The sequence below is a fragment of the Tenrec ecaudatus genome, chromosome 18 (genome assembly GCF_050624435.1).
Source record: "Tenrec ecaudatus isolate mTenEca1 chromosome 18, mTenEca1.hap1, whole genome shotgun sequence".
NCBI lineage: Eukaryota > Metazoa > Chordata > Mammalia > Afrosoricida > Tenrecidae > Tenrec > Tenrec ecaudatus.
This window is the reverse complement of record NC_134547.1, coordinates 48,346,608-48,407,555: the sequence shown is the minus strand read 5'-3', so window position 1 is coordinate 48,407,555 and position 60,948 is coordinate 48,346,608. Positions and strand designations below refer to the sequence as shown.

The 60,948-nt window shown below is 56.5% G+C and overlaps 1 protein-coding gene across 1 annotated transcript; it reads right to left on the bottom strand.

Moving 5' to 3' along the window:
* Window positions 1–13,755: 13,755 nt before the first annotated feature.
* Window positions 13,756–50,419, bottom strand: ADGRG1 (adhesion G protein-coupled receptor G1). Its single transcript, XM_075537347.1, has 14 exons — window positions 50,273–50,419; window positions 27,846–27,920; window positions 25,559–25,984; window positions 23,946–24,078; window positions 23,175–23,322; window positions 22,470–22,601; window positions 22,042–22,158; window positions 21,806–21,851; window positions 21,499–21,602; window positions 20,409–20,527; window positions 18,609–18,877; window positions 17,584–17,692; window positions 16,200–16,468; window positions 13,756–15,420 (listed from the first exon to the last, which is right to left on the bottom strand). The coding sequence occupies exons 2-14, from the start codon at window positions 27,883–27,885 to the stop codon at window positions 15,302–15,304; spliced, it is 2,031 nt and encodes a 676-aa protein (XP_075393462.1). The 5' UTR covers window positions 27,886–27,920; window positions 50,273–50,419; the 3' UTR covers window positions 13,756–15,301.
* Between the last annotated feature and the right edge of the window lie 10,529 nt (window positions 50,420–60,948).

The following is a 60,948-nucleotide window of genomic DNA, read 5'->3' as shown; positions in this document are numbered from 1 at the left end:
AAACACTTTTCAACAGGTGGCCTATTGATGGCCAATGACATGGGTTTGGTTGTTGTTTCTTTGTTTGCTTTTTGCTACTTGAATGCTGCGTGGTAGTTACATAATTTCCTGTCAACTTGATATATAAAAGTGTGGGAGTGGAGTCTAGCCTGTCAATCAGCTCGCAGCCTGATGGTGCCTCCTTGTGGGCGTGGCCTTCTCATAAGAAGGGTCCTGGGAGCCTCCCCCTCTCTCTGACTACACCTTCCTGCAGGTGGACCCTGGTTGCTTCTAGCCCTGCCATGCGTCAACCACCATTGGATCCACACGACTTGCACCCACCTGCCTGCAGTCTTCCTGCATCCTGCATCATTGCATGTGGCTGTGTCCACCCGCCTGCGGTCTTCCTGCATCCTGCATCATTGCATGTGGCTGTGTGAGTGTGAAGAGGGACTTGTGGACTAGTAGCAGATTTATGGACTTGCTCTGAACTGGGCTGGGATGTTTTCCTGATATACAATTACTTCTTGATATAAAGTTCTTTCTTCCACATACCTGAGTGTCACAAGACCCTCTCCTGAGGGTCGCTACAAGTTATACCAACCCCATGGCAACCAGGAGCCGTTTATTGTTAGCTCTGCAAGGGTGTTCCCATGTTTAGATACAGTGTTTCCAGTCCCGAAAGGCAAATAGAGATCAGATTTATAAAGATGCAAAACAAAACGAAAAAAGTGGACGAGAATAACAATTCCCGGAAGTGCTCATCATCCTAGATTTTACCAAACTCTAAAAAAGGTCGTGCTGCTCTGAAAGGTAAAATTAATCTCACCTTTTTCTTAAGTAATCTTAAACTCCCGTTCGCTGGTAAAGATAGTCCTGCCACACAGTTTAGTGGGAAAGCTGGCGGCAAATGATTTTTCAGGTAACAGAATGCAGATTTCCTTTATGGGGGCCCTGGGTGGTGCCATAGACTAAGTGCTCCATGACTCGCCCACAGATGGGTTGTTGAAACCCACCTGTCGAGCAAAAAACCTGGTTGCTTTGGAAACTCTACGGAGCAGTTCGACCCTGAAGGGCATGGGCTTGCCAAGAGCCAGAATGTTCTTGAGAGCAAGAGGTGGGTTTGGGGAGCTTTCTCTCGCACGCATGCTCTGTCCTTCTAATAAAGGAGAAACAGGAGAAACATGAGCAGGAAAGGAGAAAAGGGAAGACAGAGAAGGGAGGAAATTGCCAACTCAAGAGGCGGTGCTACTCTCTCTGTCGTCCCAGCCCCTCATGCACTCATGGGGGGGCTAACAGAGCCACCCTGTGACTAGCTGCAAGATGACCATGTCGCCTTGTGTGTGAGCCTCTTGGCTAGCACCAGTGCAGAGCAGATCGCTAGGTACCTTTTTCATTGTTCTTTCTCCAAGACTTTGGCAGCATAAAAAACAGCCGTGAGACTGAGCTAACAGTCCCCTCTCCTGCGAATGAGCTGTCGGCCTCCCATCCCCATCTGCATCCGCTCGGCACTTGTCCACTGCCTGGCCGAGGTCGGCCTCTGCACACAGCACCGGCAGGATTCTGTTCCCTTGGCTTCTATTGGGGTCACAAATGTGGAGCAGACAGGAAGCCAGACAGGAGGGAGTCTTGGCTCCTGGCTCTGTCTGCTCTGCCCCACCTACAGAGTTCCCCACTTGACTGGTTTTCTTTCCCACAGCCACACTCTGTTCTTCTGACTGGCGCTGCTCCCTCCTTGCATTTTGAGCCCAGAAATGCTGATGGCTCCCCTCAGGGACAGCCGTCATGTGTCACACACACACCCCATGGTGCCTCTGCTCCTGGCCACTCCCTTGCAAACTGTCCCTTTATTAAAGCTCCTCTGTTGTCTCCTGGTAGGACCTGAATGCCCAGTCCCCACGTGCTGTGCTGGGCAATGACCTCTCCCACCCTGTCACTCTGCTAGACCACCATAATGGCCAGCACAGGACCTGGCATGGCTTGTTGGGCTTATCAGTGCTTTTGCAATGGATGGATGGATGGATGGATCGATGCTTGGATGGATAGATGAATGAATAGATAGATAGATAGATAGATAGATAGATAGATAGATAGATAGATAGATAAATGTTTGCATGGATGGATGGATGGATGGATGGATGGATGGATGGATGGATGATGGATGGATGATGGATGGACGATGGATGGATGGATGGATGGATGGATGGATGGATGGATGGATGGATGGATGGATGCTTGTATGGATAGATGGATGAATGGATAGATAGATAGATAGATAGATAGATAGATAGATAGATAGATAGATAGATAGATAGATAGATGTTTGCATGAATGGATGGATGGTGAAATCTCCACAAACGAAGGATTCTTACCTCAGGATATAAACATCTAAATGCTGCTCTCACTGCTCAACTAGCTGGTCCTTTGCCCAAACCAGAGGGGAGATGTGTTCACTCAGAGAAGCAGGTTCCCTGAGGGGCCAAAGGTCCCTGTGGTGACAATGAGACCTGGTGGCAACCTCCCATTGATTAATAGTAAATTCATCAAGTGTGGACAAATGGCTTGTCTGAACCAAGCCTCTGGGAGGACAGAGCTACCACCTCACCCTTTTTCTGAGCTGGGGATTACATTCCTCTATGTTTGAAAGAACGTGGATTTCTCTAGGCCCAAAGAAGCCCACCAATGATCCCAAAGCCAACAGATAGCAAGTGGGAACTTAGGTTAATTCCCTAATGCCCTGGTTCCGAGGATGGCACCATTAGTCCATTGCTAGACAGGCACCGGGGAGACAGATGCCCAGTCCCAGGTGGACTCAGGAGCAAGACAGAAGGAGCATTTGAAGCAAGATGGGAGCACTCCAGAGGGTGCACCCATCCTTGTCCAAGAGCATGGCCATAGAGGTCTCAGAATGGTTGAGGAGGATGCAGAAGAGCAGACCAATGGATGTTGGGTGGGGTGGCTTTTCCAGGAACAAGGCCCCTGGCCTCCCCTCAGTGCTGAGGGTACTGGGCTCAGGCACACAGGGGTCTGTGGGGGTGGGAGGAGTCTTTCCTGGCTGGTTGCTGGGCCACTTGCTGAGACAGGGAGGTGGAGCCCCAGTGGGTGATATGTGGGTGAAGGGGTCTGATGGAGCAAAAGGAGAAGGCAGGGTGAGCCTGATTCACCTTAGCTTCCAGAAGGTTCTGTCTCCACTTCCAAGAAGCTTAGAGGCCAGAGGAGAATGACTAACTTGCCCAGGACCTGCCATGTCCCAAAGCTGGACTAGTTCGGCAGTCCCAGTGTGGATGTGAGGGCAGTCTAGGCGCACACCACTGCCCAACCTGAACACTGGGGGAAGCAAGGCACCTTGAGGTCCAGAACTGACCCTGTAGGAATGACAGTACTAGCCAGAGGAACTAGGTTAGTAAGGGTGCCAATGTGATCAAGGTGGGCTTCTCAGGGGGCCCCAGACACCCCCATTCTCCACCCCGCTGTGTTGTGGACACTCCCCAGCCTGGCCCCTCAGCAGAGTAGGGAAGAGTGGACCTGCTCACCTGAGGCTGGCAGTGGGACGAGAAGGAGAAGCAGGACTCGGAGGTTCCTGGGGGTCACCATCCCTGACGAGCCTCGTCTGAGCTGGCCGGAGACCTGTGGCTGAATGGCGCCCTGCCCGCTGTTTCCAGACTCTGCTGAGCCACACCCCCACCTCCCCAGCTTCCTGTGGCCTCTTGCTTCCTGTTCAATGGCGCCATCGGTGGGTTATGCAAGGTGAGAAACTGGTCGTGCTCCCAGCTTCAGCCTCTCTCCCTCCCTTTAGAGGGAACCAGACTGGACCACTCAGAGACGCTGCTCCTCGGGCCCTGCCTGGTGGACGCTGGGCAGGGACCCCAGCGGCAGGCCCCTAGGCAGCGGCGATGACACAGCTAGGTTAGATGCTCCTCTACCAGCTGGAACTCCCCGGGGGCGGACGGACCTTTCTGAGCCTCAGTGTCCGCCCCCCACCCCTCCCCCAAATGAAAGCAGAGACGGTATGGGGCCGCGTGGCAGGGCAGGTCCAGACGTGGGCCTGGTCACAGATGAGGATGGAGAGGCGGATGGTGGGCAGTGGTGGCACAACCTATTAAGAGCTCAGCTGCTCCCTGAGAGGCTGGCACTTCAAACCTGCCTCTTGCAACAAGGGGACACACAGAGAGGATCCGCTCCCATAAAGATGAGTACCCCAACCTGACGCCATCCAGTGGCTTCCCAGGCCATGGTCTTTGGGGACACCAACTGCCGCATCTTTCTTCCGTGGAGCAGCTGGTGTGGGGGTTTCAGTGCCTAACCACTGAACCACCAGAGTTCCCTCCCATAAAGAACCCAGCCAGGAGACCCCGACCACCCAGGTGACCCTGTCACCTGGGGTCACTAGGAGCCAGAGCTCATTGATGGCACACAGGGACACAGCGGGCCCCGAAAGGAACTGGCTAGTCAGGCTCCAACCCTTGTGACCCAAAGGAGGCCTGTGGGTGAGGCAGGACCCCAGGTGCCGTCCCAGGGCCCCTCAAGAACAGGATGATAGCTGTCTTCACCAGCACCCTGCTCAAGCTTCAGGCCAGAGGTGCCTCTGCTCACCCAGCAGTCTCACGAGGGCCCATCCAATCCCAGCTGACCTCTGGTTTCCTTTCTTCCACATGGTGTCCAGACAGGTCTCAGTCCCCTCCTGGGCCCTCTGGGTAGGAAAGGAAGGATGGGTCACTCATGGGGTGTGGGAGCCGGATGGGAGTCTAGGTAGGGAGCAGCAGTTCAGAAGCCAGAGTTCCTGAGGCCCAGGCACTTCCTCTGCGGGAAGGCTAGGCGGGTGGATGGGAGTCACTGGGCCTTCCCACCACAGCTAGCCATCCCCCGGAGCTGGCTACTGGCCTGTCTGCTTCCTTTGCTCCTGGCAGTGGGCGAGGATGAGCAGAGATGGTGGTCATGGGTGGAGCGAGCTTGTTACCCTGCGGTGGGCTGGCTGACCCACTGTTGAGAACGGAATAGCAGTCCCCCCAGCTGTGAGTGAATCGGAGCTCCCATACCTGTGGATTACATCCCATTTGGGGAATGGGTCATGCTTGTGATGTTCAGAGGACTGGATCCATGCAGCATCTGTCTCCAGTCTGTTTCTTATGAAATATAAAAGAGATAAAAAGAAGTAAGCAGAAGACATGGAGAGGGGGGAAGATTGATGCCAAGACATGGACTGGGCTTTCTCAGGAGAAGAGTCTAAAACAAAACAAACCCAAGGACCTTCCTCCAGAACCATCTGGGTTAGAGAGCATTCCCCTGCAGCCAGGGCCCTGAATTCAGGCTTCTACCTGCCTGAACGGTGACCAGAGAAGTCGCTGTTTGTTGAAGGCACCCATGCACGCTATTTCTAGGATAGCCCAAGGGAACGGAGTCAAAATGTGATATCGGAAGAGTGAGGTGTTGCTCTAACAAATAGCTAAAATATGGAAGTGGTTTGAAATTGGGTAATAGGTCGAGAGGCTGGATCCGTTTTAAGGTGCCAAAGAGCAAAAGCCTAGATTGTCTGGAAGAGATTGTTGGTAGCATTGCGGAGGTCAAAGGCCTTTCTGGCGAAGGCTCAGAAAGGGAGTGAGGGGAGTGATAAAGAAAGTCCCCGTTGCCTTAGAGACTGCATATCGAACCAGCAGCAGAACGGGGCTAGAAATGCCCCTGCTCAATGTGTTTCTGCTGAGCCTTGGAAAGAAAATGATGTACATGTGATTGGACGCTGGTGGAAAGGCAGTGCTTTTTTTTCCTTCTCCTTTTATTTTTAATATTATTTTTATCGTTTTATTTGGGAGCTCTTAAGCTATAACCTTCTATAGTTCAATCACATCAAGCGGTGTTGTACAATTGCCGCCACAATGTTTCAAAAACATTTTCTTCCTTTTGAACTCCTTGATATCAGCTCCCCTTTGTCCCCTCTCTCTCCCACCAGACCCCCAAGAACCCTTATTCCTTTTTTTCCTATAAGGTTTTTTTTTGTGCCATATCTTACACAATCCAGTATATCCATTCACATACAATTCTTTTGTCCAACCCCATCGAGTGGGGTTATATAGTCATCAATGCTGTCAGCTCTCTACTCCCCCCTTCCCACCTTCCTCTCTTCCCGTGCCCTCAGGGACTCATTACTCCTGTTACTGTTTCTGAAGGGTTATCTATCTTGACGTTCATATACTGAATGCTCTTAAGTATACAAATGAACATACACAAATCTAACATGATTAATGAGGTGAAACAAATAAAAACCACAATAGTAAGGGGAGGAAATATTAAAGAAGTAGAGGATAGTTATGTGGTTCATCAGTGCCATACTGCACCCTGGATTTATCATCCCTTCCCTGTGGCCCTTCTGAGAGGGACTGTCCAATTATCTTATAATTGAGTGTGTTAGGCAGCGTTCTCTAGAGAAACAAAACTAAGACACTTATGATTATATATATGTGTGTATGTATGTACAGATAGATAGATAGATTTATACAGCATGAAGGAATATAACAGCTAATTAGTCCACACAACAGTATGGAAGGCTCAGTTCACCTCACGTCTGTGGAACAGTTAATCTACTGGAAGTCCTTCAACTCATGACAGCTGCTAGTTCCAAAGTCAAGGAAGCAGACAGCCGAGTCTTTCCCTCAGACAATGCAGGCAAAGCCCACCCACAGGCAGCAAACAGCAGGGTGGTCACCAACTGTCAGCAGTCCAGGAGCTTAGCAAAGCAGGCCCGGATGGGATATCCAACTCAAGCAATGCAAGATGACAGGATCCACCAGCCTCAAGCTCAAGCAATATACACACCAGCAACATGGTGAGGCAGGTCTCTAAGGAACCTCAAGCTTTAGTGACATGATCCACAGTTTGGCTTGTCTCACAGGTAGTGTAGCTCACACGTTGAGGCAGAGAACTATCTAAAGCAGCCATGCACTGGTCTGATCACCAGAGAGCAAGAGAGAGAGGGCAGGTCTTGCCAAGCCATATATCTCTTTGCCCTCCAATCAAACTGTGACCTGATTAATCTCACATGTTCCTATTGGCCAGGTTGGCACAATAAACCTACGTATCATAGTGGGTTTTGAGTCTCCACTTCATCCACACCCCTTCACATCAATTTGCTTGCTTGTTTTTGAACTTCTGACGCCTCTTCTCGTCAACACCTTGTGATCACACAGGCTGGTGTGCTTCTTCCACGTGGGCTTCGTTGCTTCCCTGCTAGATGCCTGCTTGTTAAAGTATAAAAGGCGAGACTTTTTGTGCAGCAGTGAAAAAAAAAACTTGTCTGAATGGGGCTATCTCAAGTCAAGGGAGCAGAGTTCCTGTCCCAGTGGGCCCGGAAGGCAGAACTGAAGCCCTGTACTGAGAAGGGTCCACCTAGCATCCGAAGAGCAGGGCCAACACCCAGAGCTGAGAAGGGAGGAGCCACGACTTAACCCTCGTTGGTCTCAGAGAACACATTAGCTTCAGGGCTTGAGAGCTGATGCAAATTGTTCTGCTGGGCTTTGGACATGCCTAATGCCTGGTACCCTTTCTTTCCCTCCATTTCTCCCATTTGTAATGCAAGTGTCTCTCTTGGCCTTCCTCCATTATACTGTGGAAGCAATTGACCTCTATTTAAGGGGGCACAGGCTCACGGATGAAGAGAAATGTTGTTCCAGGGTTGAAAATGCCTAATGTCTCAGATGATTTAGAAGATGAGTTTTGGAACTTGAAGCTGATTTAAGACTTTCAGGATGATGGTGAGGTGAATGTGTTTTATATGTGAGAAGTACATTCACCCTAGGGGTAGGAGACAGAAGATAGATCGGTATGGGTTGAATTGTACACACCAAAAAATACAAGGGGGTACTCCCCAAAAATGGAATCCCCCCCAAAGCTATGTTTTTTTTACAAATCATTATCACCTTCAAAGTACTCTCCATTGCACTTAATCCATTCGTCAAATCGGTGATCCCATTCTTGGAAACATTTTTCAAACATCTGTTTGAACGGCTGACAGCACCTCCCTCATTTTGTTTTCTTCACCTTTTCTATATTGTCAAATTGCTGTCCTTTCAGGTCCCTCTTCATTCGCACAAACAAAAAGAAGTTGCACGAAGCAAGGTCAGGTGAGCAAGGTGTGTGGGGCAAGAGAGGCATGCTGTTTGGGGCAAAAACTGGTGCACTGAGATGGCTGCAGGAGCAGGTGCATTGTCCTGGTGGCAAAACCAGGCCCCCGTCTGCCACAAATCAGGCCTTTTTGGGCACACACTGATAGGCAGTCTTTCCAGGACCTCTAAATAGAAAGCTTGACTAATAATCTGACCTGGTGGAATGAACTCCAAATGAACCATCCCCCTCACATAAAAATAAAAACCCACAAATGAGCATTGGTTGGGGGAGGGGCACACCCCCTTACATGTGTGACAAATTCTTAACTCTATACCTGTGGTTATAATCCTGTTCAGTAGCCAGACAGCGACGGGGTGTCCCTCCCATGCCTGCACAGGCCCCCACAGGAGGTTAGAAGGCAAATCAGACGACCATTAGCCACCATAAAGACCTTAACTGGGCATGCGCCAATTCAGGTGGGCGTCATACCTGAGTGGCCCAAACTAGGCCCAGGTGGGCTTGATTCAGCCAATGGGGTCAACTAATGCCTTCGACCACACCTACCCAGCCAGAGGTTTGAAATGCCTTGGAGACCCCCCTCAAGGTCAGTGGCAGGTCGAGGAGGATTCCCTCCTCTCTGTGATCCAGCTCCTGCACCTGCTCGGCCGTGCCACGCTCTCTCTGGCCTCAGTTCCCCACACGTGGGCACGCAGTCCCACAAGGTTGCCCGTGTTCAGTCGCGATTCCCAGCGCGGCTTCTGAGTGGCTCAGCTCGGCACGCTTCCCTGAAATAGCGTGTGCTCTTTTGAGATGGTAAAACCTGAAACTTCTCCCGTCCTTCACAAAAACTCACTCAAATTACAAGCCAGGCTTCGGCGTCAATTCTTTCTCGTGCAAAGCCAAGAACAGAGCTATTTCCCACCCGAGAAACCTAACCATCCCATCTGGCAGAGGTTGGCAAACTTTTGAGATGGAATCTCAAATTCTGTACAGCCAATCCTGTCCCAACAGTTTAAACATTATTCCAGAGCCCTAAATACATTTTTACAAATGAATGAAATATCATGATCTGAATAATATATTTTAATAAATGAAATGGCGATGTTTTTATTTACGTTTTCAGTTTTACTTCAAAGGCACATATACCTACCAAAGGAGCTGCCGGATGGGAACGGGTTGTCTCTATTATGTTAATGAGCTGGGATCGGTGGAGGGTGTACCTTAAGTCAATCAAGCAAGCAGAAAGGGGCGGGGGGGCGGAGATGCTCAGCAAAGTAGAGTTCATCCGGGAGCAGAGGCTGGAAGAGGCAAGAACCTTCCTCCAGAGCCAACAGAGAAAGCCTTTCTTTCTCTCCAGCCAGTGTTACTGCAGCCAGGTTGAAGCCACGTTATTTTACTTAAACTTTACGTAATGCAGTGAGAAAAATAAACGATTGTCAATGCTCACTCACTGCCCCTCGAGTCGCTTACGACTCAGCCACCCTGTAGAACGGAGTAGAACTGCCCCGTGGGTTTCCTTCTTCTTCGGAGCAGCTAGCGGTTTCGAACTGCTGACCTTGGGGCTAGCACTCCCACATGTAACCACCACACCACTAGGGTTTCTTTGTAATAACTGCAAGTAGTCTGGTTTGCACCATTTCATCTCTGACTCCCACCTAAGTCCCTTTGGAATTTTCTACAGCTTGGTACATGGCTCACAGGCAAACAGGCTGGGTGTGGAGTCTCCTGGAAGGGCCAGAGAACACTTTCTCCTCTTATTTACCTAGTAGGGACCCCAAAATAACAATAATTTCACTTATCTAGTGAGTCAACAGAGGCATCTTGAGACTAAGCCTTGGAAAAACCTTATTCCGCTGTGTGCTTGCCCAAGGTCAATGGTCGCTTCCCACCATGATCCTGAAAGCCGAGCTCGTGTAAAATGTCTGCAGGTGTAAACTCCAAAGTCAAAGGCATACATTCCCCATGTATTCCAATGTCAGACAGCCTGGGTATGGTGGGAGTCCTAGGGGTTAACTTCCTAATAAAAGGTCTCTTTCTCCCTCCTTAAGGAGGAGGAGTCAGTGAACTGACTCCGCTGATCCCAGGCAAGAGCCCTTATCAGCAGTGACAAGGAGTTTTGTCTTTTACATAAAGAGTTACTTTGTTTCAGACCCAGCAGTGCTGGAGAGTTTTACTAGCTGCTCCTGAGAATAAAGGCATGCCTGTATAAAGGTGGGATCATAAGGAGGACAGCAGCAGCCAGCACAAGCTCCTGCAGGGTGTGAGGGAGTCTCAGGGTGTGAGGGCTCCTGCAGGGTGTGAGGGAGTCTGGGCATTTCAGTCCTGGCATGCTCTGTTTCCACAGATGACGTAACATGCCAGCTGTTCCGGGGCATGACCCGGAGGATGTAACGTTACCTTATCTCTGAGGCAATAGCCGTGCAGAACAGCTGACTGGTTGCTTGAAGACAGACTCATCTCTAGAGCCTTCCCTGAGCAATAGTCTCGCTCAGTGATCAGAGGAACTCTACTGTCTCTGGTCGAGCTGCCTCCACTTTTGCTCCCACCCTGGATTCAGACGTCTACCCTCCGAAACTGGGTGAAAATGCGGTTCTCCTTAATCCACTCGCTCCTGGAATTTCTGTTATAGCAGAACTAGGTAACTAAGACTCTATGCCAGGCCCTCTAGGGGCTCAAGGGCACTTTCTGGGAAGATAGGACACAGAGCACCCAGCACTCTATCCCAGAAGATGGGGCTGGGGGCTGGGAAAGGGGCCAAAAGGTGCGGGAGGGCCCAGGAGGGTCACTTCTCCCTACAGTCCTTTCTCCAACAGATCCTGCTCTGAGACTGTCCCTCCCACCTCCCCGACACACACACACACACACACACACACACCACCACCACCACCACCGGACAAACAGAACTGTTTCCTTCTCTCTGTGCACAGAGAGGCCTGCCCCAGAGGCCCCAGGTAGACTCTGTTTCCAGGGCCAAAGCATCAAGGCCTCTGGCCAACCTCCACTGCAGCCACGACTCTGATCCCTCTTCCACCCCAGACAGATGTTTTCTGATGCCAGCCTGTCAGGTCCTGGTGGGAACAGGCAGCTGGTGGTCTGAAGTCCCAACCCTCAGGAGTGTGCCTGAAAAGAAGGATCCAGCTTTCCAGGTACCCACTCCCTACAAGGCACCACACAAGACCAGACCCCTTACTCTGCCCCCACTACCCCGCCAGCCATGAAGACAGAAACTGGGTGTTCATGAGAGTCCTTGGAAGCAGGTAAGTTTGTCTGAGGGAGTGTTGTCTGCCTTCAGAGTGTGATAGTTAAGTTTACTGTGCCAACCTGGCCAATAGGAACATGTGGGATTAATCCGATCGCAGTTTAATTGGAGGACAAATAGATAAATGGCTCGGCAAGGCCTGCCCCTCTCCCTCTTGCTCTCTGGTGATCAGACCAGAGTGGAGCTACTTTAGCTAGTTCTCTGCCTCAACTTGTGAGCTACACTACCTGTGGGACAGCCAACCCGTGGATCGTTTCACTAGAGCTTGAGGTTCCTTCGAGACCTGCCTCGGCACACTGCCCGTGTGCACATCACTTGAGCTTGAGGCTGGTGGATCCTGTTGTCTTGCATTGCTTGAGTTCTATATCCCACCCAAGTTTGCTTCACTAAGCTTCCAAACTACTGACAATTGGTGACCTTCCCTCCTGTTTGCTGCCTGTGGGTGGACTCTGGATTATCCAAGAGAAGACTCAGCTCTCTGCTTCCTTGACCTTGGACCCGGCAGCCCTCATGAATTGAAACACTTCCAGTATATTAACTGTTCCATGGAAGTGAGTTGAACTGAGCCCTCTGTACTGTTGTGTGGACAAATTAGCTGTTATATTCCTTCGTGCTGTATAAACCTATCCTCTTATATTTAATCATAAGTGTCCTGGTTTTGTTTCTCTAAAGAACCCTGCCTAACACAGGAAGAGAGTGGGCTTCCCCCCACCCCCGCTGCACATCAGGGAGCTCAGACAAACCCACACTCCCTGCTCCCAACCCCAACTAAGTGGTAGATTTCAGAAAGACTCTCTCTTGCAGAGACTGAGAGGTCTGTAAAGGCAGTTTTGCTGACCCCACTGAGCCATCCAATTGGGGAACCATGTGGGGGGAGGGCTTGGGGAGGTTTGCCTCTGACCTCAGGGGTTGGGGGGCTTAAGGTCTGGAGAAAGGGACAGGGAGGTCAATGAAAGAGGCAGGAGCAATGAGAGCTTGGGGGGTGGGAGGGGCATGGGGTACCCACATGTCACATTCCCTGTAGGTCCCTAAAGATCCCGCACCCATGCCCAATTCCTCAAAAAGGGGCACTGCCAGTCTACCCCTGGCCAGAAGGTGGCACCGTGTGGGAAACCAAGATTTGTCCCAAGTGGTCTCCCTCATATATGTTAGACTTAGGGCACTGCTGGCAGCTAATGGTAAATGATTGTCGTCACCTCCCTGAAGGCCATCAGCTGCCAGTCTACTGTCTGGTCCCACTCCCTGCTCTTAAGGACAATGGGCTACTTCTCCCTAAGGCTGGCAGCCATCAGTCTGGTCCCTGCAGATGAGGTTTACACCCGACTGGTAATAGTTTTTCTATAGTGAGCCAGAGAACAGGTCAAACCAGCTCAGTGACATCCAATGTTAGGCTGCCATCCTGAATCTAGGATCTGCCCTTCTTGTCACGTGTGCCCCCAATCCTTCCTCTTCCTGTTGCGTGTACTTCCTTAGATTGTCCCCCTCCCATTGCTGTATAACCTATAGTGCAACCCCTTCCTGTGACATGTCTTAACCTGTAATTAGTGGGCTTGCACTCCCCGCAAAGGTATATAAGCCTTGTTTAGTAATAAAGATCCTCCTTGGCCTTTATTGGGCTCCCCTGGTCCTCCTTCCCCTCTCCCTCCCTCCACATGGACACCAAGTGAGGCTGAGGTGAGCATTGCTACCATGAAATGTGTCTGACTCCATTATTTCAATCTCTCTTCTCTCATGCTCTCTATGACATTAATATAATCTTTATTATCACTGTACAATTGCGCCTACCGGACCAGTGAGAATGTGTTAGGGGCTGGTTTCCCTCACAGCATTGCACTCCCCTTGTGCCCCTTGTGCCCTGTCTGTGCCCACCGGCTGGAGCAGCCCAGACAAGAGGGAAGAGTGCAGGAGGGGAGCAGGTTGGGCCTAGATTTGGACTGAAGACAAGAGCAGTGGCCAAGGCTGGCTGTTCTTATCGCTGAACCAGCAGAAATCTATGCGCTCTGCCTTCTGTGTGGGACTGGCCGCGTGGAGACTAGGCCAGGCTGATGCAGAGGTGAGAAAAGGCCAGTGCAATAGCTCTGGGCAGCCCACCTGCTTCAGAGTGGCCAGGACCCTGGAGGGCTTCAGAGGCTGTGACAAAATGGAAAGAAAAGATCATGGCCTTTCCCCACCCCTCTCCGCTGTGACCAGACAAGGCCGCATCCAGCCCTCCAATGACATCCTAGGCTAGTGGAGCTTTTTTATTTAAATCAGAATTCACATACCACTCCAGCAAGACAGTAGGCTGCAGGGAGGCCAGGGGCAAATGCTCCCAGGCCGGGGAGCTTCACTCACCAGACCCCAGCCCTCCCTGCTGCCCCCACCACACGGAGGCTGCTCACCCTCCCTGCAGAACCCCCCCAACCCCCCACATAGAGTGCTTCAGTTTTGATTCTGTGGCCTGTGACCCTGGCTGGCTGCCGCCTCTGCACTTCCTAGCAGCAGCCACTGGGGAAACAGGGCTGGCAGGCAGCGCCCAACAGTCACATTGGTTTGCTGGGTGACAGACAGCTGGTTTTATTTTTCTCTTCATCCTTGTCTACAGTTCCCAAATATTCTACAGTGGACATGGTTTTAGGATTTCCTAAAATAATAAAAAAACAAACGAACTGGTCCTTAAAAAGAAAACCCTCCCTCCCCCTGGCATAAAGACTGATGAAATTCCACTTCGGCTGGAAGCCAGCCTGGATCCCCCGTTACCGGTGATGGCTCCTGACCCCGTGTGTGCCTCACAGAGGGGGCCGAGGCCTTGTCTGTGTCCCCACCACCTAGCCCATGGGCTAGGCACACAGCCACCGGCCCACGGCTGTGCGTGTTTCACGGAATCAGCTGTGATGGCAGCCGCATGTGCACAGGGCGTTTGGACCCATTCAGAGAGCGCTGGGCTCGAGGCTGGTGTCACCAAAGGAGCTCTGTCTTCGTCCTGCGAGTGCAGTGGTGGACAATGACTGGTGACTGTCCTCCATAGTTCTTGCCCCCAAGAGACTTGCTGAAGCCCCAAGGTACAGGCTGGCAGGTGTGAGCAAGGTGGTACAGTGTACAGAGAGCCAGGCCAGGCAGCCCGGTCCTGCCTGGACTGCCTACCCAAGCACAGGCCTGGCCTGTAGGCACAGATTCACAGTAGGAGCAGGCAGCTTCTGGAATCCACTGCCCAGAACACAGCATGTCAACTGGGCTCCTAGCCTATGACTGTGGGACCAGGAGATTTCAAGAGGGAGAGTAAGGGCTGTGGGGTGGGGGTGGGGGGCCCTGGGAGAGAAGGGTAAGGGTAGGGAGACCTTAGTCATGAGAGTAAGGCTAGGGAGGCCTTGGGGAGCTGGGGAGGCCCCTGGGGAGAAGAGTGGGGGAAGTCGTCAGGACAGGAAGGTGTTGGGGAGACACTTTGGGAGGGAACAAGAAGGTTGGGGTCTTAGGGGAGGGAGGCCCTAGACTTGGAGGTGGGGAGCTGCCACTACTGCTCAGGGGGTCTCTCTTCCTCAAGGGTCTGGCTCTGAGGCGCTGCCTTGCCCCAGGTCACAATGGCAGGGACTGAGAGTCCCATGTGGCAATCCACAGAGACTGCCGACACGGCCACAGTCAGCCCTGGAGCTGGGAGCCGGGACCTGGGCTGAAAATACATGCTGCCTGCTGCCTGCTGCCTGCTGCCTCCTCGGAGCCTGCAGTTTCCAAGCCTGGCAGAGTCTGACCTCAGCCAGAGCAGAAATGCATGGCCTGGGTCCCCTTAGGACACCTCAGGGTGGTCCCACAACCCTTCCCGAGCCCGTCCTGAGCTGGATTCAAAGCCAAGTCATCCCAAGGCCCATTGGGGAGCCCAGTCTGGAGATGTGGTCACCATGGCAATGGCTGCATCCCTCAGAGGTCGGGTCAGGACAGGCTGTGGTGAGGAGCGGCTGCGTGGCCACACCTCATGCCAGGTGGGTGGGCTGTGGCCTACATGCGGCCCGAGGTGATGGGGAGCCGGGTGCTGTCCGAGCTGCTCTTTAGGGAGGAAGGCTCGTGGCTCCTGGCCTGCAGCCGCATGGACCAGTACCACAGGAAGATGAGGAAGCCTGGGGGGGAGCAGAGGAAGCTGGTCAGGAGCTGCCTGCTACTCCCTGCCCTCTCCCTCCCAGATTCCCCTTGACTGGCCACCCACGTGTCATGCCCCCCAGGGCCACCCACATGGTACCAGGCCCCCACTGCTCCCTTGGAGTGCCCCCCTCCCTTGGTTCTCTCAAGCGTCCCAATGCTTCCACTTTAAAATGGAGAGGCAGGGGCTCAGGGAAGCCAGGGGGCTTGGCTTCTGGGGGCTGGCTTCTGGGGCCGCTTGCAGAATCACTCCCTCCTGCTGCTTCTTCCCCCAATACCAATCGATCCTAATTGATTTGTTCAAGGCCCAAGAAATGCCAGCTGGGCCGGTGATCACCTTCACAGTCCTTTCCTTTCATGGGAGAGAAAGCAGAGACTCAAAGGGTCAGTCGCCTGCCTCACGGCACAGAAGCACCCCTGCCTAAGACGCCTCGGCCCGGCCCTGTCCGCCGGGTTATCACTGGTTGGCCTGCTCTAAGAACCTGCCTCTGCTGGTGGCTGGCCGGCCAGTGCTCTGTCCTCCCGAGAGAGCATGACTCCCGGGAGCAGAGGCCTCCCTGGGCCACCTCTGCGCATCAAGCCAGGGTGTGTCTGTAGTAGGTGCTCAGGAAGCGCCTGCTCACTGTGGCCTGGATGCCCCCCCCTTTCATGGATGGAAAGACGGATGAGAAGCCCCCCAGTTTCAAGACCCTCTCCTCGTTCCTGCACCCCACGCATGGGCCCTGGGGGGTGGGGCAGGGAGGGCCTTCTCCATGCTGACCTTGGAAGGAGGTGATGATGCTGAAGAGGTAGAGGATGGCAAGCTGGAAAGTGCCGGAAGCAAAGGAGAAGAAGATCAGGGCCCACGGCAGGCCAAGGACCAGGCTGAGGCCCAGCAGCGTCAGCACATGGGGCCACTTCTGGGCATTCGGGCGCAGCCGCAGGATCTGCACCACCATGGTGCCCAGCATGACTGTGTTGAACAGGAACACCAGACCGAAGAGGCCCAAGTTGGTGATGTGGCTGACCATGGAGTCCCGGATCCAGCACCTGCAGGTAAGACGCCAAGGTTCGGCTTCCGGGACCAGGCTGCGCTCCCTGGAGTCTCGGGATAGGCATTGCAGACGCAGTGTCTGCAATGCCCCTCGCCCTTTTCAACCACGAGCAGGCCCAGCCGTCATGTGCCAGCTCCGTCCCGTTGGCATGGTTCGCGTGCCTTCTCGCCATGCGTGACAAGCCATGCCTATCCTCCACCGACACTCACTATCACCAAGTTAGGGACCCTGGTGGGCTGCCATCTGCAAGGTTGCCAGTTTGAAGCCACCAGCCAGCTCCTCGAGAGAAAGACAGGGCTTCCTCCTCCCTACCATGTCGGAAACCCACAGGGGCAGTTCTACCCTGTCCTATTGGGTCCATATGAGTCAGCATCTCTCCATGGAAGGGAGTTGCCCTCAAGTTCACTCTGATTCACAGGGGCCTGCAGGTCAGGGGAGCGCTGCTCTTGAGGCTCCCAGATGGTAGATCTTCAAGGGAGTACCCAGCCTCCTGTTTCTCCCGGGGAGCAGCTAGGGGGTTAGCAGCCCAGCACCTACACCACAGCTTCCACCTTGGCTCCATTTCAATCTCATGTACAGGGCGGAGAAATGATTTCCAAAGGTTCAGCCCTTCGCCTCTGCCCCCCACGTGCCAGCAAAACTGTTATGTGCCTCATCGTTTTCTTTGAACTGTCCGATTCCTTTAGGTCAAATGTCTCCTTTTTCCATTCCTAGTGTGGATAGGTCGTTTGGATCTATATAGTTAACCTAAACACAGCAAATACAGATGGTGCCGGAGAAGGCAAAACCATGGCGGGGTGGTGAGGGGCTGAAACAGTCAAAAGGCTGAGCTGGTAGAAGGGGTTCCTTCCCAACCTGGACTCTGAGGGGCAGGTGGGGCTCCAGGTTACGTGTTCCCCTTGGTGTGGGGAGCCAGGAAGGTGCAATAAAGGATCATGGTGGGCTTTGTCTGCTCCAGACCTCCCCCGACTCATAGGTGGGGAGACGGAGGCCAGGGAGTCATCTCTCAGCTCTCAGCCCAGTGCTCTGGCCACCCCCAAGCTGACCCTCCCAGCAGTTTGGGCCCCAGAAATCTCCTAGTGTGTCTCCCCAGCCTCGGCAGCTACTCACATGGAAGGGTAGATGACTCTCTGGGGAGTCCTGCGCACAGTCAGGATGATGGAACCGTAGTTGTTCACATCTACCAGTGCCACCAGCGTCACCAGGAAGAGGGGGAACCCTGAGGGGGACAAGGCCTGGAAATCCATTTTCCCTCAAGGGACCTCAGGGCAACTTCCTCTTGAAATGTGCTCCCAGAGCTACCGCCTCCCCCACCTGGGGAAGTGCCCCCCAAACCCGGTTCTTCTCCTTTCCCCTTAGGAGGAGGCCTGAAGGCCCAGCTGAGGGGCTGGGGTCACCAGGAAAGGAGCAAGACAAGGGGGCCCTGGCGGGTGGGCATGAGATGACGGGACCAGTCTGAGTTCTGCTCCCATAGGCTGTCTGGCTGGACTGGACCTCTTCCCGGATATGCACAGTGAGCTTCCTGGAGGGGTTGCCCACAGCCAACACCCACTTCTGACCCAAGGGTGTTCATGCCCGAGGCACAGGACGGGGAGCAGGTTGGGGTCAGGGGCATGTGAGATTAAAGTGCCCGGGAGATGTTCAAAGGGACGTGTGGCACAAGCTCTTGGGTCCCTGGCACGAGAGAGGCCTGAGCCATATGCGAACTGGTGGGCAAGGCCATGGTCAAAGCCACAGGCAGGGACACTGCCAGCTGGTGAATGAGGTGAGCAGGTAGAGGAGCCAGCCCCGTTCACCCACAGTGCCCAACCTGCACATCCAGACATGGCAGTTCTCCCTGGAGCCCACCCTTTGAACAGAGTAAGTGACAGAGGGACTATACAACTGCTTCTTCGGGAGAAAGCCCACAGCCTCTCCTTCCTAAAAGGGGCCTTGACTCTACTGGGGTGCAGGACCCCCAAGAATGAGTGGGTGAAGGACAAGGGGATCCATCAGAGAGGTAGGGGGGGAAAGGGTAACAAGTGATGACGTTTTACCAGAAGCCAAGCAGGAGAGGCAGACCTAGGGTGGGGGCTGGGGACCACCGACTTCTCTCCTGTGATAGGGAGCCGTCAACGGCCCGCTCACTCACTTACCCCAGCCCACAAGGCTCAGCTTGAGCATGTAGCCAGGGACATAGGTGCCAAAGACCTCGACCACAAGTCGGTAGAGATTGTAGCCCTCCAGGCCCATCCAGGTGAGGCAGGCGAGCAGCGAGAAATGGAGGAAGATGGCACTGGCCTGGCAGCCGGGCTCAGAGTCTGTCAGGGCCACGGGCTCGCTGAGCAGGAAGCTCATGTTCAGCAGGAAGATGGCCAGCAGCAAGTTCATGTGCACCTTGATGGTGTAGTCACGGGGCTTCCTCCTACACCGGGGATGGAGAAGGGCAGGTGACCTGATGTGCCAGGGAGGGGCATGGGGCGCAGGGCCATATTCTGGGAAGGCAGGGGGGGATGAGGGATGAACTCTCTTCTTCCTTCTAGAAGCCTTCCCAGGCTTCTCTCTCTCTCTCTCTCTCTCTCTCTCTCTCTCTCTCTCTCTCTCTCTCTCTCACACACACACACACACACACACACACACGCCCACGCACGCACCTGCTCTTGTGCTAACAGCCAGCCTGGCCCCACCTGACCCTGTGCACCTACTATGTACCTAGCACCCACAGGCTCAGCTCCCTGCTGCCTCAGGCCAAGTGAGGGAGGCAGGAGGGAGACACACACAGCCCGGGGCTGGGGCTCCATGGAGCTACTGACCTGCAGATGTTTCCTCTCTCCCTTTACTGAAGTAAACTTGGTTGTCACGAAAGGCCCCAAGTCCATTTCCATTTTACTTCTCTCTCTCTCTCTCTCTCTCTCTCTCTCTCTCTCTCTCTCTTTAAACCCTCAAACCACTACTTAAGTTTGAGGGATCAGGAATCGAGAGGGATTTTTTTTTTAAGGAAACATGCTATACATGTATTACACAGCCCATCTCCAAAAATGAAATCAACAATACCCTCCTAAATGCATATCTTTCTTAATAAACACACTGGTAATCCTACCTGGGCTGAAGGGGGCCCTGAAACCAAAGCAGGTGGGGGGTGGGTGGCGCTGAAAGGAACCACATGCAAGCCTATTTCAACAGTTGAAAGGCAAAGAGTCCAACAGAAATGACGGTGTATTTCCGTGAAGTCATGGGCCTGCTTCTGCTGCTGCTTCCCTGGCTCCCCCTCTGCTCCAGCCAGGCCCACCATCCTCCTTCCCAGCCTGCTCAGGGCGAGGGCAAGCCGCCACGGAAGCAGTCTCCATACTCACGCAGTATTGGTAAATGCACTCCAGTGAGCCCCATTTGTTTTCTCTTCTGATTGTTCTCAGTAACCTTTCTTTTCTCTAGTTTTCTTTATCCCAAGTACAATATATATCATGTCACGTATAATAAACAAAATTACTTGTTAATCAACTATCTGTCATCTCAGCATGGTGGAATTTCATCCAGGCAGGAGATAGAGCCCCAAGCCCTGATATGTTGTAAGTTAAGGGTCAGCTGGACTTGTGAGCTTGGAGGAGAGATGGGATGGTGGGCTGTTGTGTAGCATCCATGCTGTGTTTCGCATCTGCTTGCAAATCCAGACCCCCAAACCCAGTTCTAAGTGGTTCAGGGTGCTGCCGGCTTGCCTCTCCCCTATCCTGGGCCTCCATCTGCAGATGGATGCTTCTGGGAGGCATTGAAAACTGGCAGACCCCAGCATCCTGGAGGCTGCCCCACCCTGCTTCCGGTGAGATGCACCGCCTTGGCTGGTCTCCCTGCTGCCCCAGACCCTTGGTTTCCTCCTCTGGGAAGTGGGCACATGATACCTCCTCAGAAGTTGGACGGAATGTGACAGGGAAGTAAAAGCGCCCCGCCCATCCAGGTCCTACCTGGAGCAGAGATAGGCGGTGATGGTGAACACACAGGCCAGGGCGGAGATGATGCAGCCCACGTAGGACAGTAGGGTCAGGTAGTGCTTGTGCACGGCGTCCACCTCGACAGAGGAGACCTGGGCCAGGAGACCAAGCGGAGGTGGCCTCAGTGTCCCCAACCAACACAGAGGGCTTGCCCTAGATGGGGCACTAACCAGGGGCCCAGAATGGGGATCTGTGCATACCCAGCCTCTACTCAGGTGGAGCCAGCCCCTGGGGAGTGAGTCTTTCTTCCTGAATGGGGCCCTGTGGCACTCACCACATCCTCCCCCACAGGTGGCATGGGCTTTCATCCAGCCCAGCTGCCAAGGGCCCCTGCACACAGATCCGGACGTCTTCCCCAACTGGTTTCCCATGCCCACCCACCAGGACTGTTACACGTACCCCTGCCCCGACACCCCCTCCTCCCCATAGCAAACCTCATCCAGCCCTGACCCACTGAGGGACAGCGTCCACCCCAGGGACCTCCAGAGGCACACCAGATGGAGGGTGATGGCCTCTGGAGTCATGAGGTCCTAGGAGCGTGAACCTGGGGCACAAAGCTTCTCTGATCCCAGGGCACTTTGCGCATTGGCAGTACAATCCCGGCTCCACCCAGCCCTGGTGGAATCCCCCATCCTGGGTCAGGTGGGCGGTCTGCGTTTTCATCACGCTCACAGGTGGACCTCCATGGAGCAAAAGATCAGGGTCGAGGCCAGTGGTTCTCTACCTTCCTGATGCGTGACCCTTTCATACAGTTCCTCATGTGGTGGTGACCCCCACCCCCAGCTGTAAAATTATTTTCATTGCTCCTTCATCACTGTCATTTTGCTACTGTGATGAATAGAGAGACCCCTGTGAAAGAGACCCCACCCAAGGGGTCGCGACCCACTGATTGAGAACCGCTGGTCTATGCAGACCACTGTGTGACCCTCTCTGTGCCCGCGTTCCTTATCTCTCAATGGGACCAGAGGAGCCGCCTGGGGAAGGGGTGGCTACACGGAATGAATTTACATGAAGATTGCCTGGCCTCAGAAGAAGAACTGGGGGCAGGAGGGGGCCCCCTCACCATCAACACTGCGAAGTAGGTCAGGTGGTTGCAGAGGCAGGATGTCTGGGTCTCGTTCCTGAGAGTCTCACACCCAGCATTGCTCCAGCTCCCTGGGCTCCTCCCTGTGGGGCAGCAGGTGGCTCGGATCAAGGCCAGTTCCCAAGGACACCCCTGAAGACACATCCCTAGTGGGCCATCTCATCCCTCCCTTCCAAGGCCTCCTTCTTGAAGGCCCTCTCCCTTGGGGCATGTCCCACCCCCACCCTGCAGGACTCACTTTCTCCTCCAGATATCTGCCCAGCCCAGAGCAGTCCTCAGTACTCACCAGTCGGGTCTTCCACCCAGAACACACACTGTAGGGTCACATTGCTCTGTAGGGACACAAAAGGAGGAGATTGGGTCCCACGACAGTCCACCCCTTTGTAAAGGCCCAGGCAGAAGCAGCTGGACTCAACAAGGCAATCTATTGCTAAGGATCTGAGGGGTCAGAGGGAGGGATGGACAGGAGGATGTGGCCCAGCCAGGGCCCCTTGCCCCTTTGATGGGTTTCCTCGTACTCACGGGCTGTGGCTGGTGCTGGAAGGTGAGAACCACAGGCTCCGAGAGGTTGACTGCTCTGGTGTTCGGCACAACGATACCCAAGACCTTCTCGCCCAGCACTTGGCTGGAATTCTTGTCCTGGATATATGGGGTTGGGAGAGGAAAGCAGAGAGGGGCTCAGGGTCAAGGAAAGAAAGGAACAAGGGTCCCCTAGGCTCCCCAGCACATTTCTCTGAGACCCTGAGTCTCCCTGGGGAAACAACCTTGCCCTAGCAGTCATCCACACTCTAGTGAGAGCTGCATTGAAACTCTTCTCCCAGGGAGATGTTCACTTATGGTTCTAATCCTGACTGCACTCAGAAAGGCTCTGACCCCGGAAGGCTAGGGCTTGGCTTCTGTCTCTCCATCAGCCGCCCTTCTCTGCAGGAGAGGACACAGGGAGGCCGTACCTGGAACAGGGCCTGGCTACTGAAGTCCACCAGCAGGAGCCTCTTCTCGGTCTCCTCCCTCTGGCCTTTGGCCCCCTGGAGAAGCGCGCGGGGCAGCAGCACCGAGTACTCCAGGACCTCGCTCTGCTCCTTCTGCAGAATCACACACAGACTTTCAGGGCTTGGCCAGAGGCACCGCCCAGCCCCCAGACACTGCCTCGAGGGGCTGCCCTCGCAATGCTCCCCCGTCCAGGAAGGCCGGCTGACTCGCCCCTGCCCCCAGCCCCTCTCCCTCCTGGGCACTAGCTCTGGATGGAGTACCCTGTGGGTAGAGCCCAGGGCGGAGGGTCAGAAACAGCAGAAGAATCACAAGCTTGCTTGCTGTCAGGAGCTTCAGACCCCAGCCCTGCCCATAGCACCTGTTAGGGTGGGCAGCAAGGACAGCTCATGGGACCTACTCAGGGGAGCACAGACGGGCATTTGGGGATTCATCTTCCATTTTCAGGGTGGAAATGTCCTGGGAGCCAGAGGGGCTAGAAGCTGTCTTCCCGCCCAGTGCAGTCCCTGTCTCTGGGTTCTCAGCACAAGGGGGCAGCCGCTTAAAACCAAAAGGTAGTCTGGGGGCCTCTCCACCCGTCCACCTCACAGAGCACCCTGGACAAGACCCAAGACAGTACTGTACTCCTGTGGGCCCGAATCTGTGGCCTGGCTGGGCTGGGCCCTGACCTCCTGCCGGGAGTGGAGGTGCAGGTTCTGGTGCTCAGCCCCGGGCTGGAGCTTCCACACTGTGGCGTTGACCCTGTCCTCCTGGAAGGACACCCTGTCCCCGGTGAACCTCAAGGAGGTCAGCTTGGACTCCAGGCTCTGCAGATGCCTGCAGGGACAAGAGAGAAGCGGTGACTGTTTGCAGGGGGGGGGGGCTAGCGGGAGCGTGGACAGGTAGCTGGGCTTGGAGAGGGAGCCAGAGGAGATGAGGCTGGGGCACACTTACAGGGAAGAGACAGAGGAAGGGGAGGTGGGGCAAGGGAGAGATAAATGGTAGGAGGAGGGCATGAGAGACAAACAGCCGGGAGGGCAAGACTGGCTGGGGGGTAGGGGCAGGAGGCAAGGCAGGAGACATGGAGAGAACAGGGGCAGCCTGATCTTAGAACGGCACCATTTCGCCTGGACTGACCAACTTGGGCCCAGGCACCCCTCCCCACCTTGAGGCTCAGTTTGCTGAGCCCTAAAATGGGCCAGTCAGTCTCTCCTTGACTTGGGAAGGACTTTGGGTGGAGCCTTCTGGGGTGGGTTGGGGGTGGTGGTGAACGATGGTTTCCTTGGGCACTCCAATGGGGGAAGGGCTTGGTCTGGGGGGCTGTGTGGGTGTCTTCCAGGAGCCAGAGAAGCTCAGAGCAAGGACCAGCCCAGCAAAGGCTTCCCACCCACCCACCACTGGGGCTGAGCCAGGTCTGCCGCAAGTGGCTCCCAGCAGGGCAGCCCAGCCCCCAGACTCACTGCAGGGCAGAGCTGGCCGCGGGCTTCTTGGGGCTTTTGCTGGGATGCAGCAGAAGCTGGCTCAGCAGCTGGAGGTCCCTCTTCAGCTCACACATGTCCACCGAGGCATTATGGGAGGCCTTGTGGGGAGGCTCTGGGGGAGAGAAACAGGCCGGCTGCCGAGAGCTGTGGAAGGAGGCACTGGCCCGCCCTGTGATCTTCCCAGTGAAGCTTCACCAGGACCCCAAGGAGTTTACCCCAATTTGCAGAAGAGGAAACTGAGGCCCAAAGGGATGGCAGGGACTTGCCTATGGCTACTGAGAGAGGGCCCTGACAGCACCTCCAGCCTGGCAGGGAGTGGAGGGAGGGGAGAGAGGGGACGGGTATGGCTTGCTAGGTACCCAACCCAGGCACCCTCCCTCTGTCTGCACCCCAGGGTCTGGCCAGGCCTCCTGGAGGCATGCTGGGGGGTTTGTATGGTGGCTCAGAGGCTCTACCCCTTCCCAGGGCTGCAGACTGGGTTCTCCAGAGGCCCAGCTGGGCCACCAGTGAGGTGGGCAGACTGAGAGGGGATGGTGTCTGTGAGATCGAGGCCCGGGGCAGGCGCATCTTCTGAACCCATCAGCCAGGAGGCCTGGCTTTGGGGAGGTTTGCAAGCAGCTGCTCACAATTTAAAGAGCACTCCAGGGCCAGACTTGGGGAGAGAAAGCCAATGTGTGACGTGGCTCAACTTTGCCCCAATGTGCCTAGAGAGAGCCCTGGAATGTGGCCCTGCCCTTGCTCCCGGCGCTGGACAACCCCCAGGGCCAGGGATGGACCTGGCCCACCCCAACCCCAACTATTTCAGGGGCCCGGGCCTGGGAATCCTTTTGGAGTACAGCACCCTCCACTCCAGTATGCCCCCAGGACAGCCGGAAGTCAAACCCACTGCCCTCGAGCCGGTCCCGACCCACAGCGGGCAGCCCGACAGGACAGAGGAACAGCCCCTATGGTTTCCCAGCTTTCTGAAGTCGATAACCTCATCTTTTCTGCCCCACCACCCCATCCATGGGAGGCGTGGTGGGTTTGAACTGCTGACCTTTCGATTAGCAGTGGAGTCTCCTGTGCCCCAATCAGTACTGAACCAAGGCAGCAGCCAAACCACCTGTCACCCTCCCCCCAAGGCAGCACGTTTTTGCAGGCAAGCTCCCCATACCAGTCTGCCTCACAGCTGACCTTTGACCTCTCTCACTGCACCTGTCCTCCTCAACCCCCGAGTGCAAGTCAATCAGCCGCTGTTCCAATCCTGGGTCCCTCCCTTCACAGCCTCTGCGCAGAGGTGGGCGGACTCTCTGTGCCTCTGCTTTCTCTCAGAAGCGGAGGTTGGGGGCTGGGGGGAAGGAATCAAGCACAATCCCCTTCCTCCCTGCCATGCCCAGAACGCATCCTCCTGCACCTGGGCCCTCCCCGGGCCTTTGGGTGGCCCTTCACCCTCCACCTTCCACAATCACGCCTGAGTCTGCGCACCGGCCCCTCCCTGGCCCAATGAACTGAAGCCCCGGCTCCCGATCAATTCAGAGCCCAGGCCTCTTCTGTCTGCCTTCACTGCCTCTGTCCCCCGACCCCCATGCCCTCTGACCCAGAAGTGCCCTCACTGTGGAAGAAGAAGGTGAAGTTGGTGGCATTGGGCAGGCTGGTGTTGCCGGCAGTCCACCAGGATCTGTAGGAGTTGGCGAACATCAGAGGGCCCGGCTCCCCTCTCCCCTCCTTGTGCTGGAAGCACAGGAGGCCCTGGGCCTGGTGGCTCAGCAGGAAGTTGCTTTTGCCGTAGAAGAGGCGCAGCTCCCCAGTGTGGTGGCTCCAGCAGAGGCAGAAGTGGTAGAGGCCCCTGCGGTCAGGGAGGAGCTGGGAAGCCCTGGGGGCTTCTGGGAAAGGGGCGCGCACTGTCAGGGCCTCCTGGGCATTCTGGATGGAGATGTGGAGCTCAGACGTCTGCTCGTATCGGAGGTGGCTGAGCTGCTGAGTCTGGTTCCTCTGGCCGCAGAACCGGAAGTCTTCCCGGGGGCATCCTCCACAGGCACCTGGGGGAGACGGAGGCAGAAGCTGCAGGTGGGGCTCACGGGCAGCGGTCCAGAACACAGACCCCAGCCCTGGGATTCACACACACCTTGGAGGACCCACAAAACTATCTCAATCTGTCTCTTCAAAAGCTCAACAGTTTTAAAATTAACAAATGAATGAATAAAATATTAATTTTAAAATCCAGGGATAAAAATGACAGCAAGAAAGTGTTTAATGCGATGAAGGCTACCATGCATGGTTGTGGAGGCTGTGAGCACAAGGATGCTCTGGCTGCAGAGGCCAGTGGCGCTGAAATCCTAGCCTGGTCCCCCCCTGCCCAAGCTGTGTACCCTGCTGTCTGCCTGGAGAACCAAACCCTAAACCCACAGCCAGCCAGTTGGTTCTGACTTGTAGTGATCCTGTAGCACAGAGTTGAATTGCTCCTTGGGTTTCGGAGACTATAAAACTGTATAACAGCGGTTCTCAACCCGTGGCTTGTGACCCCTTTGGGGGTCGAACAACCCTTTCACAGGGTCCGCCCAATTTATACCAGTAGCAAAATTAGAGCTGTGAAGTAGCAACCAAAATAACTTTATGGTTGTGGGGGATCCCCACAACATGAGGGACTGTATTAAAGGGCCACGATATTAGGAAAGTTGAGAACCACTGCTTTATAAGAATTGAAAATGATGATGGCAACAAATGTACAGATGTGCTGACATAATTTATATATGTATGTATGGTAATAAGAGCTGCATGAGCCCCCAATAAAATTATTTTTTAAATAATAAGAAAATAAAAGGAATATAAAGAGAGAATTGCCTTATTTACATGTCAATGGGATCGTATAACTCATCAGAAGACCCCAAACAAACAATCATATCGATTCGAACGAAGAGGGGGGCATGGAGACCTAAAGCCCATCTGTAGACAATTAGACATCCTCATACAGAAGGGACACAAGGAAGAGGCAAGCCAGTCAGGGTGCAGGGTAGCACCGATGAAACATACGATTTTCCTCCAGTTCTTTAATGCTTCCTCCCCTCCCCCACTATCATGACCCCAATTCTACCTTACACATCTGGCTAGACCAGTGCATATACACTGGTACAGATAAGAGCTTGCAACACAGGGAATTCCAGGACATATAACCACCCCAGGACCAATAATGAGAATGGAGATACCAGGAGGGAGGGAGGGGAAGAGGAGGAGAAAGGGGAAACCAATCACAATGATTGGCATATAACCCCTTCCCAGGAGGATGGACAACAAAAACGTGGGTGAAGGGAGACAGCAATATAAGATATGAAGATAAAAATCATTTATAAATTATCAAGGGCTCACGAGGGAGGGAGGGGGGAAAATGAAGAGCTGATACCAAAGGCTCAAGTAGAAAGAAAATATCTTGAAATGGATGATGGCAACACATGCACAAATGCGCTTAACATAATGTATGTATGGGTCGTGATGAGAGCTGTAAGAGGCCCCAATATAATCCACGATGCCACCAGGGCTCCTTTGTTGGGAGAAATAAACACTCACTGCTGTCCAGTAGCTCCTGACTCACACCAAAGCTACAGGGCAGGGTAAAATCGCCCCTGTGGGGTTGAGACAGTAATTTTTTACAGGAGTAGAAAGCTTCATCTTTCCGCTGAGGAGCAGAAAGACTGGTGGTTCCAAACTGCTGACCTTGCAGTCCGGGGAGTAACCGCCCTGCCACCAGGGCTCCGGTCAGGAGAAAGGAGTGTCTTTCTTCCCTGTAAGGTGCTAAAAAATGACGCCTGCAGGCTCACCCCTGTTCAGAGCGGCTCCCAGGTGCACTGGCAGCTGTCCTAGATGTGGGGCATCAGACAGGTCACAGCAGCCCAAGGAAAGTCTTACCTGGGACCAGGAACAGCACACCCAGCAGGAAGAGGGTCATCGTGGCCCCTAGAAGTCACGCCGAGAAGTCACCACCTGAAAGGGACCAAGTGTTAGCAGAGGCATTGTGGGAGAGCCAGCCCGGCCAAGGGGCAGCCGGCCCAGGACGGAGGCACCAGCAGGGAGAAGGTGAGGAGGTAAATGTGGAAACTTCTCCAAGCTCTGAGCTGCAGGGGAGGGGACCAAGTACCAAAAGGCAGCAGTAGCTGAGGCCACAGCCCATCACCACCTCTCAACTGCGGCAGGACCCTGTACACATGGTGCCTTTCTCCACTGAGCCCAGGAGTGATGGGACCATTTCGTCTTCGGTCCACAGACCCACTTAGAGCAGTGGTTCTCAACCTTCCTGATGCCACGACCCTTTCATACAGTTCCTCGTGTTGTGGTGACCCCCAACCATAAAATTATTTTCGTTGCTACTTCAGCACTGTAATATTGCTATTGTTATGAATCAGGCAACCCCTATGAAAGGGTCGTCCAACTCCCAAAGGGGTCACAGCCCACAGGTTGAGAACTGCTGACCTAGAAACACCACCACCCTGCCTCCGTTAAGTAGCTTGGGTAGGGACAGGGGCTTGTCCCTCTCCTGCCTGGGAAGGCCCCCATAAAGGGGATTGGGAAGCCCATGAAGACACACACACACACACACACCCCACGCACACCTGAACCGGGCATACTTCAATTCAGGCCGCTGAGCCAGGTGAGTGATACACCTGGGCGGTCCAAACTAGACTCAGGGGGGCTTAATTCAGCCAATGGGGTCAACTCCTATCACCAACCAGCCAGAGGTTTGACATGCTCCCGCCTCCGGAAGCGGGTCTCTCTTTACTCCACTCCTGGTCAGGGGCAGGTCCACTTTCACCTCCGTACCCGCTCCCGGCCTGCTTGGGGACACCCCTGTGCCAGGCCTATTCGGAACCTCTCTTCTCTCTTATTCTCTGCACCACCCCCACCCCAGCACCCGCTGGTGCTATGCCGCGCTCTCTGGCCTCAGTTCTCTCGTGTGGGCGCGCAGTCCCACGAGGGTGCCTGTGTCCAGGTGTGAAACCTGAGACTTCTCCTGTCCATCCTAAAAATCCACTTGGATTCCCCGCGGGCTTCGGTTGAATTCTTTCCCTGCGAAGCCAAGGACCGAGGTGTTTCCCACCCGAGATACCTCTCCCCTCCACCAGCTCTGCAGGAGTAGCCGAAGACATCGGGTTCCCTGTTCTCCACCATCCTCATCTCTGAGACCTAGCTCGGAGGACACCTCCTCCAGGAAGCCTTCCTCAGCTCCCTCCAGAGTCCGGCCCTCTCGGTCCCCCGACTGACCAAGGCCCCTCTGTTCGGCCTCGCTCTTCAGCTAAGGGGGCGTGCGCCCTCCTCGGCCAGCGAGGGACCACGTGAAGGCCCAACGTGCCCACAGCGCGCTCTTTGGCGGCGCCAGAAGGGCGCTTCCTATCATGACCACCAGAGGGTGCCAGTTCCCACGATCCTGCGCAGCCTTCAGTCTGCTGAGGCTGATTGCGGGGTGGGCGGAGTGGCAGACGCCCCAACCAGCGTAGAGTGGGCATCTCGGTCCCGCAGGACCTCCATCAGCTAAGGGCCGGTCATGCCAGCCTCTATGCTGTCCTCCCCACCCCCACCCATGCATTAATCTTCACTCCAGCCCTGGAAGAGGCTTCCACTTACTGGCCCATTTAATAGATTGTTCCAGAGACTGGGCGTTCTGCACTGTGGCACCTGCCCAGGAGCCTACTGCCTGGTCCTCCCCCTTCCACCCCGCCCTGTGCCCGAGCTGGGTGCACACACAGGTGACTAGATGCCCTCATCCTGAAGTAGCTGTGCACACATTGGCCACCAGCGAGTCACCTGGGGCCACCAAGGAGCCTGAGAGAAACCAAGGTGGGCTTCTAGGGAGAGGAGACTTTTGCGTCGCATATATGTGGACAGCATCACAGGGAGGGGTTTCCAGGCAGGAGCTCATTGTCACCTTCCTAGAGCAGGCCCAGCCAGGGCCGTGAAACCCCAGTTTCTCAGGCCTCAGTTCCCCACTTGCCCTGATAGTGTCACTGCCCCACCCCCCATCCCCCAAGAGGAAGATTCTCCCTGGGGAGGAGTCCTTTCACTCAGCCTCCTCTCTAAGCCTCCTGGTTCCTGGTGAAACTGCCTCCTCTACCTCAGGTAACCCTCTCACACCCCTCTATCCCTTCTCCTCCTGGCCAGATGCCGTCTCTGTCCACCACCTCCTCCAGGCAGCCCTTCCTCTGCAGGGCCACTGTGCTGCCCTGCAGACTCCTTGTTTGCACTGTTATGGAGTCTGGGTCCAGGCCAGACAGGACCAGTGGCATCCTGAGGTCACAGTACACAGAGATAGAAGTGGTCAGGGCCCACCCACCTCTCTGCCTCACTAACCTTCAGAGTTGGCCACCAAGGTAGCAGGACAGAGGCCCAGGGAGGGGCGGGGCCATCTGCTTGCCTCAGCCCTCAGGGATTGGTGTATGAGGACAACGGAGGTGGAGATGGGGAGCGAGCTCCCCATCCAGGGAAGGCCACAAGTGAGGCTGAATGGGCATCATGGGAGCGGTCCAGATAGAGAAGAGGGGGGACCCCAGCACCTGCCAATTCCTGTCTCAGCCTCGCTCCAAAGTGGACCACCCTCTCCATCGGCATCCTAACAGCCTGGGTTCAAACCCTGGCTCCCCCACTAGTTAGCTGTGTGTCCTTGGGCTGGTTGCTGACTACCTCTGGGCCTCAGTCCCGAGGAAGGACCGCCGAGCTCCCTCGGGGGTGGATGTGAGAACGGGAAGAGCTAATGCTCATGGTGGTGGCTTAGGACAGGGCCGTGCTCAGAGTAAGCCCCTTGGCTGCCAGCCAAACACTGCTGCCTCATGCCCCCACTGCGCCCGCCACTGTCTCCCCACCCCCACCCCGGTACCAGCTCACCCTCCCCAGCACCTTGAGGGGAAATTCTTCAAGCATGAAACTTCCTTTCCCAGAAAGCAAAGGGAAGGTTGAAACCCCACCCAGAAAACTTCCCTGCTTGTAACCCCAGGTCTGACCTGCTGGGGGAGGGGAGGACAGTGGGGGGAGACTGGGAAGCATTAGAGGATTCCAACCAGACAGGCGGGGGAGGGTCCACTTGGCACTGTTCCCTCTCCCCCACCCCAGAGCCCCCATGCCGTGGCCATCCCACCATGCCGTGATGGTCAGTCAGTGCCCCTGGCAAGACACTGACTGGGGACAGAGGGGGCTGGAGGCTAAAACCTGGAGCCATTACCTCCCATGAAGGCCTAGCCCCAGGGCCTCTGCAATGCTGGACAGATCAGGTCAAGCCATCAGGTCCTGCCGCCCACGCCGACCATAGAGATTCCCAGAGTCCGGTGTCACTTCGAAGGAGGTGTTCTTGCAACATCACAGTGATCACATTCCACCCCAGAGCCACCCGGTCAGGCTGGTCTGACTGCTTCCCCATTTTACAGGTCAGGAAAACTGAGGCTGGAGAAGGCTGAGTCGGGGATCACACAGGGTCCTTCGGGCCTGTACCCACTCCGAAGCTGGCAGGGGGTCCCGGAGATACACACTCCCCTGGAGGGGGGCTCTGGGGATTCAGGAGATAAATGTGGGGGTGGGGGAGGTGAGCAGGGCCACCGGAAGTGTGGGACTCCAGTCTGAGAGCAAGGGGCTGGGGCCGAGCTCCCGGGAGCGCCCTGAGCAGCCGCCCTTGGCCTCTGGCCTTCCCTCAGGGTTTCCGTAAACAGCCCAGAACACACAGTCCTGACCCCACACGGTGGGTGGGGTCAGCACCATGGCCCCCAGTGTCCAGTAGAACAGAGGCAGCTGGAGCTGGTCAGAGCTGAGACCCCATCCTCACCCAGAGCTGCCAGGGCCCGGGCCTTAGTCCTCATCCTGCCCCCCTCCAGGGGTGAGAGGAGAACCTGGGAGCCCTCCACTCACTTTCTCCCCCAGGGGCCTGAGTCACTTCCCCTGCCATGCTGTATGGACCCCGAGTCACCGCTGGCCCAGAACAGGCTCCTGGAAATCCCATTTCCTCCGGGGATGGAGCGGAAGTTCCGTGGACAGGACTGGCCAGCTCTGGTTAATCATTCCCAGTCTGGGGACACCTCCAGCGGGGAAACTGCCTGGTGGCCCGCCCTTTCCTCACAAAGGACCTGCCAGCTACTCCCGAACTGATGCCCGTCTCCCCCCCTCCCCCAGCCTTGGGCTCACACTGCGCTGTGTGCCCAGAATGCCTTCCCCACCCACCCCTGAGATGGGCTCGCAGGGCGGAGTGGGAACACAAGCAGGTAGTTAGCACCCTCAAGGGCTGACCCACAGTCTGGACGTTCAAGACCACCCAGGGGTGCCTTAGAAAAAAGGCCTAGTGATCCACCCAGGAAAATTCAGCCCTTGAGTCCAACTCTGGCACCCAACTCTGGTCGGGCACATACAGAGGGGCAAGAGGGGGACACATGTCGGCGCTGGCTTAATGGCAGCAGCCATCCAGCCAGTTCGTCTTTTGAGACCCCAGTCAGATGCACCCAGGAAGCTTGACCTTCTCCCTTCTCCCCCAACATCTGAGCTGATGACCACGGCTGCGAGGGAGTTTCTAAAATGCAGATTCACAGGCTGGTCCACTGCAGTCTAGGGCAGGCCCAGGAGCCAGACTTTAACTAATGGCTGTATCCCCCGAGGGGCACCTGCAGGCCTGGATGCGGCTGGTCCACTCCCAGCCCTGGAACAGCAGCACGGCCCGAGTGACTGACAAGTGCCAAGGCTAAGGAGGGGGCTTAGCCAAGGCTGTTCAGCTGGTCAAGGGCAGGCCAAGGCCTCCATCCCTTCCTCCTCGTCCCTCTCGGGCTGGGTGGGGGAGAGAACTGGAAGGGGGGTGGAGTCTTCAGCAGGACCCAGGCCTTGTTCACCTGGGGGTTCCACCCCACTGAGCCTCAATGGGAGAGACAGCTCAGCTCCCCCCTGACCAGCTGCACCCCTACCCAGCCGCTCTCCAGTGGGGGCTCCAAGCAGAGGGAGCTGCTGACTCACCCACTCTTGGGGCCACGGATCAGGCCAGGATTCAGGAAGGAAGAATTTGACTTAAGAGTGGTGGTGGGAGGGGCCGGCCCCAATCCCAACTACTTGGACAGCCACCCTCCCCCCAGAAGAATTTTCTTCAGAGGACAGCACTGAAGCTACAGCTCAGGCAGGAGGACATGTCTGATCAGAGTGCATGGGAGCAAATGAAGGGGGAGGAAGAGAGGGTGGAGCACATCCTGGCCCACCAAGCCTTGAGGACGATATGCCCGCTCAGAGCAGCCACTGCACAGAGAGGACATATGGCCAGGCCCACTATGAGACTCGATATCCCTCACTGACCCATAGCCTTACAGGGCCAACACTGGAGACACCGTGTGGGAATTGCACCCGATCTGACCCCACCACACTGAGGCAAAACACTCAGGGCGTGCAACAGAACAGCAAGGGGAACAGAGAAAGGAAGTCCCAAAATAGACTTTGGGGCCAGGGCGTGGCAACCCATCATACTCCACGGGAAAACTCTCCTAAAGGTCAACAAGCAGACCTTGAACTATTTACAGGCTTTTCTTTCTTTCTTTCTTTTTTGTCATTGGTATTTTTGTTGTCGTTGTTTGTTTGTTTTCTTTTATTGTTTGGTTTTATTCTGTCTTGCTTTTGTGCATATTATTATCTCTGTGGGTCTATCTAGATAAGATAGGTTGGGTAAACAATCAGGAGAAAACAAAGGGACCAACGGTTCTGGAGGGGACATGGGAGAGGGGGAGGTGGGGGAAAGGAAGTGGTGTTGACCAACCCAGGGCCAAGGGAACAACAAGTGATCCAAAATCAGTGGCAAGGAGGGTGTAAGAGGCCTGGAAGGGATTGATCAAGGGCAATGTAACTGAGAGGAATTACTGAAACCCAAATGAAGGCTGAGCATGATAGTGGGACAAGAGGAAAGTAATAGGAAATAGAGGAAAGAACTCGGAGGCAAAGGGCATTTATAGAGGTCTAAATACTGGCATGTGCATATGTAAATATATTTATAATGATGATGGGGAAATAGATCTATGTGCATATGTTTATAGGTTTAGTATTAGGGACATTGGGCCTCCACCCAAGTACTCCCTCAATGCAGGGACACTTTGTTCTATTAAACTGGCGTTCCATGATGCTCACCTTCCCATAAGAAACTGTGGTGAAGAAAGCTGATGGTGCCCGGCTGTCAAAAGATACAGTGTCTGGGATCTTAAAGGCTTGAAGGTTAACAAGTCTAGCTGAGAAGCAACAAAGAACACATGGAAGAAACACACCAGCCTGTGTGATCAAGAGGTGTTGAAGGGATCGGGTATCAGGCATCAAAGAACAAAAAATTATATCATTGTGAATGAGGGGGAGTGCAGATTGGAGATCCAAAGCCCATCTGTAGGTAACTGAACATCTGCTTACAGAAGGGTCACTGGGAGGAGATGAGCTAGTCAGGGTGCAGTGTAGCAATGATGAAACCCACTATCATGATCCCAATTCTACCCTGCAAATCTGGCTAGACCAGAGGATGTACACTGGTACAGATGGGAACTGGAAACCCAGGAAATCCAGGACAGATGATCCCTTCAGGACCAGTGGTGGTGAGAGTGGCAATATGGGAGGGTGGAGGGAAGATGGGATAGAAAGGGGGAACTGATTACAAGGATCTACATATAACCTCCCTGGGGGGCAGACAACAGAAAAGTGGGGGAAGGGAGACATCGGACAGTATATGATATGACAAAATAATAATAATTTATAAATTATCAAGGGTTCATGAGGGAGAGAGGGGGAAAATGAGGAGCTGATACCAAGGGCTCAAGCAGAAAGCAAATGTTTTGAGAATGATGATGGCAACAAATGTACAAATGTGCTTGACCCAATGGATGGATGTATGGATTGTGATAAGAGTTGTATGAGCCCCCAATAAAATTATTTAAAGCAATAAATAAATAAATAAACTTTTTAAAGAGTGGTGGTGGTAAGGTGGGGTGGGGAGGGATGGATAAATTTTCCAGTGCAATAAGATTGCATGTGTGTAGGGGAAATGGGTGTGTGCATGGGGGAGGGGTGTGCATGTGTGGCGTGTGGTATGAGGGAAGTGTGCATGTGCATGTGTGGTTTGTGTGTGTGTGGTATGGGGGGAGTCCATGTGTAGGATGTCCGTGTGCATGCGGGTGTATAGTATGGAGGATATGTGTGTGCATGTGCATGTATGGTATGTGTAGGGTGAGTGGGAGTGCATGGGGGTGGGGGATGCATGTGCAAATGCATGATGTGGGGGGTGTACATGTGTGATATTGGGGGGCGCATGCCTAGATGCAGTATGAAGAGGTTGGAGAAGGGTGGGGGCAGGGCAGGTCTCTGGAGGATGCTCTAAGCGGGGCGGGGGGGCTGCAGGGGGCTGTGTCGTGTGCCAGAGAGCAGAGCTCCTGCAGGTGCTTCCTCCATGGGGGGGGGGTGCGACAGGATCAGAGAACCCTCCTTCCAACGACTTCTCAACTGTTGCCTACAAGTTATCTCACCTCGAGACTCTAGGTGCCCAGCCAACCAACGTGCAGGTGCCCCATTCGATCGCGGGGTGGTGGGGGGCGGGGGGAGCTGTGGGGGAGTCCAGGTCATGCCCGGCCCACTCCAGCATACCCGCAGCTGGCCTGTGCTTGGCCTCCCCCCAGCACCACTGGCGGGGGCCATACAGAGCATTCGGAGATCACTGTGGGAGCAGAGTGAGGTCAGATTCCAGGAACTTTCAGAAATGAGATGCCTGCCCCAGAAGCCTGCGACTGCCTAGACCTTGTCCACTGCCATGCTGGGTGTGGGCATGCTCCTGCCGTGGCCCCTGGAGGGCCACCCTGGCCAGCGAAGACACCACCCTGGCTGCAGGTCCAGCTGAGCCCTGGACCTGCGGGGAGATGGAGGAAGTGGGGGGGAGGGGTGGGCCTGCCCACCTGGAGGGTCTCGGAGTCCCCACTGCTGCAGCTTACCTGGCCCCAGAGAGGCCAGTTTGCTCACCCAGCCAGCAGTGGGCCTGGGCTCTCAAGACCCCACCTCCTCTGCTGTGCATACCTGACTGTCCACCCAGGACAGCACAGGTGGGCAGGCCGGCACATGTGGTAGAAACCAGGGGCCTGGAATCCAAGCAGAGGAGAGTAGGCCCCCAGATCAGAAGTGCTCCAGGGGTGCCCAGCATTGCCTAGAGCCCTCCCCCAGATCCAGTTCCTCCAGTCAATTCCTCACGGTCACCCTGTCACATCCACACCCCTGCAAATGCAAGAACACTGAGTGCAGTGGGCACACAGGACTCAAGGCTCAGACCTGCCTCTCCCAGACCTGCCTAGCATGCAGCAGGGGTGCTTCTGGTCACTACGACCCACTGGGTCCCACCTGGATGAGAGCACTGGTGTCCCCAGCTCTGAGGAAGGCAGGCTGCATGACTGAGACTCTCGACAGTATATCAACTGTGCTGAGAAGTCCTGCAGGAAGAAGCCTGCTGACCCCAGCACTGCACAACAATGGAGTCTGTCGCCCCAAGAACATCATCAAGAAACCACACAAAGCCTGGGATCTGAAGCCTGCCAGTCCCCTTCTCTACTCCATCGCTCCGTCCCACCTCTGGGTGGTCCCAGAGGCCATTAGCCGGCCTGCGGTGAGCCACCCAACCCTGCCGTGTCCCCCAGGCACACACCGTCTCCACTTTCACCATCACTGGCACCTGCTGTGGGGAGCCTGGAGCAGATTCAGCCCGGCCACCTCCCTCTGCCTACAGCCCTTGGGGGAAGGGACAGTCAGAACCATCCCCAAGTCAGCCACACCATTAATGTCAAGTAGGGCCAGCTGGGCCCTCAGCCTTGTCCCAAGCAGCTGGGACATTCAGGATGTTGGGGGGCCGGGGAGAGATGAAGATCCAAGAACTGGCGGGAGCCGAGGCTGTTGGAACTAACAGGAGAGGAGACACAGAGCTGAAAGAGAAGGGTGAGCAGGGTACCAGCCAGCAGCCTCTAGCTGCCCTGAAGGGGCAGGGGGCAGGCATCGGGGCTTTTTATGAGTAGCCCAGGGGCTCTGAGGCCAGCCTGTGCTGCAGGTGCCTGGCCAGCAACCAGACAGAGGCCAAGGTGGAGCCGCAGCCACAGCCAGCCCTCCCAGAGGATGAAGTCAGATACAGACAGAACAGTCAGGATGTACCTGGATGTGCAGACTCCCACAACGCGTTGGGCAGGTGACCCAGTCAGGGCCACAGGTCCAAGGCCAGCTCTATGGCCAACTAGTCCTGGGACCTTTGGGCCTCTCCTCCCATGAGTGGGTGCCCCCTGCCTGCCTTTTCCAGGATCCTGTCCCAGCAGAGCAAGCTCAGGGCGCCCCAGGGGAGGACAGAACTTACCTGTGGTCAGGCGGCAAGAACGGAAAGGACAGCGACAGCCTCCTCCGTCAGCCTCCTTCCTCTGAAGCCACAGGCTGGACCTCAGCTGTCTGGCAGCAGTTCCCCTTTCTCCGTCTGTCCCCACTGTGCCAAGGCCAGACCCCAGGTCAGCCGTTACCTCCCTGTGTCTGATAGCGCACCCATCTTTGGAATGTGGGAGCCGGGGCATGGCCAAGGTCGGCCTGAGCCCTCCTCCTCCACACCCAGAGCCTTGGCTGAGGACTGGATGGGATGCAGGTATTGCCAGGCCCTGACTAAGGCTGGGCCCTGGGCTGAGCTGGGGAGCCTGGCGCCACCCTGACCCCTGTCCCCAGACATGGTGCATGGAGGCCCCTTCCAGGGAAGGGAATGGGGGCTCAGGATAGGATTTGAGCCCCCAGAGCCCCGCGCAAGCATCCCCCAGTACCCAGGGTCCCCAACATGTGTACCCCCACACCATCTGCTCACCCCTCCAGGCATCACAGGGCCATTGGACTCTGAAAACGCAGCCTGTGGGCCCACAGTGTGTGCAAGCAGTTCTCATCCACCCGAGGACCGTGGATACACCAGGAAACTGAGGTCTGGGAGGTCAAGCTACTTCTTGTGGCCAATCGTCCCCCTCCGGGGACTTGAAGCCAGCAGTCAAGCCCTCTGTTCCAAAGGCACCCCCTTGGACCTGTAGAAAGGGCTGCTCCCTCAAACTCACAGGAAGCCGCTTCACCTCTGAACAGCCCCCTGGGGGTTCACTGAAGGCCCTTCCCCTGAGGGTCCCAGGCACAAGCCGTCAGAACTGCAGGTGCCCAGCCACTCACCCTCTGTACCTGCTTCCTCTCAGCCCTGCTGGGTCCGACCCTGGGCCCACTCCGCTCAGCTCTGATCCGCTCCTCTCCCGGGTCTCAGAGGCTCTCAGGTCAGAGGCTGTGTGGGTCATTGGCCAATTCCCCTAGAGAGCCCCTTGGAAGGCCTGTGACTCCCCAGTGCCCAGCCCCATCCCACAGATAAGGTGGGATAAGGTGGGGGGATAAGGTAGGTAGATAAGGTGGGGGGAGTGGGGAGGAGAGGGGGAGGAGGGAGCGAGGGAGGAGGGGAGAAAGAAAAGGGTAGGGGGAAGTGGAGAAGAGGAGGAAGCAGAGAAAGGGGAGAAAAGAAGTCCATGAAGTGGGGTGGGGGAGGGCGAGAGCAAAACGGGAGGGGGCTGGGAGAGGGGCAGAGCAGAGATGGTGGGAGACCAGGGAAGGCAGAGGGGGCATCCTACCTGCATGGGTGAGGCGCACACACACCCCTAGAGCACACAGGCGCGCGCGCACGTATGCAGACTGGCACCAAGGGAGCCAATGCTGGACCCAGGCTCTCCAGGGGACGGTGGCTGTTTCCTCCCGGGTCCAGAAGGCAGAGGCTCTGAAGTTAGGGTATCCCGCCTCCCGCCCCCTCGCTGGAGCTTCAGACAATGGGGGCAGCGGGCAAGCCCAGCAGCCAGTGGGGAGAAGGGGCGCAGGTGACTGCAGCCCCTGGCAACCGTTTCCCTGGCAACCGTTGGCAGCTGCTGGGCCTACGTCACTGCGCCCCAACCCAGTACTGTGCAGGACTTCCAATTCATCTGGCACCCAAATTCCCCACCTTTGAGTCTGCCCGACCGGCAGGAGCTCGCCTGGGGGAGGGCGGGGGGGTGGACAGGGGTGAAGTGGGCAGGGGTGAAGGGGGGCGGGGCGGCTCCCCTGCAGGGAGTCAGAAGCTCTGTGCTTCGAATTTCTCCAGAAACAGGGAGTTTTCCATGGACCTGCCAGCCGGTCACCAGAGACTTTCAATCCATCCAAGTCTGTTTCGAAGGCAGAGGGCCCGCTCCTGGGACGGCCCTAGCGCACCTGTGTGTAGGCAGCGGGATGTGGCCCCTGGCCTTCACATCAAGCCAGGCTGGACTCCACCCCAGGTCCCAGTCACTCGCTCCTTGGTGGAGCCCCGAATGTGTGCAGTACTTCCTGAAAACAACTAGCGGCCTGCCTCTTCCAGGAAGCCCACCCAGATTGCTACTATCCACCCAGGGGACGCACCAGGGTTTTTCATGAGCCTTCTCCCAGGGATCCCTGGAGGCCCAGTGGCTGACTCCATTCTCTGTCTGAGAGTCAAAGCTTCTAGAACCTCTGCTATGCGCAGGTACTGCAGGAAGGGGAAAGAGCCATTTCCCCCATGGGGCAAAGTCGGGCTTGTCGGACCCATTTCACAGCTGAGGAAGCAGTGCTCAGGGCAGTGCTGTGACCTGCCCAAGGCCCCCCACTTAGTTTAGAAGCGCTCGCTAATTCCAACTCATAGCAACCCTGTAGAACACAGTAGCTCTGCCGGAGAGTTTCCAAGATTCTAACTCTCGGGGGAGTAGAAAACCTTGCCTTTCTCCCAAGGAGCAACTGGTGGCTTTGAACGGTGGACCTTGCAGTTAGTCGCTCAGTGCCCAGTCCACTAGTACTCCACCAGGGTTCCTGGTGGAGGAGGAGGGTATAGAATTCCAGTCCAGGCTATCTAGCTTAGAAGCAACAAAGTCCACATGGAAGAAGCACACCAACCTGTGTGATCATGAGGTGTCACAGGGATCAGGTATCAGGCATCAAAGAAAAAAAAATTGTGAATGAGGGGGAGTGCGGAGTGGGGACCCACAGTCCTTCTGTAGGTAACTGGACATCCCCTACGGAAGGGTCTCAGGGAGAAGAGGAGCCAGTCAGGGTGCAGTGTAGCAATGATGAAACATACAACTTTCCTCTAGTTTATAAATGCTTCCTCCCCCATGGCCCCACTCTCATGATCCCAATTCTACCTTACAAATCTGGCTAGACCAGAAGATGTACACTGGTACAGATAGGAACTGGAAACACAGGGAATCCAGGATGGATGATCCCTTCAGGACCAGTGGTGAGAGCGGCAATATGGGGAGGGGGGTGGAGTGGGGGGTGCAGTGGGGGTGGGTGCAGTAGAGAGGGGGAACCAATTATAAGGATCTCCATATAACCTCCTCCCTGGGGGACGGATAACAGAAAAGTGGGTGAAGGTAGATGTCGGACAGAGTAAGATATGACAAAATAATAATTTATAGATTATCAAGGGTTCATGAGGGAGGGGGGAGCAGGGAGAGTGGGGGGAAAATGAGGAGCTGATGCCAGGGGCTTATGTGAAGAGTAAATATTTTGAGAATGATGAGCATGACAAATGTACAGATGTGCCTTATACAATTGATGTATGTATGGATTGTGATAAGAGTTGTATGAGTCCCCAATAATATGATTCTTAAAAAAAGAAAAGAAATACTTTTAAGGAAAAAAAAAAAGAATTCCAGCCCAGACTTCCTTGGAGCTGTGCAGCCCGCAATATCCAATGCCTCCCTGCCCCAGCCCCATCCATGCACAGCTAAACTTTGTCGGATCATCTCCAGAGACAAGGAGCTTGCTCCTCAAGAAGGCTCATACCTCTGACAAATGTTCAGAATGAGTCAAAAGGAAAATGATATCAAAGCTTTTTTTGGGGGGTGGGGTGGAGGGAGGGAGGGCATTGTGTGCCAGGCAGGGCATGGCAGAGAGCCATGAGTTTGGCAAACACACACACACACACACACACACACACCCCAACCCCCCCCCGCCCCCCCCCCCCCCCGGCCCTCAGCTCTAGACGATTAGCAGATGGGGAGGCAGGGTGGGTGGCCGGGGGTCTCCACAAGGCAGCTTGGAACCGTTTCCCAGAGCAAGTGTGTGTGTGTGTGTGTGTGTGTGTGTGTGTGTGGTGGGGGGCTGTCTCTAGTGGTCACACTCCAAGTGGACAGAGGTGGTGGGGAACACTTTCTGGCATAGAGGGCTTGGGCCATGTGACCCCCCCCGCCCCCCCCCGCCCCTGATTGGTGGGCTGGGGCCAGGAGGCTTAGCTCAGCTGCTCCAGGACTGCCATTGTCTCTCTGAGACTCCCGCGCCTAACCCCCCCACCCCACCCCATGGAGCCCCATTCAGGCGCTATTTTTGGCCAGGAGGAAGAGGAAAAGCAAGCAAAGAAAGGGGCTCCTGTTCTCAGTGGATGCTGCTGTGCCCGGAAAGGACACAGGCTGCTGGGCCTGAGAAGGCAGCACTGTGGGCTCAGGGAGGGAGGCGGGGCCCTGGGATTCTGTAGGTGTTCAGTACTCAATTGCTGCCGGGAGCGGGAGCACACCCCCTTGCAAAAGCCACAGCCCCGAGAACCAGAGGCACAGCAGCGGAGGGCTTCCAGGGCTTCCGCAGCCCAGCCACCCGCTGGAATCATGAAAAGGCGCTGCAAGAGCTCACCGAGCCCAGAACCAAGTCTCTGCAAATAGACTCACAGTCTGTGCTCAGTCTTCCCACGGAGATACGCAGGGTTGCTAACTGCAAGATCAGCAGTTCAAAACCACCAGCCTCTCAGAGGGAGAAAGATGAGACTTTCTCTTCCCATAAAGAGTTACAGTCTCAGAAATCCACAGGGATCGCTACAAGGGTGGGGACTGCTAGCTGCAAGGTTGGTAGTTCGAATCCACCAGCTGCTTCACAGAAGAAAGATGAGAGTTAAGGTTCTGGTTGCTAACTCAGCACCCCCAGGTCTGACTGACTGAGCTCTCCCTGGTTCTGGCCTGTCTCCACGATGGGTTGTGGATCAGACTGTTGTGACCCATATGACCGATGCTGGGGAATGGATAGCCAGGCCTTTCAGCCATTCTAGCCTTGCAACATCTCAGCATGCTTAGGCCTCCACTGACAGGTGGGTGAGCCTCAGGTGAAATCACCAAGGAGGAGCCCGGTCTCTGTGGGGAAGGCTAGTATTCCATCACTGAATTGCCAATGTCTCCAGGATGGCAGTGACCGAAAAAACCCAGAACCGAGTCAATTCTGACTCACAGGGTCCACAGGACAGAGTAGAACTACCCCAGATATGTTCTGAGCAGAAAGCCTCATCCTTCTCTTGCAAAGCCACTGGTGGGTTCAAACCGCTGACCTGGTGGCTAGCAGACCAACATATAAGCCACCGGGGTTCCAAAACGGGGCCGGGGAGGACCGGGAACAAAAATGATAAGGTGTGTTATAAAAGGCAGACAGCTGAGGCACGGAGGAGCAGGACAGCTAGTATAAAGAGTGAGTGACTTCTCTCCACTCCTCCCACCGTCCCACTCCCACCCCATCCCTTCCCGGCACTCACACGGTCAGCCCCTCTGGCCTCAGCCCCACCTCAGGGCCTTTGCACATGCTTGTCCACAACACGGCACATTCTTTCCAGGACCCCTCTCTTGACTGGCTCCCTCCCATACCTTCACACCAATGTCCACCCCCTAGGAAGGCTTCTCCGGATGATCTGATCAGAGCTAAGCTCCATCAGCCACTGCCTTCCCAGTCGGCTGGTCACTGTCTTCTCAGCACTCAGCACTGCTTGGAACGGTCTTGCCAGTTCCTTCCTGGGGACCCATTGCTCCGTTGGCTCTCGTCTGTCTTGTGTCTCTAGCACTTAACACGGGGCCTTGTGCATAGAAAATGCTCAGTAAGGATTTGCCAGAAAGGAGGCGGGAGGAGACAGAGCTGGACTCTAACCCTGGCCAGGCAGACGCCAGCCTCTTCCTCACAGGAACCAGTTACTAATGCTTGATTCCAATGCAAAGGTGCCACTCAGGGTCCCCAGTACGGAGTCATGCCAACTGCCCAGTCTCTGGCCGCTTGCGGTCCCCGCCCAACTCTCCTGGGGGCTTGTCTAGAAAGGAGCTCCTGTGACCACACAGCTTGAGAGCAGGGACTGGACGGGACTTTCAAGTCTAAGAACGGAGGTGGATGACAGAACTCAGCACCGTGTCCTTTCTGACTCACAGGGACACAAGAGGACAGAGTAGAACTGCCCCAGGATTTTCTGACCTTGAGAGTCCACTGCCTTTCCGCTTGGCCAAGGAGCTGAGAAATCCTACAGGACAATGGCCAGCCGGCCGGCCTTTCCCCAGCACAGCGACAGCACGCCTTTACAGCCAACGGGGTGCTGGTGGAGAGGCTGTCCAAAGCCCGAGAGCCCACGGCTGGGAACCTCTGTAAAGGCAAAATGAACGTACGCACAGGTCTCAGAGGCCAGCTGCCATGGGCCAGGCTGAGAGGCTGAGGGGTGGGTTTTCCCATTGCTGCAACCCCGATTCCCCCTGACCTCCAGGAGGGCTCTCTGCAGGGAGTCGGGGCAGGAAAGGGGGCCCAGGGCCCCAGGAAGTGTTCTCCACAACCCACACAGCCGCCCTACCAGATGGGTGGCCCTCTCCTCATTTTACAGCGTATGCCCCCAGGCCCCCCAGGGAGAGCAAGTGGATTGGAGCCTAGCTCTACCCATCTTCTGGCCACTGGTGACACAATTCCTCTGCATAGCTGCCCTACCTCCACGCCGGAGTTGCTACATCCTGCAAGTAAGAGCTGGCCACTCTACAGAACTCAGGAATAAGGGCCAGGCTACCCTGGTCCCTACCCTCACAGGCTCCTGTAAGCAGCCCCAGGGGCCTCCTCCCTGGACAGCAGCGTCTGCAGGTTCTGCCACAGTTTCCCAAGCCCAGGTGGGTGCCCAGGTACACTGACATCAGGCCACAGTGTCTGCAGAGGGGCTGGCCACCGCCTTCCCGCTAAGCTGGGTGCTGCCGGCTTCCCCTCCCCTCAGTCCAACACCAGGCTCGGGCAGCCTGAGCCCCCAGCTGCAGAACAGAGCCTCCCCACAGGGCCAGGGGTGTGCAGAGCAGATGTCCCCCAGAGAGGGCACAGCTGGAAGCTCAGCACCTAGGATTCCTTCCTGGCCCTCCGGTGCCCACACCCTAGCACAGTGGCGTCACCTGCAGAGGTGTGTGACGGGAAGGCCGGGATCAGGAACACCCAGGCCAGGCTCAAGCCAGCTGCCTGGTGCTTTGGGAGACAGGCCCTCTACCCTTCCTGTCCCCAGTGGCAGCTCCCACAGCAATGCACCAGGTCCCTCACGCCATCCAGAGCACCCACCAGCTCAGAGCTTCTGGATGGTTCCAGGCGTGGGGCTCAGGCAGGTGACGGACAAGGTCCTGGGTGAACGGGCCACCCGCCCACAGCACTGCCTAGCGCCCTACCATGATCTACCAGCCACTCAAAGACTTCAGGGCTGGGGCGGACATGGACCGTGGGCTGTCCTCTTCCCCCCAACCAGAAAAGCTTGGGGCTGGAAGCAGCTAGAGAGAACTCACGTGTCTGCTACCACTGCCCTGGCCATCTGGGGGGCTCTCTACCTCCACTGAGAACAGCCGGGAGCCTGCCGGAGGCTGCGGTCCCGGTTCAAGTCCTCACTTCTGAGCCCAGAGGGCTCATCTGCTGCCTCATCTGGGTGCCATCTGAGCCGCAAGCCAGGTGTGAGCAGGATCTTTGTGGGCAGGGGCTCTGGGTCATGACACGTGCACAGACAATGACACAGCTAAGGGGCAGAGGTCAGGGCAGTGGCCGAGTGTGACTCGGCCCCCCAGCTGGCTCCCCAGGGTCCCCCTTAACACTTGTCACCACAGTAGGTGGTTCTGAGCAGGTGTCTCCGCGCCACATGGCCGGAGACCCAGGGGCAGCCGCACCCTGAGGGCCAGCCCCATGGCCATGCCTCTAGCAGCCCAGGGACCTCCGCTCCAGCTGGGGAGTGACCACAGACAGCTGCCTGCAGAACTCAAACCCAGGCAGCCCCCGCAGGCCCAGGACAGTGCCCCAGCAGGGCAGGCCCCAGGTCTCAGGAGGAGGGGGCGGGGCAGGGGCACGGGGTGTCTCAGGCAGCCTAGGAATTTTCCCAGTTGGACAGGCGCCCAGACCAGATGACCAATCCCCCATGGGCCACCGGTGTGTCCCTTGTGCAGCCCGCTTGCGGCGCTCCCCTGGGAATTGGCGAGTTTCCGGTGACGTCATAGGAGGGCGGGGCCAGTGCTGCAGGAGAACAACTCCATGCCATACCCAAGAAAACGGATGGACAGCTCCCAAGAAAATGACTACAGCGCCTAGGGTGTGCCAAGGCCGGTCCTGGGCGCTGGAGATGGCGGGAGCCTCAGTGAGCCTCAGTGAGTGTCTTTGCTGGGGTCAGTGAGCTGCAACTCATGGCCCTGCGTGCTACAGACCAGAGCTCCGCCAGGCCGGTCCCCTTCTCCCAGTGGTTATGTCCCAGCCCATTGCTGCAGCCTGGTGGCCGCCCATCTCACCTCAAGTGTAAGGGCGCTGGGACTGACACAGTACCAAGTAGCCCCTTAGCCTTGAGTCTGCAGTCCTGATCTGTTTTAGGTAGGTCCCACCCTCCCCACTTGACACCCCATGTAATGAGGCCTAGAGACTGGGATTGCTCAGGGATCTGGCTCCCTCTAATCCTGCCCGGTACCTGGGGAGTTAGTTCCTCATCCTCAGCTGGGGCCACGGACGACGGAGGGCCCCTCTCACATTGTACAGAAGCGCGCTTTACAACCACGGTGGCCCTCGGTTCCACAGCAGCGCTGTCAGGGGGACACTTGTTTTGCCATCTAACAAGATGGGAAACTGAGGCCCAGAGAGGTTTCCACCTTTGTCAGCGGAGGCCAAGCCCCACCCAACCCATTTTCTTCCTCCTCCACCTCCTCCTTCTCTTCCTCTACCTCCTCCTCCTCCTCCTACTCGCGGGGCTCCAAATGGTATGAATGCTGCCGGCTGCTAAACGAAAGGGTGGGGTTGGAAGTCCACCCCCAGGTGCAGAGGGAGAAAGGCCGGGCGATCCACTTCCAAAAACCGATCATTGGGAATGTGACCTACAGAACACAGCCCTCCTCTCATGCTAACACACACCAGGCTGTCGTGGTTTGCTTGGGAGCCCGCTGAGTGGGCCAGAGACTGAGGAGCCTCAGAACTGCCTGTCTTTCAGAGGACAGGACCCTGGAAAGGCTCTTGGACAACAAGGTCCCCACCCCCGGGCCAGGCCATCTCCCACTTAGACAGAGAGGCTTGTCTCCCCATGCCCCCACCGGCCCCTCACCAGGCTTTCTCTCCCCAACATTCCAGGAACAGCAAACTGCCAGTACACAGAGATGGCCTGAGCCCAAGCCGGTGGCACCCAGGACCTGCCACCACCACAGGAGTGCTCCCCTCCAGAGTGGTCAGGCTGGGGAGGGGTAGGGATAAGTGCCCAGTGCCCCCCATATCTCCCAGGGGCTGGAAAAGGGGCTTCCAGATGGTGTCAAGAGATAGTGTGTCTCCCTAGCCACACAGCGGGAGAGGCAGCCCAAAGGCTGCCACACAGAGCTTAACGGTGCTCACATGTCAACTACAGGGCTGGAGGTTCGGGTCCAGCCAGAGGTGCCTCCGGAGAAACACCTGGTACTCCACTCCTGCAAAACAGCCAAGGACAGCTTGACCTTGATGCAAATGGGACCACCATGCCTCGAAGTCGACTCAGTGCTGCTGCTGCTGTTCGTGTCTGTCTGCCTGTCTGTGTAGCACTCACAGGGGCCGGTCACTCTTTTCTGGGCACCCTGTTCTCCTAGTAGGTTACAAGTTGGGCTGCAAGGTCAGCCGCTCAAAACCACCAACCAGGAAGAAGACAAGGTTTTCTACTCCCATTGCATTACAGTCTCAGAAACGGACATGGACAGACAGACTCTGCCCTCTAGGGTCGCTATGAGTCTGAATTGTCTTGATAGCAGTCTGGTTTATTTTTTCCTAAGTGAACACCCTCAGTCCTCACCCTGATCCCCAGAAACAGGTCCGACCCCCAAAATCAAGCCCAACCTATCGAGGTCAGGCCGATTCCAACTCAGTGCCACTCAGCCAATGACCACGTTTGTTAGTAGCCTGTGCACCACCAGCGCCTGAGGGTTTAGATTAAAAAACCCTCTGGCCGTTGGATCCATTCCCACCCATGGCCACCCTGTGGGACAGAGCAAACTACCCTACAGTGCCTCTGAGGTGGCCATCTTTAGAGGGAGGCTGCCTCAGCTCACTTCTGGGTGTGACTGGTGGGTTTGACCCACCAAGCTTTCAGTCATGGACTTGCCCACTGGGCCACCAGGGCTCCTCAAGGTCCTGTGGGTACCCACTTCTCACAGATGGGGAGACGGCGGCACATGCCCAAGGCTGCACAGCGAGATAGGAAGAAAGGGCTCTGCCCAGGCTGTGAGGGAACCAGGACTTTGGGCCTTAAAGAGTCTGGGAAGGCGTCTCAGTCCACTTTGTTCCAGGGCAGGCAGCACCCGGGCAGCGGGCAGAAAACTTGTCTGCCAACCCTCGTGCCTCACCCCTTTCCTAGCAGCCCAGGACCACAAGGACCGCCCCCAGATGAGGCATGATGCTGGCCACTGGAGGGGTGCCAAGGTCTCGGCCCAGTAGAGCAGACAGGCCACGGTGGCTGAGGCTGGCTGGCCCTGCCTCCCCTATCTCAGAGGGCCCTTTGTGATGCCCCCCCTTTGCCATCTGCCTGCTCCCTGGGGTCCTGGCCCCCTTGGCTGTGGTGTGCTCACGTGATGCCCCATCTGCTGTGAGTCAGAAGGCGTGTCCATGCACATGACCATCCCCAAGAAGGGGGGCCTTGCTAGGGCACAGTCAGGACAGAGGTGGGCAGTGCAGGGCTATAGGCTGCATTGCCACTCTTTCCGCCTCCCTCCAGCCCCAGATGTCCCCACCACCTCCCCATGGCCTCACACCCGCCACACAACAGTCTGATACAGCATGTCACGCCCCACCCGTACTTGACTGCCCACGGCTGGAGCCACCTGCTAGAAGGTAGCAGTGGCCTCCACGTGCTGCTGTCCCTGCCTCGCCCATCTCCAGCCTGGGTCATGCCATGTCTCTGCGAGGAAAGCCATCCCCTCCCCCTCCCTCCCAACTCAACACCCAGACTCTGCCCCCCACAACTCCCAATGGCCCTCAGGACCCTCAAAGCCAGCAGCCCCAGGCCAGTTCAGCTAAGCCAGCACACGTCACCAACTTGCACCCTCAGTACCCACCTGGCCTGGCTGCTGTCCTCCAGCAACCATTCCACTGCAAAGCAAGCAAGACATGCCAGCCTGGTGCTCAATGCCAGTAGGTGGCCTCTGCCCGGTCCCCAGTACACTCACCCCCAACTGCCCTAATCCTCAGTGCTTCCCAAACTGGGCAGTTTCTTCCTCTGGGAACCCCTCCCTGCCTTCCTCCCTTACCTGCCTCTGAAGGTGCCTCAGGCTAGGGCTAGCCAACACTAGACAGAGATGGGACAGCCCGTCCAGCCCCTGCCCCACTCCTTGCCTCCTTGACCCCCTTCCTAGAAGCCTGGCTCTCACTCCCACCTCCTATTCACTCCCCACCCTGTCCCGGTGCCCCCACCTTTCTCCAAGCCCTGCCTAAATGTCTCAGACAGCTTCCTCAGGCTCTGCCAGGCCTCTGCTCCATTAGCACCTTAACTGTCCTGTTTGTTTGTGTCTTGACTGGGTGGGGTGTTATGTCCAGGGCACGCAAGGAAGTCAGCAATAGCAGGGCAGACTGCCTGGCAGGGCCCTCTCCCTCACAGACAGCGACTGGGGCGAGCTCACCCACAAGGGGTCCCTCTCAGAACTGCGTCCCTGGACCACGGGGGGCAGGGTAGCTGGTGTCACTCACATACACCCATCTCATCACCGAGCAACAGGCCCAGAGAGAGGGTCAAGGTGGCTACAGCAATGCCATGGCCAAGGGGGTTGTACCAGGAGTCTCTGGATTGAGGAAAGGCGTGGCATTGACAGGAGCCGCCGCCGCCACCACCACCACCACCACCACCACCACTCCTGGCCAGGACACTGAGAACCGACCCAGCCATTGATCCCTCTCCCAACCAGAGATGTTGTTCTCAGGGAGTCAGACCCTGCCCTCCAGAAACCAACCTCTGCTCTTGGGGCGCCCTGCAGGGAGGAGGTGGGGGGTATGACTCTGGGTCTGGGCTGCCCTCTAGTTCCAAGGGCCGGTGCTGGGCATACAGTAGGTGCTCATAAATGTTGATATGACTCACTTCCTTGACCTTGTGAAGGAGGCACAAAAACTCCCAGCCTCAGGTCAGAGCTGCTCCGGAGTGAGAGGGACAGTCCTGCCCCTGACTCACTCCCCCATAAGACTTTGGAAGACTACCCCATCAAAGGAAGCTGGGGGTGGGGGGCGGCACAGGGACATTGGTGGACTAGGGTGGGCACAGTGTTGGCATGCGGTGAACAGGTTCTATCAGTCTCCAGCAGGGGGGAGTCCTGAGGTCTGGTGGGTAATTGGCAGGAGACTTGCTGACCCCAGAGTCTGCTTCCCCACCAATCTGCCCTGGGTTTCCTGCACTTGCTTCCACTCCACGGGTCACCTGCCCAGACCTGCCGGGCACGCTCGGCCCCAGCCAGGCACAAGGAGGCCTCCCTCAGGAGGACTGCTCCTCCCAAGGTTGGAGCCAACTCCATCTCTCTAGACCCCTCCTTCATCCCTGGACTTGCTGTGTGATCTCGAGCCAGCCGCCTGCCCTCGCAGTGCCTCTGTCCAGGGGGGTAAGAGTGGACAGTTATCTCACACCCCAGAGGGCAGACCCCCGCTTACTGCACTGTACCCCTCCGAGCAGCTTTTTCCCAGGTTAACAACTGGTGGTTCCGCATGGTCCCGCTCCTGATAGACCCAGAACTCCGTCCTGGCATCTCTAGCGTGTGTCCTCCACCTCTCACCCCAGCAACCCCCACCTGGCTCAATCCCCCCAATATGGCCCTGACGACCAACCAGCCCATTGCCATCAAATCAGTCCCAACTTGTATCCACCCCGGATAGTGCGTGCAGGATGCCTCATCTTGCTCCCATAGAGCAGAGGGGTGGGTTTGAACCCTCGGCCCTGAGGCCAGCTGCCCAGTGCCTAACCCACAGCACAGCCAGGACCCTTCCTATAACCCCCAGGCTCCCCACCCACCTCCAGTTCCCCATTTCACCACCTCTCCTCTCTGATCATCAGTCACACACTCACACTCGGTCCCCACCTCCTCCTTCCTGCTTTTCAGCCCTCCGCCCGTTGGTACCTGACGCCAGGTGGAGAGTCCTGCATGAGGCCAGGGGGCTGTCCCACCTTCTGGGATCCCCCTGAAGGCTTAACCAGCAAGTCCCCTGGTCCTGCTGCCACGGGAGCCGGTTTAGCGTGGAGGCGTGGAGGCTCCTCGGAGCTTCTCCTGCAGCAGGCAAGGCAGCCAGTGCGGAGCCAGCCGAGCCTGGGAGGAGCCGGAGAGCAGTTGGGGCTTGGTCCCTCCCTCGAGGTGGGGAGGGGGGTGTGACTGTGCTTGGTCCCTCCCTTCTCCTGGGGCCCGGGATGACGATTCCATATGACTCATGGCTTCTCTGAGGAGGCCAGGGCTGAGAACCTGGAGGCAGCGACAGAGCATGGAGGCACTGGCCCTGGGGGATGCCCGTGACTCAGCGCCCAGCTTGGGGGGGACCCGAGCCTCACCTCATCCGGCAGACAGGTGCCAGGTTGCCCACACGCAGGCTGGGGCACCCCTGCACTCGCTCACTCTCCGTCTGTCACTTGTCTGGGGTGGCTCTCCCTGAAGTTGTCTCAGATGCCAGCGTCTGGTCGCCGCAGTGGGCCAGATGCTGCCTCCACCACCAGGCCAGGCGGCCGGCAACTGCCCTTTCCTGAAGGAGAGGCCGGACAGGAGCCGGTGCTGACTGGCAGAGCGGGAAGCACGCTGGGTGGGGGCTTGGCAGCCTGGCAGGAGGCCAGCCCGGCCACGCATAAGAGCAGCCTGGCCTCCAGCCTGCCCTCTGAACTCCTGATCTCCTGGACAACCTCCAAGTGCACACCACTCTGACACTCTGAGACTCCAGGGAGTTCCAGAAACTTCCAGGGGTTTAGTCTGCCTGCTGGGCCACAGAGAAACGGGGGCGGGCCTCGACCAGGAAACACTCCTGGTGGCCTCCAAAGCTCAGAGAGGCCCTCCGGAATGAGCCAGCACCCTCACCCTCCTCCAGCCAGCGGTCTCCATCAGCAGTTGCCCCCCACTGCTATGGCCACGTGCCTTTCTGGAAGGCCAAGAAGTCATGCACCTTGTAGAGCAGGACTTCCCCACTCCCCTCCTCCCCACAGCTTTGGTAAATAATTCCCAAGTCACAAGGCCCTGCGGAGATAGACTGCACGACCCACCGTGGGCACGGGGGCACAACCATGATAATACAGCGGTACTCATAATAGCTGTCGTCACAGCCTCGGTCCACTCCATTGACAGACCTCCTTCCTCCATCCAGGGTCTGCTCCCTCCCGCCTGCCTCCCAGGTGCCCGGGGCTTTGCCTGGCCCTGTGCACCCTGGTAGCCATTCACTGCAAAGCTGAGCATCAAGGGGGAGGGCCAGGAGAGATTTGCCCAAGATCACCAAACTGCGAAGTGGAGGAGCTGGGCCGGGGGCCCAGGCAGCCTGGCTCCAAAGAGGTTTGCAACTCCTCCATCAGGCGAGAAGCCCCGAGAACTTCTGTTCCCTTTGGGGCCTGGAAACCTCTCCTCAAGCCACATGGAGGGGGTGAGACCGAGGGGCCTGCTGTCTCACACAGGGAAGCACTTCAAGAGGAGCTGGTAGGTTGGGGGCTGGAGCTAGCACAGCAGGGGTGGGAGGCGTGGCCATCTGCTCCCATAGGAATAGTTCCTGCTGGTGGGTACCACTGAAGCCTACACCCACAGAGGGGTGGGATGGCCCCACAGGGCTTCCTGGGCCTACAGAAGTGTTCCTACAGAAGATCCCCATGTCTATCTCACAGGGCAGGGAGTGGGTTCGAACCGCCAACCTTTCCGCTAGCAGACAAGCTTTACTCTTTTTTTTTTTTTTTTTTTTGCTTTGCTCTCTAACACACAGGGGTTGCCAGGAATTGGAATGGAGTCTGGAGACAGTGATTTGGGTTGGGCTGTTTAGGGGGTGGGGCAGCATGGCCATCTCAGGGCTGAGGGAGGCCCTGAGCGAGGAGCTTCCAAGAGGGGAACTGTGCTCGCTGAGCACCCAGACTCTCCCCGGTGGTGGACACCCTGTACCCTGCTCATTGTCCAGGAGGACATGTTCCAGAAAGACTGGGAGGTCCCTGCTCCGAGTGAGTCAGCCTCTCTCTCGGTCTCAGTTTCCCCACTGTCTGGGCTTCTAGGCCCTGGTAGCTGGGGAGGCCTCAGCGGTCTCTGGGGACCAGGCCAGCAGGCAGCTGTCCCCCGACACACCACAGAACAACGCGGGCCAGCAGGGCTCAGAGGCAGCTGGAGACAGCACTCTGCAGATACAGAGACTAGACAAGCTGGACGCCGGAAGCCAGGAGTCACTGCCACGATGGCCACATCAGAGGGGCCTGTGGGGCCTTACTATGTGCTGGGCCCTGTGGCGGCTTCCGTGGGAGGCAGGCTCCAGCTCTAAGTCTTCTGTCCTGGCAGTCAGAGGAGGGTGGCCCTGGGGGCTCGGCAGTTAGCACTCAAGAGCTCATGGCAAAGTTGTCACTTCAACCCCACCAGCCACTCCGAGGGAGGGAGGGTGGAAGGCGAAGTAAAGATTACAGCCTGGGACACCCTGTGGGGCCATTCAACTCTGTCCTGTGGGGTTGCTGGAGCCAGAATGGTCTCCATGGCAACAGGCTTGGCTTAGTTGAGGTGCATCTGTCATGAATACTAAGGGTTCTGCTAATAGCTCAGGGCCTGCAGGGCCTGCTGGGTAATGGCCTCTGCTTATGCTCCTCATTCTCAGCGCATCCTCTTCATCCTGGATTGGGGACCGCTCAGGAGCCCTGTCTTAGAAAGGATCACAGGGGCCAAGAAAACTACCCCAATCCACACAACAGGCTTCAGGGTGTGTGAGTCCTAACCAAACCCCTGCTAGGTGCCATTCCCTCGCTGCTGGGCACTTCACAGGCACTACGGCAGGTTGGACTGAGGGCCCTACTGGCAGGCTAGTGGGCAGCCTTGGTTTCACCAGGAGGGCAAGTGGCAGAGCCGGTCTTTGAACCAAGGACTTTGGCTCCAGGGTTCAGGCTGGGTCTTGATTGAGGAGGAGAGGGTTTTGATAAACAAAAGCAGGTGAGAATGAACAGCGTAAACAGTGGGAGAGGTGGGGGGTGTGGGGCCTGTCTGGGAGCAAAACAAAAAGCAAAGCAAAACAAAGGCACCACCATCAAGTGGATGCCAACCCACAGCAACCCTATAGGACCAGAGAGAACTGCCCCTGCCGGTTCCTTATAGTTAGAGAGTCTCATCTTTCTCCCATGGAGTGGCTGGTGGCTTCAAACTGCTGACCTTGAGATTAGCAGCTCAGTTCATAACCACCGTGCCACCAGGGCTCCTGCTTGGAAGCAAGAGGGAGCTCATGAGAGGAGTGGTGGCAGATTCTGGAAGACTGGGTTTCTGAGACTGTAACTCTTTTGAGACTAGAAAGCCCCATCTTTCTCCCGCAGAGTGGCCTGGCAGCTGAGTCCAGTACGTCACTCACCAGGGCTCCTCCCACTAGAGGCTGGCCTTCATCACAGGTGATCAGAGGGATCTGGGACCAAAGAGTCAGCACCGGAGCTGACAAAGCCTTTCCAGCCCAGTCTGAGAGAGACGGTTTCCCAGACCAGACCACGCCGCAGGTCAGCTCCTGAGGCAGGTCCTGCAGTCCCATCCCCCCCCCCCACCTCCCGGCTTGTTCCCGTGGGAAAGCCATCTGCCCAGAAACGTGGGGGGCAGCCGCAGCCCCATGATAACACCATCTCCAGTCAGCTTGCTCCAGGGCCCAGCCAGCATGGATGGCGTGCCCCATGTGACTCAGCCACCTTCACAAAGGGAGCAGTGTGTCCCTGGCTCCTAGGCCTGCCTCCCCACAACTCCAGCCCGGGAAAGAGCGAGGAGCCTGCCACCTCCAAGCCATGGGGACAGCGAACGCCATCCTAGGCCTTTGCCCAGGCCAGTGCCACGGGCATGCAAGCCCAGGCTTGGTGTGATAGAGACTGGTGCCAGCTCTGCTGGAGAATGAAGGGCAGAGCAGCCCTGGTTCCAGGCAGTTTTCCAAGCCCTTATTTGGAACTCCAAGGTCAGGCTCCCTGGAGGAGGAGCCAGCCAGGGGTCCCCACCCACCTTTGCCGGCATCAGGTTTCAAAAGCACCTGGACTTGTGGTCAAGGAAGAGGCTCACCCCGGATGCGGTGGCAGGCTCCCATGTCCACGCCTGGACCAGAACTCAGGCCTCTCTCCCCCTGGTCCTCAGAGCCATGCTCACCCACCCAGAACTCACTGTGTGCCAGGCTTTTCTGATAACCTGGCCAGCCATGAGGGCTTGCCCAATTTGCTGGAGGGGAAGACTGAGGCTCAGAGAGGAAAGTGGGCCAGCCCCAGGCCACACAGGTTCTGATTTCATAGCCCACAGTTCCCCTGTGGCTAGTCCAAAGGAATTTTGAGCACAAGCCAAAAGGACAAATGGCCGTGGCCCACACAGACAGATAAGCAGACAGAGTTCTCCCCGCCGCTGCCACTGCCACCGCCATCACCAGTCACCTTGTTCCTGCCCTGCTGGGAGGGTGCCAGGGCGAAATGCAGCCCCTGAACCCGAGGGCAGACTGCCCAGAGACCGACACGCCAGGGTGCCCAGCTCCCAGGGAGAGAAGGTAGATAGGGTGGCCACCTCCTCTCCTCCACATGACGGAATGTCTGACCTTCTGCCCCGCCCTCCAGCAGCCTCGGGCAGAAAGATGGGGTCCAGCCAGAGCAGGCCTGGGCGGTCGTGTAGACCAGACCCCTACTTCCCATCTTCAGAAGCCCCCAAGACCCGGGGCAAGGATGGTCCCCTCAAACAAGCCCTTTGCTACCCAGATCACCTCCCGTCCTAGTCAGATCCCTCAGGGGAGGCAGGGGCAGGAGGCCGGATGGCCTGATTCCTCTGTTCCTTAGGTGAGTCCCTGCCCATCTCTGGGCATCTGGGTCCCCCTCAGAAAGTTGGGGCTCGGGGTCCTGGCTGGTGGCTTTCTTCCCTCTCTGACTCTGGGAGAAAACCTCACCAGGGCAGACTCCCTAAGAAGGAAGCTCCAAATTGCCTCCCATCGCTGCCCCTGGGTGCTCCAGAACACAGCCTGTGCACCCCCACTAGACTGTGCCCCTGTCATCCATGTGTATGGGGACAGCAGGGCCGCTGGGAGAGCCTAGTGCTATGAGAAGACCCGCCGCTGTCCCTGTCTGCCTTTGGGTGTAGACACCCCCCCCCCCCACACACACACACGACTGGATCCTCTTTTAAAATGTGAATGCCCTCCAGAAGGCAGGAAGCAGAAGCTTCCAAGGCCCCAGGGAATCTCGCGAGGGCAGCATCCCCATGCGCAAAGGCCCGCCAAGCTGCTGGGTGTCCAGGACTGAGACAGACGTCTCTGGTCAGCCAGGGAAGCAGCACCTCGCTCCGCCCAAGGGCAGCCAAGGGAGTGCAGGGAGGTCTCATAACTGTCCACAGCGGCACAGCCCATGCGCAGCTCATAGGACACGCTTCATTTCATAAAGGTGACTTGACTGCCACGGGATCTCCAAGGCCCATGGCCTTGGCTTTGGTGTTCCCATGCTGCCCTCGACCCTCCTCTGCGCATACATGCACACGTACAGACACTCATGCACACACACACGCATGCACATACACAGGTGCCAGCACAGGCCTGTGTGACAGGTTGACTGCCAGAGACCCCCCCCTCGGAGTCAGAAAAAGGGCACCTCCATTTCCTCACCTGGAAGCGGATTTGCCATAAAAGAGGGAACTTGGGGTGGAAGAATGCTGTGGAAAGCCCCTGGACCAAAGAGATACCCCTGCAGCGATGTCTCCTGACAGGGAGCCCCCCGGGGTCTCCCCCTAAGTGCTGGGCACAGGTGGCGGGAGGCGTAATGGAGGCACAATGGCATCGTTAGTAGAGGTGCCTAATCAACGGCGGGCCGTGGGAGGACCATTTGCGATGCTGCCCACATACCCCAGGGAGCCAGCTGGGGGAGGGCACAGGCAAGGCGCCAGGGCCCCTCCGGCTCCTGCCGCCTACCTCTGTCTGGAGGGCATGCGGGGGCCCGTAGGAGACCGGGTTTGCCCAGGCCCACTCTCCCCACTCCCCACTCATGGTGCAGAGGGAGGGGGCCAGCCTGGGTCCCACGGGCGTCGGTGTGGGGCCAGGCCTTCTCTCTATGGCAGCTCTGCTGTCTCTAGAGAGAGCCCTGGGCAGAGGAGCAGGCCGCTCTCACAGAAGAGCCCAGGGCTCTGGCCCAGGGCAAGGCCTGAGGACAGAGGGCTAACCAGGAGAGGCTCCCTGCTTTTCCTTGTCAGAAGGCAAAGGGCCTGGCCAACCCACGCCCAAACCGGCTCCCAAACCTGGCTAACCGGCTCCCAGGAGGAAGGCGGCTCTGGGTCCTGGGTCCCTATCTCCTGCCACCCGTGGAGCCCTGGGTCACACCTGACCTGGCCCTCAGCGTGCTGCTGGCTCCCCCCGGAGCACAAGGACAGCACATGAGCACCCCAGCCCTCTCGCTGAGCCACCCACCTGGCCTCCACACCCATCCGTCTCCCTGAGATGCCCGGAACCCTGAGCGGCAAGGCCTGACTTCCCACATGCACGGTGCCCACGCAAGAGGCACTAAACCAGACCGGAGGCTAACCAAGGTCACCTGGACCAGGCTGGGTGCCACACCCATGACCTTTTCTGCCCGTGTCCCCAACCATGAGCAGCAGCCTCTTACCTGTGGATCTGGACTGGGCTTTCTGCCTCCTCCCCTTCCACCTCCTCCCAGGGCGCTCAGGCACCCAGTCTGAACTTGTCCCAGTGGGTGGGCCCCAGGTGAGAGGCACCCTATGTGAGGCTCCACCTCCCGCCAGTAGCACTTCTGAATGGCCCCCAAACAGTGCTGCCTCCGCCCTCTCTCATACCTGAGCCTGGACTGGCTCTTGGGTGTGGAGTGACCCCCTCCTCTCAGGAGAGCTAGTCAGCTGCCCTGGGGCGCTGGCTGGCCCTGCCTCCTGGGAGAGTGAGGGGGTCACTGACTGGTTCTGAGCTTCAGGGAGCCCTGTGGCTGCTGGGGATGGGGGTGTGGAGGAAGCTGTGGATGTCTTCCCCACCTTGTATCAATCATCTGCCACCTCTGCGCATCCCCTCCTGTCTTCCTGGGTCCAGGACCCTGAGACCCTGCCCAGGCTCACCTGCAGTAAAAACAAGGAGGGACAAGGGAGGAGGTCAGGAGCAGGGGCTGTGGGGACATAGTCCTTGTTTTCTTGATGTCCAACCTCCTGTGGGACGCACTGGGGCAGAGAAAGACACAGGAGCTCAGGGGCGTCAGGGCCAGGTGGTCTGGGAGGGGTCCAGGAGGTTCTGCCCTGGCAGCACCATGACGAGCATTTCCGTTGCTCCTACTCTTACTGCTGACCCTTCACCCACCGCCTCCAGACCGCCCTTCATACCAGAGTTCTTACAGAGGGTTTTTCACAGAATGCACATCCGGGCACCCTCTCTCCCAGTTCTAGAATGCTACCTGATGGGAGATGGCCCTGCCTGCATGTGTTTTAAAGGTCCCGAGCTCCTGACTCCCAACACTGAGAACAACTCATTCCTTCCAGGAAGCCCTCGGCTGATTCACTCCAAGGAGCCCGTATGGTCGTTAGAATGTCAGGAGCGAGAGGATTCTGAGCAGAAGGAACAGTCGGACAAAGGTCCTGAGATGGGGAGGTGGGGGGTGGAGTGTGCCTGGTTAAGTTTAAGGACAAAGACCAATCTTGCTGAACTAAAGGTGTCAAGGCAGAAATGGGGTCCAGGAGGTGAAGTGAGATGGGATAGATGCATGGATGGATGGATGGATGGATGGATGGATGGATGGATGGATGGATGGATGGATAGATGGATGGACATATGGACAGAAGGACAGGTGGGTGGGTGCATGGGCAAGGAGATAGGTGGGTGGGTAGGTGGCTATATGGATAGATGCATGTATGTATGGTATTTATGGAGATGAATGGGTGGGTGGATGGATGGATGCATGGATGCATGGATGGATGGATGGATGGATGGATGGATGGATGGATGGATGGATGGATGGATAGATGGGTGTTTGGGTGGGTCGGTGGATGGATAGATGGGTAGGTAGATGGATGGATGGATGGATGGATGGGTAGATGGGTGTTTGAGTGGGTGGGTGGATGGATAGATAGATGGGTAGGTAGATGGATGGATGGATGGATGGATGGATGGATGGATGGATGGATGGATGATGGATGGATAGATGGATAGGGTGGACATATGCTTGGTGGGTGGGAGGATAGATGCAGATAGAGGCAGTGGTAGAGATCTCTCATTCCCTGGGAAGGGAGCAGGGCTCTATCTGTTGCCCTCAGCTCAGACCCATTCCTGGAGGCCAGTCCAGACCCCAAGGATCCCTTACCCACGTCTCCCTGGAAAGTTCCTAACTGCTAATGCCCCTCTGCTCTGCCAGCAGGAAGCCGTGGGCTGCCCATTTGAGCATACAGGAGGGAGTTATTGGAGGGGGGATGGAGTGCCTAACTCCTAAAGCACTGGAGTTCCCCCTGCCCCTCCCCCCAGCCCCAAGGGCTCCACTCTTGACCCTGGAGATGCCACCTACCCTAATAAAGGGCACCAGGGGAGTCCCAGCGACTTTCTGGGTACCCGATGCTGACTCCCTGCTCCCGCCCACATCCTCTGCCCTCATCTTACATCCTACCTCAGGGTCAAGGCAAATGATATGTCAACAGCATGGGCTGGGCTGGAGCTAGTTCACTGAGGCACCTCCAGGAAGTTGCTTAACCTCTCTGTACCTCAGGTCACCTAGTAACTGAAGATGAAGCTTCTGTCAGCTTGCCTTGCAGAGGCCAGGGGAGGGAACAGAACAGAGTCAGAAAAGCAATTTGGCCACAGCAAACCCTGGGGCCCCGGAACAAAGGGTTAAAGAAATAGAATTTGAGCCTGGGAGAGGCAGAAAATAACAACCCATGGCTGGACTGTCCACTCTGCTGACAGCAGGGATAACAATGGCTACCCCCCCCCTAAGGGCTTATCCCCTGATGCCTCCCTGTGACCCGGAAGGCTCCTGGGGGGCAAACCCTTTCTTTCTTTTTTTCAGTTTCTACATGTAGAATGCGGTGACACTGATTGTGATTTTACGTGGTCCTCACTCATCCGGTCAATTCTGATTCATAGCAACCCTATAGCTGAACCAAAAGATGAAACAAACTCATAGCCATTGAGTCTACACTGACCCATAGTGACCCTATAGGACAGGCTAGAACTCTCCTTGTGGCTTTCTGAGACTATAACTCTTTGCCGGAGTAGAAAGCCCCACCCTTCCCCTTCAGAGGGGCAGAGGGGTTGGTGGTTTCAAACTGCTGACCTTGAGGCTAGCAGCCCAATGCTTAACCACGACGCCACGAGGGCTCCAGCTCTACTGTACAGCCACTCTCCTCACACGTTTCCAAATTACCCCACTGTCTTTACCAGATGTGCCAGAGCCCCTAAACCATAACACCTTCTTTGTACCTCCCTCCGGCCCTCGGTAGCCACTAGTAAATTTTTGTTTACTGTGCACTTGCTGACGGACCCCTGGTCAGGCAGAGTCAAGCACCTGGCTGTTAACCAGAAGGTCTACCATTCAAGCCCACCAGCCGGTCTTTGGGAGAAAAAGGTGGCAGTCTGCTTCTGTAAAGATTCTTTAAAAAAAACCAACCAAGGCAATGCCAACTCACCGTGACACTCGAGAGTGGGTCTCCAGGACTCTGAATCGTTCTGGGAGCAGACAGCCTTGTATTTCACCCACCAACCATCTTGTGGGTTTAAACGGCGGGCCCCGCAATTGGCAGGCTAACATTTCTCCCCCAACCATCTTGGGATCCTTAGCTACTTCACAGACACCAAAACCCGGTGGGCCGGAGTCCATTCCAGCACCCAGCGACCCTGGGGCGGGAGGGGCGGGGGGGTTGAGGTGTATGTTTGTGTGAGAGCAGACAGCCTCACCTTTCTCCTGGGAAGCAGGTGGTGGATCGGAACTGGAAACCTTGTGATTAGCAGACCAACACCCTATCGTGCTGCCAGGACTCATAAGTGGGGTCAACTACTTCTTTGTCCTTTTGGGACTGACCGTTCGTGCAGAATAATGTTTCCACTCCTCCGGAGCCAGCCCCCACCATTCGCTCCACCAGTCTCAACCTGGGATAAGCAGCCGCCTTCAGAAACGAGGCAGAGGGAGAACCGACGGCACTGCCCTGCTCCCCACAGTGAGTTTATTCTTCATCTGCATCCTGGAGTCTCACACTCCATCCAGTCCAGATTTCTAGGATCTGGCAATTCCGGAGGACCCCTCTGTACCCCGCCTGGGAATCAGAGAGCTTGTTTGAGTCCTGGGTCACCATTCACCAGCTGTGTGGCACAGGGCAAGTCAAGGCCTTTCTCTAAGGCTCTGTTCTCCTCCTCTGAGTTATCGGGAGACCCACCCTGCAGTATTTTCCAGTGGATCACATGAGAAGACTTGGGGGAAAGACTCTGAAAGACACTACATCAACCACTGGACAACCCCAGCATCACTGGGAGCGTCTGTCCCCATTTTACAGATGTGTAGACTTGGGGCAATGCCTTCACCCACATGAGTCAGTGGCTTCAAGCCCCGAGCTCGGTGCTCTGCGATGCCCCGATAGCTAGCTCTCCCTGCACTTGCCCCACATCTCCAGTTGGCTGAGTTCCACCAGCGTCGGGGTTAGCTGTT

What these genes read in the sequence shown, in the direction of transcription:
- ADGRG1 (XM_075537347.1), bottom strand. Translation starts at nt 27,885, where the DNA reads ATGACCCTCTTCCTGCTGGGTGTGCTGTTCCTGGTCCCAG. An exon ending in CTGGGTGGAAGACCCGACTG is followed by an intron (nt 21,603 to 21,805) that starts GTGAGTACTGAG and finishes GCTGCCCCACAG; the next exon opens with GGAGGAGCCCAGGGAGCTGG. An exon ending in ACCGCCTATCTCTGCTCCAG is followed by an intron (nt 18,878 to 20,408) that starts GTAGGACCTGGA and finishes TCCCCGGTGTAG; the next exon opens with GAGGAAGCCCCGTGACTACA.